Below are 72,089 nucleotides of genomic sequence, written 5' to 3' on the forward strand. Positions count from 1 at the left end.
GGGTGAGCAACCTTTTTAGGGAGAAGGACCACACTCCATTGGGGAAAGTGTTTGGGGAGCTGCATAATGGAAGCAGGTGGGGCCAAAGCCAAAATTTGGTGGAGACACTCCTCCTTTCTCCCCCGCTGCTTCCTTCCTTCCATCTATCAGTCCGTTCATCATCCATTCATTCTCCCTCGCTTAGCGATTGCAGAAATTTCGGTGAGAGCAGCATCTAACAACTTGGGTGATGTTCATATCTTCTGGCATTTCAAAGTCATTGATGCAGTTTGGGGTACAGCCATGGTAAGAAAAGAGAGGAGTCCGTCCTGGAGAGGGAAAGAGGTAAATGTCAGGAATGGCATGTTAGGGGCAGACCCCCCACCCCCACCCCAATCAGGCAAATAGCCAATTAGTAGGGTTGCCAGTTTTAGCTCCTGCTCTATTGCCTTTCAGAGCAGCATGATATGCAGGCATTAGTAGGGCATCATTCTCCCTATCGTTCAGTGAATTGTTTCACCTACTGATTTCTGTAGGGCAAAGGGCTGCTAAAGACTCATGAGCATATGAGGCTGGTATTGTTTTCTGAGCAATTGGCAGCCTTGGTGGGTAGAGCCCATCCCGTTCTCTCTCTTCAGCCCTTTGTTACAATTTCTGGATGTACAGGGGGCAGGGATCAAGCATGCCGGGTAGAAACATACTGTGATGGAGAAGCCTGGCCTCTTAATTCCTATAATGCTTGGCTGCAATTGTTCCCTGAGAGGAGGAGAAAGCACACTGCAAGTGCTCAGAGCCATACTCCTCTTTATTCTTGCTTCAAAGGGTTCCAGAAGCAAACCCTGGAGTGGTGAGCTAAGTGGCAATCATCACTTACCAAAATAGACCATCTTCTTGTAGCAAGATTGCCCTATGTATAGTCTGCAAGCACGTAGCTGATTGAGGCACACACTGTTTGGAAGCTGGAATAGACACTGGAAGCATTTGATGCCAACAGCTGGAGGGCGGGGGGCAGGGGAGAATATGAGATAAACAAGAGAAAAGTATGAGAGCCAAGACAAAGCCTGACCCCAGCCTGAGATGGCCCACGAAGTGCAGCCCCACTCTCCTATCCTGTTACTGATGAGTCAACAAAGGGAGAAGCCATACCTAACATGCAAAGAGAACACCCTGTTTTTTGAACATGTGGCAAAATGTCTTCACATTGGAACTCAGAAGTGAGCATAGCGTGGTTGCCCACTACATTCCTCCTTGCTTGCTGCTTCCTCCTCTACATTTAGGGTGGCCACTTCTGAATCACCCAAAAAGAGGGTGAAAGAGGATGCTGGTTGCTGAACGACTGAACAACAACAACAATGCATAGGCATAGATACACATTAAGAAATCGTTATTATAGTTTAAATAGAAATTGTTGTTGTTCAGTTGTTCAGTCGTGTCCGACTCTTTGTGACCCCATGGACCATAGCACGCCAGGCCTTCCTGTCCTGCGCTCTCTCCTACAGCATGCTCAAGTCCATATTTATTGCCTCAGTGATGCTATCTAGCCATCTCATCCTCTGCCGTCCCCTTCTCCTTTTGCCTTCAGTCTTTCCCAGCATCAGGGTCTTTTCCAGAGAGTTTTCTCTTCGCATTAGGTGGCCAAAATATTTGAGCTTCAGCTTCAGTATCTGTCCTTCCAATGAGCACTCAGGGTTGATTTCCTTTAGGATGGACTGATTTGACCTCCTTGCAGTCCAGGGCACTCGTAAGAGTCTTCTTCAGCACCACAGTTGGAAATATTGTGGAAGACTGTGACCGGGTGACCTGTGTGCTTGCCTGTTTGACCTGCTGGATGAGCAACATTTCTTATGTTTGTTTTTTTATCTTTCATCTGGAACTGGACTGGGCAGCCCTTCAAATACAGAATGCCTTCAAAGAATGGACACAGGTATGTTTTCTGAATATGGCTTCAGGGAGCAATCCTATGTCCCCTAAACAGCATCTGAGGGACATAGGATTTTTTGGTTTCCTGGTGCTGCACTTGAAGACAGGGTTCCAAGCTAGGAAACCACGCTCCTCTCCCCCTTTCCCTTCATTGTTGGCATGGAGAGAACCATGCTGGCTGCCACTCTGCACTCTGTAAACAGAGCATGGAGACTGGGGAAAGAAGGTGGTCCTGGAGGTGGGGAGGGGAGGAGGTTGGGGTGGTTGGCTTATGCCTTTTCCTATCATCATCCAGCCTCCTTCCCTCCCCCTCCCTGAAGCCTTTGCTAGACAGGCAAAAGTGCCTGTCTAGCTAAAGTGCAGCATGGGAGGTGCAAAGGTGCTTCCCTCTCTGCAGAGGATGCTCATAAGCCTCTGAGTTCAGGGGCTTACTAGTACCTGGGGCATAACCCACAGGACTGCGCCCTCAGTTTTCACCCTCAATTCACAGATCTGAATGTCATTAACTGCAGGTGTAACAAACCAGAGGTCAGAGTTTGTGGGACAGTGGAGGTGCAGATAGGTTTGTTGTCTTTGTAAAGCCAGAGGTGCAAACATCCAGGTGCCTAGTCACCATGGGTGACTTAAGAACTGGACCTGATGACTAGCTCCTAGGTTGCTAAAGAGCTTCAGAACCTTCTTTTCTCCCCATGTTAAAGCTCAGGTTTTGAAAGATATGATGTAGTAGTATGAAGCCAATTGGCTGTGGAGATGTGCCAAGTGCCTTTCCAGTACCATGGTTTAATTGTGACCAGCAGTCATTGATTGGTGGGAAGGCTTCCAAGCCAGAAACTATTATTTAAGTACTACTGAAGTGGGCATTTTTGCATCCCATTACATGGCCAAGCTTCGGAATCAGCAATGAGATGCAGAATTAGCACTGCCCTCTGCATAGATACGGCAAGGAAATTTAATATATTCAGCTGTATATTGCTCTGATCATATAATGGGAATTTGGCCATAACGCTTAAGGCTCCAGTATATGCACACAACTCCACATGAGCAGAAGATGTTCTCTTAGCTTGATATACTTTTTTCACATAGCTTCTCAGCTTCAGTGGTGCTCACCAGAGGCTTCTGGGTGCATTTGGGTCAGGCAGTGGAGTACCAGTGTTTAGAACAGTATGCTGAGATGAAATAATAATGGTAGATAAAGCTGGCTGTGAGTATAAAGCAATAGAGGACATGCCACTGAAAACACATATGCACCCCTTGCATACCTAATAGGTGGCATCAACAAAAATGGCAGCATCTGACTTTTCACATATATCATGTTCTCCATCATAATGTTCTCCATGTCCTGTGGGCGTTTTTACCAGGCAGCAAAAATAGGACACAAAGAATTTGGTTTTGTAAAGGTGCTTAAATGGGCAAGCAGTTTCTTGATCTGGGGCAGGCAGCAAAAGACAGAGCTAGCTTGTTTCTAATTCCATTCTCCCCCTATTATACTCCAGTTTTTTTCATTCTCCAGTACAGGGCAGTTGTACGCTTCGCAGTTCAACATACGGCAGCCTCATTAGTTAAGGGGGAGAGCTTGAAGAGGCATGTTTGATGTTCCAGTTGAACATACTGACCTCCCTTTCTCTCCCTCTCCCCCATCCAGATTTTTAAATTACTGCTGAAGCTGATTGCTTGCCTGGCTACAGAGACTTACCCAATCCAATGGAGAACAACATCCATAAACCAAGATGCGGAAGTATGTCCATGTTGCCTTCTGCTCTCAGATCAACAGAGTGTGTGGTCATGCGTGCAGCTCTGTTCTGAATTTATACCCAAGGATCAGGTGCGGGGTGAGTCTGTGCTTGCTTTCTAGAGGACATGCCTCTTCCTTTGGTTTGGATGAAAAGACCCGAGGACATCCTTATGATCAGCTCGCAAAGAAGGTTGGGTCAGTGGAGGCTGGTGGCTCTGATGTCAGTGGGGGTGTAAATTCGCTCTGGGTTTCAGTCAGGACCAGTCAGAACTCTAAAGGAGCTATCCAAGGTGCTGAACCCTAGCCCCCAAATGAGAGATCAGAGATAAGAGAAGGGATTCCCTTGCTAGCGCTAGAAGAGAAGCCCCAAATGTGTGTCTGTTTATGTGCGTTTAAGTGTTTTCATGTGCATTTTTTTTTTTAACAAATTGATGGGATTACCGGGTGAGATAGAGACTGAGACTTAAAAACTCAAATGCATTTTAGCACTGTTATTTAGATAAAATACAGTTAAATTAAATCCATTCACACTCTCCACATTCACAGAAATAGTTATCGATGTTGGAGTAACAGAGCCTGGTGGCTAGCCAGGTCATAGAAGCAGGAGATGTGGTAGCATGCTTGCTGCTTCTATGGCATTCGTGTCTTCCTCGGAGTTCTGCTGATCTTCAATGCTCTTTTCCCCCAAGTCTTTGCACGATGTGGCAAAACACATCTTTTGACAATGTGTCCTGGTTGTACCTTAGTTGGGCTCATTTGATCTCTTTTGGACATTCCTCTTTTCAGTGCTAAAAGATACCACCTTTCCCTTAGAAGCCTTGACTGATCACCACTTTACCTGCTGGCAATGGTATGCCCTTTGCCTCAGGCTTTAGGCTTATTTTGGAAATCTCTTTGTCCACTGTTGCCCACTTCCAAATGCCACTAAATAACTGTATCTTGGTGTTTACGTTCCCCCATCAGCTTTGCACAGACACACCTGTTATTCCAATTCCTCTCCTCAGCATTTTCCTGTTTGTAACTCTGCAAGTTTCTTCTAGTAACTCCCTCCATTCAGACCTCAGGAACCCATTCACCCTGAAGGGGGGCATTATTTGGGTTTACATGACAATGTGTGCAGACCCCTGATGCTGCAAGATACAACCTTCAGGGCCTAGAAGGTTGAGCATCCCCATCTTAGAGTTAGGACTGGCTCAAGTTATCTTGCTGCCCCAAGTGAAAATTAATTTTGTTTTCCCCACCATCTTGTATCTGGAGAGGGAACTATTTCTTCTTCCTCCAGGGTTATCTGGGTCATGGAAAGACTTGTGCTAGCCCCTCTTAAAAGTTTTCTCAATGTACCCTTTCCCGCCTTCTCAATACAACCAAATGTATGTGACTTGGATGGGGGTGGGCACACAGTTTTGCCCCACACTGTAGCAGCCATATCGGGGGTCAGACTAAGTAGCCTCATGCAGTCTCATGCTTCATGTTCTTGCTGAGCTCTTTCTCCCTTGAATATATTGTTGTAAGCTGACGAGACACAGGAATTCCTTATCTTGTCAAAGGTCATACAGTTGTATATCTTGTTCTCTGCTGTTCTCTTCTGTTCTCTCCTTATCATGGCTACCCTATAACCCAGTTCTTGTATTATAAACAATAGTGCTAGGAGAAGAAATGTTGAGGACTGCAACCCCACGCGGGAGGGGGAGGAGGAGCCGTTTCATATGTGTCACAATGTCTATAAAACCAATGTGCTGATGTATTTCGGGGCTTCTGGCTCTTTGGAAATGATTCCAGCCATAAGCCCGCGCGTTAAATAAAGAATCTCTTTTTCCTTCACTCCGTGGTCTCTCTGACTCTGGGTTCTGCAACATAAATGGTGCCGTGACTCGGATGTGGCAGGCTCTGAGCCAGACAGGTGGCAGTTGCCTGCTCTTGATCGCCGCACCAGGAGGACAAGCTCGGCGCATGCCTCCCTTTCTTGGCGCCACCAACCTTTTTGTTGAGTGAATGGGAGAAAGCCTGCACCGGGATCGCCCCAACGGTAGTGAGCAGCAAGAGAACCTTGGGAAGCGGAGGAAGGAACTTGAGCCCTGCCTGTATCGCAGCTGCAATTGAGTTGAAACCCACATTGGAAGCCTTCAGGAGAAAGGCAAGTATATGGGAAAAAGAGGGCCCCGCCTTTAGGGAGAAAGGCCACTGGGCAGAAAAAAAGAGGGCCCCCCCTTATGAAGAAGGTCAGTGTTGGTGGTATACGTATACAAAAGAACCTACTCCTTGCGGGTAGAAGGGGGGCCTGATCACACCCCCGAGTGGGCGCCAGTACCCAGCACGCCAGTACTCAGTAGGAAGCTGAGGAAGCTGGGGAAGCCGTTTTCCGCTCTGGTAAAAAGTGGGAAAAGTGGGTGGCAGGGACATATGGATGCAGTGGAGAGAATGATGATTGTGTGAGTGGCTACTGCGGTTTCTGAAGCATACCGTTGACCGTCCGGGTGCCCAGGCCAGTAGCAAAGTGCGTGGTGTGAAAAATCCTCTTGTGTCGGCCAGTGAGACCCCTTACTCACTGACCAATTCCCATTCCCTAATTGTGTCTGTCTTCAATTTAGGAGGGAGGCTATGGGTGGTGGGGGAAGCAAACCTTGCACCCCCTTGAGATGTATGTCAAACAAAGAAGGAAAAAGGTTTTTTTAAAAGAGTCAGAATAGAGAGAGAAAACAGCAAAAAGCTCAAGGTCGAGCTGAGAGGAAAAAAAGAACAAGATCTGAGGCTGTTTATTAGAAAAATGTTGCAGGACAGTCTGGCTTTTAACAAAGCGTGGGAGCGTGGGAGCGTGAGAGTGTAAGGCCGAAGAAGTAGCTGTTAGCCTAGCGCGCCGAGAGAGGGAGGGCAGGAAAATTGCCCACAACGTTCTGAGTTGTGCAACATCATCACCTCGCCTAATTGAGATGAAATCCCTAAGAAATGGAAACTGAAAATGAAGACCCAGAACATGAAGGCAAAATAGAAAATAAAGGTGAAGAATCAGCCCCCAGAGCACAGGCTAGATCCCTCTTCGAGTGAAAAGTGTGCCATAAGACTGTCCCAAAGCAGAATGAAGCGGAGAGACCATGTTGAAGATCTCTGTCAAGGTAACCGTGTTTAGCTTTGAACTGTGTTAGAATTGCATACAGCCTGTAGCTACTGACCATCAGCTATATGATTTCTAAAGAGCGTAACCATTAAGCTTTTGCCGTGGGATTCCCTGCAATGAAGAAATCTCACTGATTTGAGTGTCCAGTGTTACACTGCCTAAATGTGTGTGCTAAAGAAACCGAGAAACCAGACAGCATGTTCCTGGCCAAGCCAAAATCACGCTACTACCATGCTCCTGAAAGCTGCAATAAACTCTGTAAGCTGGGAGACCCAACCTGATTGAGAAGAAAAGAAGATATTGGAGCAACTGTCTTAAAAAACAATGAGATCTGTGTAGCTGGCTGGCTGACGCTGTCAGTGATGTTACAACTTTAAATTAAGACTGTTTTCCTGTTTGAGACCCCAGCGAAGAAAGCTGACACGAGTTATTTGTTGCCCGTGCCAAAGCAAGAATTTGGCTGCCCTGTACCTCATCGTGTCCTGTTTTAAGCTTGGGATTTACAAATACAAACAAACTGAGAAGCTTGCCTTTGAAGTCCTGCAAATCACCCCACCGCCTCCCCGAAGATTAATGGCTGCTTGAAAAATGCAAGTATAAGGCGATGCCCATCACCCCCCAGCGTCCTGAGTTTCAGCACTCAGTGTTTCAGTGCTTTCGTGTACCAGGTTAGAAGAGAAAAAAAAAAGAGTAAGTTTTTAAAATGTCTGTGAGAGAACCTGACAGAAGTAAAATAACATTTACAGAGGAGTTGCCCAAGTTAAAGCATCATGGCTAGAGAGCTGAGCTGTGCCGCTCTGTTTAAACAGAAGCCTTGCTAAAAAGTTAAAGGCCCTTGTCTGTCAGAAGGGGTGTAGGGCCACACTTTCCCTTTTTAAACTGATGCAAAAGTAGAGAGCCTTTGCTGGAAACATCGCATCTTCATTGCCCAGAGCCGTCTCTGTTTGCTTCCATCAATGTCTGGGCTTTTTAGAGACACTCTGCACATGAACTAAAATTTTAAATTGTCAAAGACTTGCCATGGACAGTGCTGTGAAGCTTTTGATAAACTTGAACTCTCATCGCTGTGGACCGTGTGTCTATGTTTGTAGTCAGCTCAGTGTACAGCAGGCTGAGTTTGATCTATAACTTTTAGATTTCCTTCTGCCAGAACTCATGCAGCATAGAGTTGCCGATGCAAAAATGGTGACCTAGAACTCTGCGTGTGTGGGTATGCCCGTCCCTTGATTTTAATGAGCCCTGATCTTTCAGCCAGAAGACCAGTATGATTGCTGGATCTGCTCCATCATGCCTTACCATGCAAGAAGTGTTTTCCATTCATTGTGTTAAATTGCAGAAAAAGTTTGTTGTATATATTTTATGATTTCTTAGATATCATAAAGTATATGTGATATTTGCAGATTAGTGTTAGTTGCAACTCCAAATGATACTAAGTGTGGTTCCCAATGGATGACAAGGAAAAAAGACAAAAGCAAGTAAAAAAGAAGGAATAGAGAAAGTAGCAGACAGATAGAAAAGAGAGAAAAAAAAAAGAAAGAAAAGGCAAGAGGCAAAGAAAAAACATTTATAAAAAAGAAGCGTGGCCATAGTTGCCCCCAGGATAAATTAAAAGCAGCTGATTGTGCCTGGAGCTTATTACCTGGGGTAAAGTAGCCACAATAATGTAATAGTTCTTTAAAATGAAGAAAATGTAACTAGAAGGAGAAGAAGAGCCTATCCCAAATGTGTGTCATTGGGACTAGTGTAAGGCAGAAAGGTTTAAGTAAGTGAGTTTAACTTGAAAAAGACAAATAAAGAGACAAGGCTGGTGCATGGAGCAGAAAGTTTTAGGTAAAAAGTTTGAAACATGATCTGCAATACAGGCAGATCAGCAAAGAAAAAAAAAAGCAAAAGAAAGAGAAAAAATTTGTCTTCCCATACTAATGAATAAAAGTGTTATCAAGCACTTTAAGAAGCGAAGTTCTTTACAGGAAGCTGTGCCTGAGAACCAAACACTTCTAGCCTATGCTGAAAATGCTTGCTAGTGTTATGCTGCCTCATGGGTAACATGTATGGTATAAAAACCCATTTAGCCCAATAGCCCGTGGTTCAGAGAAGCTGTCTGATCCAACCATTAAGTACGCCTGTGTGCTGTAAGTTACCCAATAAAGTCTCCTTGTAAGTAACCCCCCCCCCCCGTTGAAATCCCAAAACACAAGTGGGGCTAGAGCGCCTCACCCAGTATCAAACCCTGCTGTTAAAAGCCGTAAAGGAAGGTATAAAGAAGTCAGTTAATATGACCAAAGTGTCTAAAGTGCTGCAAGGTGCCACCGAGGCCCCAGAGCGTACTTAGAGCGTCTTTCAAATGCCTATCGCCAGTATACCTCCCTCAACCCAGAGGCCCAAGAAGACATGGATGAAAGAAGAAAAGAAGAAGACCTGGCAGAGGCAAAAGATTCTTAAAAAAGAACCAGTGTGCCCAGTGTGGACAAGATGGACATTAGTGGCATGAATGCCCAAATAAAATAAATCAAATACACAAAGGAAAAAACCAAAGGGGCCAGAATGGGCGAAGAGGGAGACAGCTTGAGAGGGGCCATGACATTGACTGTGAGGGGCCGTGACATTGACTTCATAATTGACACTGGAGCAGCATCAAAAGCAAGCAAACGTTAGCCTTAAACAAGAAGTTCAAACACTGAGCAAAGTTCTTCAAGCCCAGCGTTGCTTTGTCTTAAAAAATTAAGCCATTCCCATCACAGAAGTTCATCCTTTCCAACCAAGAGTTAAAGTATGAGTTAAAGAGGGAAAAATAACCCTTTGACTCCCAGATGGAGAGGACTGAAAACTGTCATACTTTCCACCCCCGCAGCTATGAAAGCAGCTGGAGTTAAACCCTGGATACATTAGACACGAGTCAAGAGAGCGAGAGGGGGAGAGTAGACTATAAACAGAAATCCTGAAAATCCTTTAAAAATCATTCTGAAAAAGTAGTAAGAAGACTCATGCTAGACCTTACTGTGGACACACTGGGAAACTGTCCCCCTGCGTACGGTCAGACCTGCAACTGGAGAATTGAAGAAGGGGACTAGACCCTACTGCAGCTTGCCAGGTGAATAGCTGCCCAGTGTACGGTCAGATCCCAAAGAAGATCAAACATGCGTGTTGTAGTGTTGCATTGTGTTTCCTTAATAAGGTGCAAAAGGGGGGGGGGTCTGCCCCTGGAAAAAGAAGTTTGTCCCAGTGATTTGCTTATAATTACTGGCTTCACCTGGCTAACATCATGAGAATAAAACATTTTTGTTTGCCAAGAGGTATACCTGCAAACAGGCTTATTAGCTCTTGCCTAATACCTGTCTGTAGACATCCTGGGAAAATTCAAAAAGATACCATGTTAAGAGTTTATGGTGTAAGTTTAACTTATTCCCAAAATGCTAATTGGGGCGTGGTTGCAAAGATCCTACCCCCTACAGAGTTCACTCTACGCACCCCCATCATTGCTGAAACAAATGCTACGTGTGCACGAATGCTTAATTGTCAAAAATTTTCCAGAAAATATAAAGCTATCCCTGGCCCCCTTCCACTGTAATAAAATTCAAAACATATCTTTTAATAATGCCCACATACTTTTGCCTCATGGATGGTTTTAGACATGTAGTTCCTGCACTTGGTCATTCATTCCTGCCAACTTGTCTAATAACCACCCATGTTGCCTCAGCCGCCAATTGAACTGGTGCCAATTCTTCCCCTGTAGCCCGAGAAAATCCGTCGACGGCAGCCTCAAGCACTCCAACTAACTAAAAATTGTAATAGTCATGTGCAGTTATATTTTGACTCAGAAAAATTGGCCTTAGCAATGTCACTGGTTAGGGTTCCAGGTTTAGCCTTGGCTAATGGTCTAAAGATCAACCTCACGAGCATTGTCATTGTTAAATAAAGAGTTGCGTGATCTAAGAGGTGCAGTTCTAGAAAACAGAGCTGGTATAAATTACTTCTTCCTTCTTCATCATTTAAGTTGTGAGACACACCAAAAGCTCTGTTGTTTTAACTTAACTGATAATGGCAATGCTGTAGATGAACAGATCAACAAGCTGCACAATATAGTATCTAACAAAACAATAAGACAAAACAATTAGCTAAATTAGTTAACCCCTTGGCTTCCAGATCTTAGCTAGCTTAAAAGCATTGTTCATCCTAATTCTACCAGTGTTGTTCATAAAAGTTCTGTTATGTCTCTGCGTTCTTATGTCTTATATGCATATGTCTTATGCGCTGTTTAACCAATCTGTTTTATGTCTCAGCTAGTAAAACTGCTGCCCTCTACGCTCTAATAGCCCAACAAGAGGCTAAGTAATATGTATGTCACAAAAAGCTTTGTATGGTTATCAGAAATGCTATAATTGTAATGAAATTATGCATTTAAGGGGGGAATGTAGCAGCCATATCGGGGGTCAGACTAAGTAGCCTCATGCAGTCTCATGCTTCATGTTCTTGCTGAGCTCTTTCTCCCTTGAATATATTGTTGTAAGCTGACGAGACACAGGAATTCCTTATCTTGTCAAAGGTCATACAGTTGTATATCTTGTTCTCTGCTGTTCTCTTCTGTTCTCTCCTTATCATGGCTACCCTATAACCCAGTTCTTGTATTATAAACAATAGTGCTAGGAGAAGAAATGTTGAGGACTGCAACCCCACGCGGGAGGGGGAGGAGGAGCCGTTTCATATGTGTCACAATGTCTATAAAACCAATGTGCTGATGTATTTCGGGGCTTCTGGCTCTTTGAAAATGATTCCAGCCTTAAGCCCGCGCGTTAAATAAAGAATCTCTTTTTCCTTCACTCCGTGGTCTCTCTGACTCTGGGTTCTGCAACAACACCACAGAACTTGTTGTTCCTGGGGGAGAAGGCTATCCATGGCTATTAGTCCTGATGGCTCTATGCTACCTCCTGTGTCAGAGGCAGTACTCCTGTGTATACCAGTTGCTGGGGAACATGGGTGGAAGGGTGCTGTTGCACTCATGTCCTGCTTGTGGGTTTCCCATTGACAGCTGGTTGGCCACTGTGTGAACAGAACGCTGGACTAGATGGACCCTTGGTCTGATCCAGCGTAGCTCTTCCTATGTTCTTATGACCAGCCCTGGGAGATTTTTCAGTACTGAGTAGAGCAGAGCACTCACTCAGGGATGAGAAAAAGATCCATTTGAATCCAAAGACCAAGTGAGCCAGCTGGAATTTGCCTGCCTGGTGACTCACTGATAACCCTTGCTTGTACAACATGGAGGAAGATGGGGAGAAGAGGTCTGAAAAAAGCCTCCAGCTGAGTCTGCTGAATAGCATTGACACTTGATAGAAATGTGGGGAAGAGGACCGATCCCCTCACAGCCTGGGAAAGCACCCCCCTGCCCCCGGTGGTAGTGCCAGGAGCTAAAGTGGCTCATGCTTGAAAAAAGAGTAAAGGTCACTGACCCAGGGCCTACAGGTTAGTGGGATTCCTCCAAAGGAATGCTGGACTTTGCAGTCATGGTCAGCTGTAACAAGGTGCTTCATCTGTTCTTAAGAGTGCATACATGACATCGCTCAACATAGATCCGTTATGCCATAACTGTTTAAAAGATTCTGGCTGTTCATTTTTTGCTTTGCAATTTTCAAACGCGTTGGGGTTACTAATTTTTTTAAAAGACATGGGCAGTCTATATCATATTCAGCTCTCTGAAAGACACCATTATCTGCCTCAAGCTATGTGAGAATGGGGATAGATGTGGAAATGACTCAATCCAGGCCACGTTTTTATTGACAGAATTTGGACATGGCCATCTTGGTTCTGACAAATGTCTCTTGTAAATTTGGCACACCGTGCAATTTTACCTTAAGGGGGGGCCATAATCCATGCAGAAAAGTTTAATCCTTGGCATTTCCAGTTCAAAAGGTAACAGGAGATGGGCAAAAACCTCTGTCTGAGGCCTAGAAGAACTGCCACCAATCAAAATAGACAATACTGGGCTCAATGTAGGGATGGATGGATCTGTCTATTTCTTGTTCATCTCAATTTCACATGTGTCCATTCTATCCCATGGAAACTGACATAGAATCATAGAATCATAGAACAGTAGGGTTGGAAGGGGCCTACAAGGCCATCAAGTCCAAATCCCTGCTCAATGCAGGAATCCAAGTCAGAGCATCCCTGACAGATGGCTGTCCAGCCTCATCTTGAAGGCCTCCAGTGTGGGAGAGCCTATCACCTCCCTAGGTAAACTGGTTCCATTGTCATATCACTCTAACAGTCAGGAGGTTTTTCCTGATGTTCAGCTGGAATGTGGCTTCCTGTAACTTGAGCCCATTATTCTGTGTCCTGCACTCTGGGATGATCGAGAAGTGATCCTGGCCTTCCTCTCTGTGACAACCTTTCAAGTACTTGAAGAGCGCTGTCCTATCTCCCCTCAGTCTTCTCTTCTCAAGGTTAAACATGCCCAGTTCTTTCAGTCTCTCCTCATAAGGCTTTGTTTCCAGTCCCCCAGATCATCCTTGATCAGATGGACCAGAGCAGAAATAGACTGAAAAGTGCCGTTGAACTACATTTCTCTGGTACTGTTTTCTTAATGCCCCAGTCCAAGATGCTAGTTGCCTCATTAGGAAAGCTTTACTTGGGCAGACCTTGTGTATACCTATTAGGTAATGAAGTAAATTGCAGCTTTGGCCAGATGGTTTTCATCTGTGAAGCAATGTGATGTTGGTGGTGAATTAGTACTCCACCTCCCAGTGCCATGGTCCTGATCCAGCTCTCCCCTCCACTCCCTTTGGCACAGCTTACCAAAACTGAGAGATGGGAAATCGGATCAAGAATCACCATCGTCTTAGCTAGCTTGGCCTTGAGAGGAAGGCATGAAAAGAAAGGCCTTGTTCCTTGAGTAATATAGCAGCTATGATGGTGATACCAACCACTAGCAAAACACTACTGCTATGGTTTAGAGCAAATGTTTTGACCCTCAGGCCCATGGGACAAATCTAGACCACCTGGGGTCCCAATCCAGATGGTCAAGCCCACTTTCCCCTGACTGCTGATTGTTTGGTAGGGATGGTGCTGGCATCCAACTGGGTCTGGGAATCTGGCAGACTCTCCTTGCCCAGCCTCCTGCCCTCCTTGAGCTCCCCCCCCCACTCGCCGAGCCAGCCATGCTGACCCCAGGCCTGTCCGGCGAGCTCTACGATCACCATTTTGCAAAAGAAAATGGTGATCATGAAAATGCGCATGTCTGATTTTACGCAAATGGTGCCATGATGGCTGATATACATAAGATTACAGATGTAAATGGCCCATTGACCCCTGTAACCTTGCATATATCAGGCATTCATGGTGCCATTTTATGTAAAATCAGATGTGTGCATTTTCGGAATTGCCATTTTCTTTCGCAAAATGGCAATTGCAATGCTTGCTGGATGGGCCCAGGATGAGTGTGGGTGGCTTGGCAAGCAGGGGCAGCTCAGGCACAGGTCCAGAAGGGTGTGTGACATGTGTCAGCAGCAGGTTGGGTGCCTAGAGGACCTGAGCTGTGGGGTGTCCTGCCATCCCTATTGTTTGGTGGTTTCCAGGGTTTTCCACTCCCCCCTCCTCCCCCAACATTCTAAAATGTTGAAATGTCTCACCTGAGGCTTAGCTACTGGCAGTAAAAGCTTTAAGCTAAAGGATGCTGGTATTTTTTGTATATTTTGTCATTTGGCCCCACTCTTTTCGCCTTTGGACCCCTCCCCCCATCACTACAATGCAGCTCCTGAGAGCTTCTCCAAACTTGAATCCAGCCCTCAGGCTGAAAGAGGTTCAACACCCCTGGCTTAGGTATTGCAGAAATTCCGATGAGAGCAGCAAGTAATGATTTCACTTAAATCTGATTTCTCCTTCTTCATTTGCACTCTTCTACAACTTGGCGTGCAGCCCTTGCTGATAAAGAGAGGGGTCTTTCCTGTAGAGGAAGAGAGATTAGTTTGTCTCTGGGGACTGGGGACCTTTCTCCTCCTCCTACCGCCTCCTTCAGATTGAATGCTTTGATGCTAATCACACCGCTCACATCTTCTAGAGACCATAAGGAATCAGGCTACTGCCTCTGCCATCCCCCCCCCCCCCAGGCCACCCATTTCAGGGGTGAAAATTTGGCAGTAGGGTTAACAGTTGCTAAGACAAATGATCTGGCTTCCTCCACTGACGTAGCTTTAACAACAGCATGAGCTGCAGGCATTAGCAGAAAATCATTCTCATCCATTTGCAACATTTTTGTTTGGTGGTGTCTGCAGAGCGATGTGCCACTAAAGCCACTGGAACAACTGAGGCTGTCTTGTATTTTTTAATCAGTAGTTAGCAACCCCCTGTTAGTGGGGAGTTTGCAGAGGATTCCACCACACTGGCCCAGACTTCCCTAGCCTGGTCTCCTCCAGATGGCTTGGACCGCAACTCCCATCATTCCCAGCCAGCAGAATGATGGGAGTTGCACTGCAGCAAATCTGGAGGGCACCAGCTTGGGACGTCTGAACCAGCCCATCTCCCCATAAATAAATAACATGTCTGCTGTTGATGTGGTTGTTGCTGGTTTTATTTCAGCTTTTATTGCTGTTTTATAGTGTTATTGTTTTTAATATTTTGACTGTTTTATGTATTTTATTGCTGTGAGCTGCCTTGGGAGGGCTTCTACCCTGAAAGGCAGCCAAGAAGTTTTTCATCAATAAATCAGCTAATAAAATAGAATAACCTCTTCCCGGCCCTTTAAATCCCCCATCCTAGTCAGCTGGCTTGGAAAATAATATGATTAACTCAGTGTATTTAACAAGAGATACTATAAACAGCCAGTGGAGGCCTGCTGCCTTCCATCTCCTGCTTGTTCTAGCTGGGATGGCTCCCTCCCTGTATTGGCACCAGTGAAGATGTCCTATAAAAGCAAATAGTAACTTCAGAGGAGGGATTGTCCTTAGGAGCTCAGCAGAAGAGGAAAGAGTTACATTCCCCCTTCTCTCTGACTGCAATCGTAAAAATAAGAAGCTTCCTCAAAGGCCCAGGTCATTCACTTATTGGCTCCACCCAGGTCCATACTCTCCACCCCCAGATGTTCTGTCCCTTTTCCCTTGAGCTCTGAGCTCTTGGATGTGGGTCCCCATGGTGGGTTGGGGTTCCAGGTGGGTCTAACCTCTTGACATGTTGAAAACCACTGATTTATTTATTAAACAGTTAGATCAATCAATTAGGAGAAAAATCCAATGGTCCCTGGGCGAGCATCACGGAGACCATAGGATCGCTCAGAAAACCCCTTCCGAGGTCAGAGTCAGCGCTCCAGCCTTGGAAGGGGGAGTCAAAGATCTGACCACCAACACATCGCAGCTGGCATGGGGAGAACCACATCAGAAAAGTGACCTTGGAGAGAGGAAAAGGGGGCATTCCAGTTGGCAGGGAGGAGACCAGAGAGGCCACGGTATTATTTATCCTGAGCCTCCTCCTCCAACCTCCTTCCTTCCCCCTCCAAGTGCCCTGACTATATGGGCTGAAAAGCCCGTCTAGTGAAAATACAGGAGATGGGAGGATGGGGAGGCAAAGGTTGCTTCTGCTGCTCCTCCTGCATTGCTGGCTTCAGCCTGACAGGGCCAGGGCATAAGAATTTTGGATGACTCTGAATTCAGGAGCTTCCAAGCAGAGATGATGCAGTCCATAGGATTGCACCTTTAGTTTGCTATCCTGAAATCAATTACTAGGGAAGCTTCATTGAGCCCATTATGACTTACTTCTAATAAACATGTATAGGATTGATTTGTAAAATAGTTTATTTGAATAAACTGTGCCTCCAAGAAATCACATCTCTCTTTCTCTTCTATCTATCTATCATCTATCTATCTATCTATCATCTATCTATCTATCATCTATCATCTATCTATCTATCTATCTATCTATCTATCTACCCATCCATCCATCCAGCAAGTGCTTACACATTTAAGATCTGCTTCAGAGGCCTACTCTGAAAATCCAGGGCTCTGTCAGTGGGGGCACTCCACTTTTGGAATGCCTTCCCTAAACAGTCTGGGAAGTACCAACACTCTGATGAGCTAAGACATTTGTCCTCCAGTTCTTTTAGAAATATTTATTTTTTCTGGTTTTATTTACCTCCATTGCTGCTTTTTTGTTTTGTTTCTACCTGCACTATCTTTTAAACTTAATATATATATATTTCATTACTTTATTGTTTCTACTTGCTGCTGCTTGATATTCTTAGATTGCCATAATTTTTTAGTACATGTCAGCTGCTTTGAATACGATTTTTAGCAGAAAAGCAGCCTAAAGATATTTTCAATCATAGAAAAAGATGGAAAGCATCATCTTCACAAAGGCTTTCCTCTTTTGTGAGAAAGACGGGAAGCCTCTTCTGATATGGTGCCTATGGTGGCACAGATTCACATCTTCTACAAACCAAGAAGAAATCATTCCCCCCACCACATAGGCAAAGTTATTCAGATTTCATTTCATTGAACAGCAGAGTTAACCTTACCATCAGGTATAATGAGGCAACTGTCTCAGGGAGCTGTTTTGGGGTCTTATGAAAGGGCAGCAATTGTTCTTTATTTAGTGCATTGTCATTTGACTGCCAAGGAAGGGGAGAGGAGGTTCTGGTATTAGGTGGCTGATACCAGGTGGCCACTTACACATCACCGCCGCCCCCCCCCCCCAATGAGGACATGCATCACCCAGAAAGAAGACACAGATTTGCATAAAACACACACATCTTGATATATATGTATAAATGCAAATCAAGACATACTTACCAGAATTTAAATAGAAATACTTTACATCTCACCATAGTGGAAGAGACGGTGATCAGGTGACCTGAGTACCTGCACAGTCTGCTGCCCAGGTGTTAACTGTGGATGGGAAACTTCACGGCCGTGATCTCCCTTCTTACCATCTTTGTTTTTAAGCCAGATTTGGACTGGACAGACATTCAAATACAGGAAACCTTCAAACTGAGGACTGTCCTCTGTAGATTAGGGCACATGGCCACCCTAATGTGGGATTTTCTGCTACAGGTGCCAAAATTACTTAGCTGAGTTTGACTGTGGGGAGGAGGGGGGCATTTACTGCTTCACCTCAGGCAGTTAAAATATCTTGGGCTGGCCCTATTGATCAGTTAAAGAAGAAATAAATCAAAGTTCATAGGATTTATTGACAGCCCCCCAGATGTACATTAGCACTTAGAGTTAAATGCAAGTGAGATATGGAAAAGTGTTTCTGCATCTGAAATTTATAATTAGGGATGAATGAATCTGTCATTTCCAGTTTTTTCTTCATTGCTCATTTTCCCGATCTTAAATTCAGTTTGTCCTGAACTTTGAGATACTTTTTAAAGACGTGTGCATGAAAATTGTTATGCATTTTTTGTGCACAATTCTCCTAATGCATGCTTTTCTGTATGCAATGTTGCCCAGTGTACACATTTTTGCAAGCAACTTTCTCAATATAATGCATTTTTGAACATTATTTTCATGAATGTCTTCATTTTCTGTGCATTTTTCCCTTATATGCATTTTTGTACACTTTGTTTGACTGGAGAACTCCATTGCAAAGTTCAAAGAAATGCTAATTTTGAATGATAGCTGAGTTTTGGCTTGCACATGAGTTCAAAAGTGCAAAATCAGGTACGTTTGCATTAAAATATGAACTGAGTGAATTCCCCACCCCCTCATCCCTAGCTATAATTCCTGAAAACACGGGTGTCAGGGATAAACCAAATCTGGCAGCAGAAGAAGCTTTGCCCATTAATTCCTGCAGTTACCCTGCGATGAGAGGAAAGCTGATGCATACATTCTAGAGGTGCACACCTCTTTCTCTTGCTTCAGATGGTCCAGAAAGGAACCATGGAATTGTGACAATGAGTGAACATCTGCACGTACCAAAATAGATTGTCTGCTTGTAGCAAGAGTGCCCAATTAACAGTCTGCACTTCAGCAGTCTTTGATGGATGCAATAACCACTTGGACGCTCGAATTGACAATGATGGCAGAATATACCAAGAACTGGGGAAAAATAGAGAGAATATGAGATAAACCAGGAGACAGCCAGGGAAACTGAGACAAAACCTGCCCCAACCTGATATGGCCCCAAAGTGTCTTTTAACATTTGCTTGAGATGCTATCCTGTTCTTGGGATCAGAAAGGGAGAAGAAAAAACCTAACATACAAAGAAACCTTGCTGCCCTGTGAACAAACGGCAAAGTGCTTTCACGTTGAAATCGACAGATGAGCGTGGAGACCCCACCCACGACTTCCCTTCCTCCTTGTGACTGTCTTCTCTATTTCCTCATGCTCCAGGAGGGAGAAATGAACACTGTTCCCTGCAGGTTGAAAGGCTGACATGGGAAACCACTCATGACTCATTTTCTCACCTGCAAGGTCGTTTGTTTAACTTTCTAACAAGTTGTGAATTCCTGCATTCAGTCTCTGATGAAAGTTCTCCATTATGCCAAGATCGTGTACATAGGAATCGTTGCCCAGGAGCATCAACAAAGTGCATCGCTGTGCCATGCATCACTATACCATCTTCTCTCCTCTGATTTCCTGCATTCATGTGCCTTCCTGTTTACCCTGCAGTCGGTATGGGGCCACTGGAACCAGCGTGAATGGGTGTGGCATGAGCTGCTGTGGCTCAAGTGACAGGAGTAGGAGCTGTGGAAGAGGCACTCCCGTCTGCCATAGCCCAACTCTCCTCCTCCCAACCTCCAAATCTCCTCCTCTTCCACTGGGCTGCACTGCTTTCCTCCCATGCAGGAAATGGAGGTAGTCTCCATTTACTAGCTGGATACAGAAAGAAAACAAAGCCACGTGTGAACAAGCAACATTGAACCCAGGGGTGGATATTGACCCGACCTTAGATCGCGAGCCAACCGTAGTACATATACTGGCATACGGGCATCACAAACGTAATATCTCCTAGCAAACAACTGCCTAATTTTGGCAGCATCTGCACCCTTTTTACAGCTAAGAGACTGATGTTACATTGGAAGGATAGACATCCACCTCCTACAATGCAGTGGATTGAAGACCTTACAACACTTTCAACGTTTGAATGGGTAGGGTATAGATGCACAACTTGCCAATGAATACTTGGGGTACAATCCTATGACGTCCACCTTCAGTGCGCATAAGCCTCAGAAATCAGAGGCTAGCAGCATCCAGTGTGGAGCGGGAGGAGCAGCAGAAGTGATTGTTGCCTCCTCACTCCTCCCACTCTACATTGTTGCTAGACAGGCTTTTTTGCCTGTCTAGCTGGGGTGCCTCAAGGGGGGAGGAAGGAGGTTGGAGAGGCCTTGGCGTAGCTCATATACCGGCCTCTCCGGTCCCTTCCCCGCCCGCCTGAACACCCCCTTTCTCCCCTGTCTGAGGTCAAGTTCCTGACCTTGGAGAAGCAGCTGGCACAGTTCTTCCTGCACCAGCTACGGCAGAAGGGGGGAAGGGAGGATTCAGATCTGGGAATATGATCTGGGAATATGAAGATCTGGGAATATGAAGAATCCTATCACCCCCAGATGCTGTCCAAGGGGCCATAGGATTGCACTCTCCTTTGGATATTCAGTCTGCTTTTGTTGAAGTTTATGTATAATTATACACACACACACACACACACACTCATATATATATTCATATGCATGCATTGAAGTTGATATATTCAAAATTATGTAGCTGCATTATTTTCTTTTCCACTTCTTTGTTTTGTTCTGTTTTGTTGAAATTTCACAATAAAAAATTAAAATTAGATAATTAGATAATTAATTTGGGCAGCATCCTGAATTATAGCTACTTACTTCAGCTGTTCCTTCCCCAGTGCAGGACTGTTGCATTCTTAGCAGGCCAACAGACACAAGTCATACAGGAGAGCAGCATCTTCCAGTCAATCATATAGACCTCTGAAGACACACGCACGCACGCACGCACTGCTTGATGATAACCTGGCCCCAGCCTTTAAATGGTTCCTGCTTAATTAGCTGCAGAAACTTACCCAATCCAATGGAAAGCAACATCCACAACACAAGATGCACTAGCGTGTTCATGTTCTCTTTTCTGCCCTCAACTCAATAGTATGTGATGGTACAATTCCATCCTGATTTTATACCCACGTCTGAAGGTCAGGTGTGAGGTGAATCTGTGATTGGTTCCTGGAGGACATGCCTTTTAGTTTTGTTTGGGTCAAAAGAACCAAGCACATTGTTATGTTCAACCCCCCCCCCCCACTGAAGTTCTAGACCTTTAGAATTGTTCTGTGCTTGCATGAAGTGGGGGGGGGGGCGGCACATTGGTATTTATTCTGTTATGTCCATTCTCAACTGCATTCAGCTGATGTGCACGCAGGTGGTACACCTGTAGGCTCTCGCTGTGCAATTTGTCCCCTTTTTCCCCGAGAACATTTGGAGAGCGTGCATGTACAAGCTGTACTCACATCGACTCTGCACAGATAATCAGATGAATATGCAGAAGTCAGGAGAACTCTTCCTCTACACATTCCCTGAATGTTTTAGAAGTTCTTCCAACAGCAGACAAATCAAGTGGAGAAAGCAAATGTGACTGTTGTAATATGACGATGAGAAATCTGAATCAAGGTTACCGTTGTTGTTTTAAAAGAAAACCCACATTATTACTAGCAGTACAAACATTGTCTTGTTTAAGCAAACCCTCTGAGGAATAGTGATTATGCCAGAAATGTTCAAATATTGGATTTTAAAGGATTCTGTATAGATTTTGTTATTTATTTATTTTACCATAAAAACACAACAATTGCAGGAGAGACAATATTATTAAAAACAGCACCCAACCCAAGAGGCCCACTTACAGGCTAAAGGCCATCTGAAATAAAGCTGCCTTTGCCTGCTGAGCAGAGAGGGAGTGAACCTAGCCTCCCTTGGGCGGGGCAGGGGGAGTTCCACGGACTGGGAGCAGTCACCAAAAGACCCTCTCTCACATTGCCACCAAACGTGCCTGTGATGGTGACGATCTCAGCAAAAGGGGCTCTCCAGAAGACCTTAAGAACCAGGCAGGCTCACACGGGAGAAGGCAGTCTTTCAGGTACCTGGGTCCCAAGCCATTTAGGGCTTTATAGGTCATAACCAGCACTTTGAATTCAGCTTGGAAACAGACCAGTAGCCAGGGAAGCTGTTGTAACAAGGGAGCCACGTGATCGCTGTAACTAGCCCCTGGTCAACAGTCTGGCTGCAGCATTCTGGACCAGCTGCCTCCTGCCATCCTATCTCCCTCTGCCTTTTACTGTTGCAGTGGCCACTCCCTGTACCCCTCCACCTCCCTGTGCTTTTTAAATATATCTCCCCCCCCCAAATAGGCAATAATTGGATGTCTAATACCACTATATATATGCAAAAGAAGGCAGATGTACTGTCCCTTCCCTCCTCTCTTCTGCCCAACAGACTGGGCGGGCCTTGCCCTTGTTCACTGCTGAAATGAACCCTCCTATCATTCTTCTCTCATGTTTTGTGATCATTTCCTCTATCCTGTCTTCTTGGGATGTATGGCTCTGTTTTTACATTTTGATGTGGCACCAGTCACCACTGCCACAATCATGCATCTTTGTGCAGACAACTTGGGTGAACTGATGCAGGTTGTCATGTCATTATGCTGTTTAACAGTGATGGAATCTCCTAACACCTTGCTCTCAGTTGCATCCAGTCACCTTACAGACAGCATTTCTTCCTCTCACTTTCTTCCAGCTCCTTGGTTTATCGCCCCTGGAGGCAAACATCTAGGTCTCTTTCTCCAGTAACAGAAGCAGCAGTAATAGCTGCAGTAATTTATCTAGGTTAATTGATAATATCTAGGCATGGATGAAAGTGTCAATTTTGGTTTCAGCCATTTCTAATTTTTCCAACCTTAACTTCATTTCATCCTGTTCAGCATGAGTTTGCAATTTTTTGTAGAAGTCTGCACAAACGTTTGTATGCATTTTTGTGCACATTTCGTATACACATTTTGTACACACTTGTTCCTAATATAAACATTTTGTGCAAGCAGTTTCCCCAAGTATATTGCACTTTTGTACATTATTTTCCTTAATATAATATTTGCTGATGTTTTTGTGAAAACTCTCCCTTAACGTATGCATTTTTGTGGCTAGAGCAGAGAATAGCGTCACAAAATCTGGAAAGCTCATAATGCTTTCCTGCAGGATGGAGTTCAATATGCTTGATTCCTTGACCTGCTTGGATGGAGTAGGCAGTTACAGGCAGACTTGCTCCTGACTCTGATGTTCTTTCTCTGTGTTCCCATCTCTCAGTACAACTGGGAACATGAACTAGGGACTTGGTGCTCATGTGATCTAGTGGGTTGCTGTTTTTGTCTTCTGCATATGTAAATGGTGTGTGTGTATTTTGGCCTTCTCTCCCCACCCACCCCAGTCAATGTTAGCAGGATTCATGACATGTATCACACAGAGAGCTTGTACAACGTTGTAGGAAGAGATTTGTGAATTAGCAAAAACTGAACTTACCGAAGTTCTCCAAATTCCATCTTGAAGCGCATTCCAATTTGAGTCTGCATCAGATTCTAAACTTTATTTTTTTCTCTTTTCACATGAAAATCCATGCATATTTTTGTGTGTATTTTCCTGAAAGTACACATCAATTATGCACATCTTTGAAATATACTCATTCTTTCCCCATTAATTAAAGCATATTTGTGTACATATTTCAAAAGTACTTTTTTCTTCTTCATCCAAATGTGCTGTTGAACACATTTTCTTTTTTCTTTTTGATCCGTGAGTCACCTTGCATGCTTGGAAATGTATAGGGGTGTATGAACCCCACTCACCATTCTGGCTGGTGGCATCTGCGGGGTGGGGAGGCGATCCGTCCCTCCCCCCGGAATCCTGCCTGGCTGGCTCTGCTCCACAGCGAGTCTGTGGAGCCGCCAGCCAGGCCCATCTGCAGCCAGACTGCCATCCGCTGCCAGGCTGCTGCAGCCGCAAATTCATTCCGCCACGGACTCCGGGGGTCAGGATTCTACAGAATCTGGCCTCACTGAAGTCCATGGTGGATTTCTCTGCCATCCCGAGAAATGTATGGACTTCAACTGCAGATTGCGTCTGAGTCCGTGTTCAGCCCAGAAGGTGTGAACTGGGTAAATCCTGATCAAAAATGAACTGAAATGAATTTCTCATACTTCCCTGTAGGGATGGGGGAGAAATATGTTCAGTTTGCATTCACACTTTTGGATCAGAGGTTGCATCATCGTCATGCCTGGTAACCACTGATAGATCTCTCCTCCAAGAATGTCTTTAATCTCATTTAAAAGCCCTCAAAAGCTAGTGAGTTATCTATCAAGCCTGATGGCTGACAGCCCAACATTTTGATGACCACCTAATTTGGCCATATCTTCTTAGGGCCGGAGATGATACAATATACTCCTTCTGGTTAAACACCCTTGACCTCCCTTTGCATGTATCTATTTAAGGCTTAGCCTGTGACTCATAAGTCTGTGGAACTAAGCTTGGTGAATGTGAGGAAGAGAGTGTCTTGTTCCTAGATGAGGGTGCGATAAGAGTTTTAATTAATCTGCATTTGTGTGTTTTTGAATATAAGCTCAAATCCTCCCAGGTCTAGAATCACATCGCCACCCACAGAACTGCAGAAAGGAGGGTCATCCAAAAGGTCATGCACTTTCTTTCACCTTCAGCATTGTGGGTCTTTCCCCTTTGATAGAACTGTGTTATGGAACTAAATTGATGGAACTGAATTATGGTGGAACGGATGGTGAACAAAATCATGCTCCTTTCGGTCTTGCCAAATGCTCTGTGCATTTTCAGTCTTTTGCACCGTTGGTATTCCTTGTCTATGGTTTTACTTTGGTTTTATTCAGCTACTGTTTAAGATTTTAAGTTTTATTTGGATATTTTATGGTTTTAACTCTTGCTGTAAAAATCCCATAGAACTTTTTTTGCTATTGAGTGCTACAAAAGTATTGTAAATAAATAAAATATCCTTATCTGAGTATCTTCAGTTGGAAACCCATCCAAAGACTGTTTCAGTGCCTGAGATCCACCCATCCCTTCCCCTCCAAAGTCCAAACCCTCATAGATCTGCATTAAGACATCTGCTTTCCATGCAGCTGAGATAGGAACATAGTGCAGGCTACCAAGCTGCATCAGTGCCATGCCAAGTCCCACTGCATCTTTTGGACCAAACAAAGGATATGGGGAGACAGGAATGAACAGCAGTGCTAGCCGGGCACAAGTTGGACTCCATCTGCCTACCCCACCCAAAGAGGACAGCCAAGCTGGAGGCCTGCTTTAAATGTGGTCAGCTTATTGCACCTGCTAGTGTTTGACTATTAAGCAGGTGTCAATGGCACAGATGCAGTGGCTGGTTGGTTCCACAGCTGGCATCCCTACAAAAACTAGAAACTAACCACTGTTTTTTGCCTCTCCCCAGTCCTCAGAAGTGGATTGTCCTGATGTTAATGTTTAAAGTATTCTCCTACACTGTTCCTGGTCTACTCCCAAGCATCCTTATTTAATACCTAGTACAAATTTGGTGTGTGAGTTCAAAGTCACAGAATGAACAAGCTTTTGCCTCTTGTGTTCTGTATATTGCTTTCCTTTGCAATGGGTAAGTTTCTAATCAGGCATTGCCAACAACTTCAGAGCTTGGTGCCAAGTCTCTCATTCTCTCCCCCTCTCCCTCCCTCCCTCCCTCCCTCCCTCCCTCCATGTGTGTGTATGCTTGACTGGATGCTAAGATGAGGTTGTTTTGTGTTGAGCAGTTCAATATGCAACTAGGGATGTATGAGAAATTGGTTTCAGTTTGTTTTTGATCAGGATTTTACCCAGTTCAAACCTTCTGGACGGAACACGGACTCGGACACAATCTGCAGTTGAAGTCCATATATTTCCAAACTTGCAGTGTGATTCATAGGCACCCCCCCCCCACACACACACAAAGCATTTGACAGCATGTGTACATTTTTTTAAAAAAATGTACATTTCAAAATGAGTACATTTCAAAAATGTGGACAAATAAGCTTTAACCATGGGAGGAGAATGCACACATTTCAAAAATGTGTACATTTAAAAAATACGTACATTGCAAACTGATGCATACATTTGGAAAAATATGCATGGATTTTCATGCAGAAAGGAAAAAAAGCCCAAAGCTTGCAATCTGATACAGACTTGAGTCAAAATGAGCTTTGAAATGGAATACAGAGACCTTCTTCAAGGTCAAGTTTTGCTGATTTGCACATTCCTGTGTACAACTCACCTGTACAAGGGGATGGAGCATTGAGGTGAATAGCTAAAATATTGCAAGGAAGGGAGAAGGGCTTCAACTAGAAATGGGCGAAACATTCGTTGAGTTCATTTTAATGTGGACGTATCTATTTTCACACTTTTGAGCCACTATGTGAACAAAAACTCAGTTACACTTTGAAATTTGTACTTTTCTGAATTTCCCATAGAGTTCTTCAATTACAAAATGCATACAAAAATGTGCATATTAGAGAAAATAATTTTAAAATATGCATTATATTAGGAAAACTACAAAAATATGCCCAAAAATTCTTATGATTTTTTTTATGCATACTTAAAAATAATCCTCAAAGGTTGGAATGAATGGAAATGAAGATTGGAGAAATTCACAAAGTTAGAGGCAATCCAAACTTAAAACTGGAAAAATGAGAATCTGGGGGAAACCAAAATTGATAGTTTCATCCACCCCTACTTGCGGATGGGGGAGAAAATAATTTAGTTCACCTTTTAATGCAAACTTACTTAATTTCAAACTTTTGAACCAATATGCAAATTAAAACTCATTTATACTTCAAAATTCACAATTCTCCAAATTTTGCAAGGGAGTTCTTCAACCAAAAGATGCATACAAATATTAGGGAAATGTGCAGACAAAAATGCATGTATTAATGGAAGAAAAATTCAGCAATACACTATACTATGAAAATTTCTTGCAAAAGTGTGTATATTAAGCAAAACTATGGCCAAAATATATGTATTAAAAGAAATACATACAAAATGGATACAATTTTTAATACAAAGCTTTAAAGCATCTCAAAGTTCGGGACAAACTGAACTTAAAACTAGAAAAATGAGAAATTGAGATAAACCAAAACTGAGAGATTTGTCCACCCCTCCATCCAACACAAGAACAGACAACAAAAATAACCACAAGGGACATATCCTTATTTATTTTATTTATTGCATTTCTATACCACCCAATAGCTGCCTGAAACTCTCTGGGCGGATCACAAAAAATTCCTCACAACTACCCAAATGCCCAGGAGAAGATGTTTTATCTGGCATGGTAAGGATGACTAAGCTGGTGCCAGGTGAACTTTGAGCAGGGTAACTCATATATTTTGGTGTTGTTGTTTTTTAATTGTGTAAAAAGCAATTTGAGCAAATTGCAGCCACAACTCACGCAAATTGCTTTTTATGCTATTTTTTTAAAAAAACCAAAGAAGTTCTTGGATTTTAGAAAGAAATCTGCAGCTCAGCTTGCAAATGCAAGCTGTGTGTGGGGGGGGGGGAGGGTGTGCCATGGAAATCTGGAAAGCCCCCAAAGGGCCAGATTTCCTGGCAACAGACACCCTATTTCAAAGTGGGTCAGATTGATAAGAGAGACGGGTCCTGCTATCAGGCTTCCAAACCAAGAAGACATCACATAAAGGAAGGGCAGTAGAAGGAAAAGGAAGAGGAGGGAGATCAGTTCATCAAGGCCAGAAGAAGGTGGTGAACTATAAGCAGGCAATTATATCCAGTTCTGGCCAGAATGACCTTCCCTTGCTGATGTATTTGCTCAAATAGCAATTGGTGGCTCTTCTTCCTATGGCCAATGGATGGGGCCAGAACATTCTTTCCCCTTGTTTCTGTTGCCCCAGGTCAACAGACAGCTGGAGTGGACTATCTTTTCTGGTAATGGGTTGGGGGCAGGGGCGGGAGTGAGCTCCCTGCAGCTGCTCCTTCTCTGGCTGATGGATGGGACCACGGTTGGTCTCCCCCTTGCCTTGATGCTGTTCCTGGGATGCAGGGGGTGCAGTCTCTCAGTAGCCCTAGGTCTTCTGGCCAATTGCAGAAGCCTGAGAACTTCTGGGGGTATCCTCAGAGTATGTTGGAAGTGCATCTGACTTTACTAAATTTCTAGCTGCTTGACTGCAAACATGCTTTTCTCTCTATCTGTGTGGTAATGGTCAGGCAGTACTATATCCTTTCATTCCATATTAACTGCACTGAAATTTCTCAAAAGAGGATGCTGTTCGGAGGGTGTTATTGCACTCATGTCCTACTTCTGGGTTTCCCACAGATGCTGGTCTAGATGAACGTTCACCACTTCCATCTACTCCACCATTTCCATCTACTCCACCATTTCACTGCTGTGCTGTGCCCCCCAGCATCTGCCACCTGAGGGCTGAGGTGGCTTCCTCTTGGTAGGGCTGTCCCTGCATGATATGAAGCAATCAGCAGGTACAGCTTTTCAGCATGGAGGGGAACATGCTGGCATGCCGAGCCAGCTGATAATAAGCACTACATTGGCCAGTTCAAAATTTTGCAACCCTGGTTGCACTGTGGTACACCTTAAGGCATCTCTGTATTTAACTGCTCTCCTATATTATTTGTCCAGTTGGTGGCCTCAGATGTTACAAATGTTACCGTGAGTATAGAAATCACACATGTAGTGCCAATGAAAAGCCCTGCATCACAAATCCTGGAGAGTCCTGCTTCCGGCAACAGATCTTCACAGGTAGGTCTATGCTGTTAAGGGCAGTCCAGCCGCCATTCTTGGTCTTCATGGGGCTTGCTTCTGGATCCAGTTTGTTATAGGGATGTCAGAATTCCGCCACGGATCTCGGGGAGGCTGAATGCCAGCGCATTCAGCCCCCCAAAATCGGTGGCGGAACGGTTTGCCCCCCTGCCCCCCCCGGGACGGGACTTACCTTGGGCGGATCTTCCTGGTGGCAGCGGCGGCTCCGGTGGCGGTTCGGCGGTGGCGGCTGCAGCGGCCGGTCTTCCGACTGGCTGCCGCCGCCGCCATTTCCAGTTAAAAACAAAACAAAACAAAAAAATGTGGTAGGTTACGTAAAGATTTACATAGCCTATCACGGCTAGATTTTTAAAAAACACCGTGATAGGCTACATAAATGTTTATGTACCCTATCACGGCTGATTAAAAAAAAAACACGCGCATACGCAAATGGCGGCGACCATGGGCGCCGCCATTTGCGTTCCTTATTTTGGCTAGGGGTGCACGAAACCCACTTACCTGTCCTTGAAGCTATTCGCGGTGGGGGGGAGGCGCTTCGCTGCTCCCCCCGCGAAGTTCAGGCCTGGGGGGGGAGGCTTCCCGCCTTGCCCGGCCGAAATTCAGGCCGGGGGAGAGGCTTCCCGCCTCGCCCGGCCGAAATTCAGGCCGGGGAGGAGGCGCCTCGCCTCGCCCGGCCGCGAACTAAACAGTTAAAAAAAAATGCCCCCGTGATAGGCTACGTGACGGTTAACGTAGCCTATCACGGCTAGATCTGCAAAGTTAGCCGTGATAGGCTACGTAAATCGTCATGTAGCCTATCACGGGTGACTTTAAAAAAAAAAAAAAGCGCGTACGCAAATGGCGGCCCCCATAGGGAGCCGCCATTCCCGTTCCTTATTTGGTCGCTGTAGTCTACGTAAATCTTTACGTAGACTACGGCGAAAATAAGGGCAACACAAATAGTCCAAATAGTTTCATCCATATATTTCCAGGTCTGCAATGCATTCCATGGAACTGGGGAAAAAAACAAAAACATGGTCAATAAAATGTGCACATTTGAGAAGTGTGTAGGGATGGCAGAGAATTCCGCCATGGATTTCAGTGAGGCCGAATGCACTGGCATTCGGCCCCCCGAAACCCGTGGCAGAATGGCCTCCCCCCCCCACCTTGAGGAATAGCCCCAGAATGAAACTTACCTGAGGCTCCAGTGGCGGCTGGTCTTTCACCTGGCTGCCATGGCTGCCATTTGAGTCCTGCGAGGCTGCCGTGATAGGCTACGTAAGTATTTACGTAGCCTATCACGGCAAAGAGCAGGGACGCAAATGGTGGCTGCTACACCATTTGCGCCACTGCTCTTTCCGTGATAGGCTACCTAAGTATTTACGTAGCCTATCACGGTAAAGGCAGCTACGCAAATGGCGGCCCGTCCGTGGCCGGAACTCCAGCTGCGGAAGGCCCTGGCCGGCAGCTCTGTGGAGCCGCTGCAGAGCAGAGCTGGCCAGGGAGGATTCTGGGGGGAGGGATGGAGTGCCTCCCCCCGCACCACGAGTCACATCTGCAAAAAGGTAAGTGACTTTCGTACATCCCTAGAAGCGTGCAAAGAAAAATGTGTAGGTTTCAGAACTGTGTACATTTCAAAGGTGCTTTCATCAGTGGATGAAAGCAATGGGATGCATACAGAAGTGTGTACAATGGGATGCATACATAAGTGTGTACAAAAGTGTGTACCCCAGGGAACACTATTGAAAAGTGTGTACAAAAATGACCACAAGTGCATAATGTTTAGAAACTTTTCCATAAGAAAAAAAAATCCACATGGAACTGGCATGGAACAGAGCTGAAGGTGGGAAATGCAGGACATCCATGGAAGCAGACCTTGCAGATCTGCCCATTGCTAGTCAGCTGTTGAATTTATAGAGCAGTAGTCAAGGAATATGCCTTTGAGCATGCACAAAAAAGCTTTCCCTTCACCATCAAGGGACAACCTAGGTGTGACAGAGGAAAACCCATCTGTGTAAATGTGGCATCACATATGAAGGGTGGGAGCCCAGATTGAAGAGCAAAAGGATTGTCTATGCTTGCACATGGTGTCTGAACCCTGACTTCTGGAATAGGTCACTTCTCTCTGTCCCCTGGGAACCTTTTTGAAGGGGAAAAAGATAATCCCTAGTCTGCGGGGAGGTAAGACATGGGAAAAGGGGAGGGGTTCAAGCAGAACTCACTCTTTAATTCTTAAAACTGGCTCCCTTCTCTTCTGAATCCACTCAGAGAGTGGGTAGCTTTTTCTTAACCAAGCAGAGCATCAGTCCTTTTAATAGCTTTATGACAAGCTCTTGCTGGTCTACAGATTCAATGATGGGAAATTTCCCCCTCCCCATGCACAATTGGGCGAATACCTTTCCCTCTTGCATTTTTTTTTAAGACATAGGTGCACTTCCAGCATATAAATAAATAAATAAATAAGCCTCATGAAGGGATGGCTGTATTGTGATGCAGTCGTGTGAAGATAAAGGTCATGTTCAGATGTCATGCTAAACTACAGTTTAGTGTGAAAACACGCCATACAAGCCTTGGGCTTGCATGCTTTTGCTTACCTGTCTTCTTCCAGTGTGGTCGAAAGTGAACCGCAAGTTTTGCTTCTGATTTCAATTAATCACAGTATATTATTTTGCCCCAAACCTAAACTGTGGTTAAAGTTAACTGTGGTTTGTTTAAACAAGCCTGCTTCCTAAACTATGCTTTGAAGTTAACTTGTTTCAAACAAACCATAGTTAACATTAACCACAGTTTCTTTGGTTCAGAAACACGATGAGCTGTGGTTAATCTAATGCAGAAGCAAACATTTCCAAACTTCTCCTCACAACCATGTTGGGGTAGGGGTGGAGGGGGTGGGGTGCACAAGCCCAAGGCTTACTGTGGCTCATTTTCATCACAAAAAAGTGTGGTTTAACATGATATTAAAATGCAGCCAAGGCTCCTGCCAGTTTTCAACTTGGCAACTATGGCAGGAAAGTGGCAAAGGGCTGCTTCTAACTTATTTATTTTATCATTCATTATTACATTTATATCCCATGCCTTCAGCATGAATCCTCTCAAGGAAGCTAATGAACAATTAAAAGCAATACAGTATATCAATAAAATGATGCACAGCAGCAGATTAAAAATACAACCCATCATTAATCAATCAATCACTGGGTAAGAGAGAGCTAAAAGCTTTCAATGGCTCAAAAGTTCTAAAAATAAAAGATCTAAAAGACTGGAAACATAAGAAAAGCTACCACCATAAGTGAACATCCCCAGGGAACACTATTGAAAAGGCCCTCCATTTGGTCGCTATCCTCTGAACCTCTGAAAGTGGGATAGCCTGAGGAGAGAAATAGCTGGTGATCTCAATGACTGTAATTTTGGTGCAGGGCAAAGACCTGAGTCCTGGGCTCTGTAGGACTTTAAAGGCAAGTGCCATCACTTTCCACTGAACTTGGATATGGACCAGGAGGAGCCACTGAATAGGCATTCAAGATGAGGCTGGACAGCCATCTGCCAGGGATGCTTTGACTTGGATTCCTGCATTGAGCAGGGGGTTGGACTCAACGGTCTTGTAGGCCCCTTCCAACCCTACTATTCTATGATTCTATGAATGTGTTTTAGCAGAGGAACGCTGTGCTTTTGCTCCAGGAGTGGGCAACTTAAGGACCTTCAGATGTTTTCAGATTGCAACTCCTACCATCCCTCCCATCAGTTATGCTGGCTAGGGCTGATGGGACAAGAGGTCCAACATCTGGAGGTCCACAAGTTTCCCACCCCTGTTCTACTGGGTTGTTGATGTCCAACTAAATGTATGAGTAGCTAGTGTGTGTGTGGGTATAATATCCGCTGTTACACAGGGACTGAGGGCTCACCAATGTCTTTCCTTTCCTTTCCTTTCCTTTCCTTTCCAGAAGGTGTTGTCCTTTATACTTCAGCAGGCTGTATCTTGGATTGTAAGCAGGTGGATGCAGGCGTGTACATCCACCATATCAACAAATGCTGCAAGCATATTGATCTATGCAATTCCCCCCCAGGCTAAGTGCATGTGGAGAGAGTAATCAGACACAGCATCTTGTGTCTGACTTGAATCTAAGTGTTTGAAATCTCCATTGACTCTATGCTGTTCGGGTCATCTCTTCTTCCTGGAAACCTCTCTCCCTCCATATATCTTCCATAAACTAACATTCAGTTACAAAAACATCAGGTCACTCTAGAGCTGAAATGAACAAGGGTGGTGGTGGTGATGGTGGTGGTGGAGGAGGAGATTTCTGGGCAAAAGTCTCTTAATTTTGAATTAATAGCAAAGTTTCTATTTCTGGTTGCAAACTTAATCTAACTGATCAAACAATCAACACCTTATTTAATTGACTAAAAGAGAATCCCCAAATAATTGGGCAACATAAAGTTAATTATTTTTAATGTAAGCTCATATAACAACTGCAGATACCATATTAGAAGAGGCATTCCTTATTAGATGAGCCATTCCTTATTCACACACATCAGTATGGAATGGCACTTCTAAGACGGCACCTGCTGTGATATTTATGGACACCAACTAAGAACAAAATGTATTGGATCCAGACTTAGTCATGCTTACAGGAGATCCATTTAAAATCAATGGGGCAAGTAAGTCATGACTAAATGAAATTCCACAGATTTCAATACATCTACCCAACTAAGTCTGGATCTGACCCAGTATGTTTCTCTTAAAAAAACAAAAACACCTATTGTTTTAGTCATATTCAGATTTATGCAGATTTAATAACATGTAATTAATGAAGAAAAATAATTTAGGGAGTTCTTTAATTAAGTGATGGTCCTATTTCTAACTGATGCATTGTTGTTTCAAGATTCCCAGTTATGGATATTGTTGAATTTGGGTTGTTCATTCATTTCTTTATGAATACAAAATGTAAAAGTGCTGCATATGGTAATACTTTTACTTTAATATTCCTGCATATTCATGAAAAAGGCTCAAGATTAGTTTTTTTTTCAATTGTATCTCTCAATGCTAAATTTCAGAAATAAAATTTGAAAGTGCTCAGTTCCAGAAGTTTAACGTTGCTGATTTGTGTGAAATGTTGTGCTTTTGTTGCTCCTAGGGTTACCAGATTTTCCAACCTGTAACCATGTCTTTAATGGCTTGATGTATAGAAAGCTTTTTGCAGCATGGAGATAAACATTATTACCTATTAATCTCTGGCTGTGAAGATCTGTTGATATCTGCACATCAAGATACTGTTAAAAGCAGAAGAGCATGCAGAGAGTATATTTCTGGCAAAGTGGCACCCCTCCTTGCTGTGAACTGAGTAATGTGGGTGTTTGAATTCAGGATTAGCCCCCCCCCCCGCCCCCGTATATTCAATGTGTTCAGCTGTGGGAGTAGGACTGGAGCTGTGTGCAAGTGGCCTCTTGACATTCTCCAGTCTCCACCCTATTTCTGGCAGAGAATTTCGGGAGACAATTTTCACCGAATTTCTCCAAGGGGAGGATAAATTCTCAACAGTTTCTCACAGGTAGGCTCACCATTGGAAGGGGTTGTAGCACAGCTTCTTTCTTTCTTTCTTTCTTTCTTTCTTTCTTTCTTTCTTTCTTAGGGGTTTGGTTTTTTTTTTAAAGCTGCCACAGCATCAACTGTGTTGGCAGGCTGACCCCTGATTTTGCATCCACCACAATGCAGGTGTGAGAGGGCTGCTGTGTTGTTGTGTTCTAGCTCCAGGGAAGAGGTGAAGCTACTGCTGAGCCCATTTCTGTCCTCCAATTTCCTTTAAGTTTTATTCCCCATGAAAGAGGCTTCCATTGTTCCACCTCATTCTCAGGGTGTTTTATAATTTATTTTTGTGGTGTTTTGAGGTTACCTAATCACTGCAGACTCTCAGGCTGCCTGTGCTTCCTGATCTGAAAAGGCTCCATGGAAGTAATTACTTCATGATATCTTTCTCTGGGCTTTAATTGAAGTGTGGGTAGCTGAAGAGGCTACAGGCTGCCAGGGAGATGATTGTACAATGAAAAACAGGACAATCGTACACACTTCTCAGCCACCTCATAATTAGCACCTTGAAAGCACCTTGAAAACAATGCAGTGATGACTCGAAGCCAACATGGATTTCTCAAGAACAAATCCTGCCAGACAAATCTGATCTCATTTTTTGATCAAGTAACCTCCCTTGTGGACTGTGAGAATGCTGTAGACATAATATACCTCGACTTCAGCAAAGCTTTCGACAAAGTGCCCCATGATATCCTGATGAGCAACTAGCTCAAAGTGGGCTAGATGAAACAACGATCCGGTGGATCCACAGTTGGCTACAGAATTAGACTCAAAGAGTGCTTATCAATGGGATCTTCTCAAACTAGGGAGAGGTAACAAGCGGGGTACCACAGGGCTCAGTCCTGGGCCCAGTGATCTTCGTTTTTATTAATGACTTGGAGGAGGAAGTGCAGGGAATGCTGATAAAATTTGCAGAAGACACAAAATTGGGTGGGACAGCTAATACTTTGGAAGACAGAAACAAAATTCAAAGTGATCTTGATAGACTGGAGCACTGGGCAGAAAACAACAGAATGACATTTAATAGGGATAAATGCCAAGTTCTGCACCTGGGAAAAAGAAACCAAATGCACAGTTACAAGGTGGGTGATACGTGGCTCAACAACACTACAAGCGAGAAGGATCTTGGAATTGTTGTCGATCACAAGCTGAATATGAGCCAACCATGTGATGTGGCTGCAAAAAAGGCAAATGCTCTTTTGGGCTGCATTAATAGAAGCATAGCTTCCAAATCCCGGGAAGTACTAGTTCCCCTCTACTCAGCACTGGTTAGGCCTTATCTGGAGTACTGTGTCCAGTTCTAGGCACCACATTTTAAGAAGGATGCAGACAAACTGGAGAGGGTTCAGAGGAGGGCAACAAAGATGATCAGGGGACTGGAAACAAAGCCCTATGAAGAGAGACTGAAAGAACTGGGCATGTTTAGCCTTGAGAAGAGAAGACTGAGGGGAGATATGATAGCGTTCTTCAAGTACTTGAAAGGTTGTCACAGAGAGGAAGGCCAGGATCTCTTCTCGATCATCCCAGAGTGAAGGACACAGAATCATGGGCTCAAGTTACAGGAAGCCAGATTCCGTCTGAACATCAGGAAAAACCTCCTGACTGTCAGAGCAATACAACAATGGAAACAAGTACCTAGGGAGGTGGTGGGCTCTCCCATACTGGAGGCATTCAAGACGAGGCTGGACAGCCATCTGTCAGGGATGCTCTGACTTGGATTCCTGCATTGAGCAGGGGGTTGGACTCGATGGCCTTGTAGGCCCCTTCCAACCCTACTATTCTATGATTCTATTATTCTAATGTAAGCACCAGAAGCTCATACCCAACTCATGGGAATTTCCCCAAAATTTCTTCACCATTGAATTTCTTTTCAAAAGCAAATTCTTTTCTATCAAATTGAATGAGAATGGTAAATAAAAAATGTGGGGAACTTTTCAGCACAGCATTAAGTAGGGCACTATAGCAAGATGCCCTGGGAGTGATGAGTGTGTCTGAAATGTCCACATCAGATTGAGGACTTGGTGTATTACCTTCTGAAATGTCCCCTGTTCAGTGATGTCAGCTCATGAGTTTGCTTCAGATATAGAAATAGTCTGTTATTTGCTGTCAGATTTTAATGGAGCAACTACCTATATCAACGTTTGCATTCAAAGGAATGAAAATTAGAGCATCTGGGATCAAGGGCCCATACTCTACTGTATACATATTCCTTTTAAAAACTTTTATTCCTCAACTATATATATATTTCTTGAAGTGATATGCCTTCTGTTGGACCAGTTATGGGCTAGGACGTTTAGTGCAAATATGAATTGCAGTTTGTGGAACAAGCAAGCAAGGAAGCAAAGCCATGTTGTCTGGGTGGCCCTTTACACAGCTTTAGGAGCAGTTGAAGCTAATCTGAACACCCATTATGTCAGACTCCAGCCTTCCTGTTTGGACATAATGAAGACTGATATGAATAATTCTGACCTTTAGTCCAAATTTAGAAGAAGGACCATATAGGGACCTTTAGCGTATGTAGTCTCCAGCTGAATTCATGGTCTTATCCTATGATCTGCTTCGGTCAAAGCTGAAACATCTGAACATCCTTCCATGCTTCCTACTGCCTACCCTAAGGGCATGACTCTTTTCTGTGTTTGCCAGTTTCCCACCTGTACCCATTTCCACTCCTTTTCTATTTTTAGTCTCTGACTAATTCATGGAGGTGGCATTCAGTGTTCAAGCATTTGGTTAGAGAGAACTCAAAGGAGCAAAGCATGTCCAGTTCTCAGGCTCTCCCTTGCTGATAAGATTATAATCAACCACCATGGCAGGTGGGAAACTTAAAATGGGCTTCTTCCAGAGCAGCTTATGGTTCCATAGAGTTTAAATCCATCCCTGCCCTATTCTGGGATCCAATTCTTATGACTTCTTTTGTGAGACCTTGTACCTCTGCTGAGTCATCAACTCCGGCAAAAAAGCAAACGATGAATAAGATCCTATTTCTCAGGTTTTTCCTTCTGCTATACTGTTTCCAGGGTGAGTAACAGATGGATGAAACTTAAGTTCTCTTAAGTTCTGTCTCTGGTCATTTTCTGTTCATTTGTCCTACATATGTGTTTCCTATTTCTTTAACAGAGTACTGTATCATTATTGATATTAATATCATCATCACCAATACTAAAAATCAAGTGGCATCATGAAGTAGGGATAGACAAAACTGCCAATTTTTGTTTCTTTCACTTTTTCTTACTTCTAATCTTAAGTTCGGTGCATCACAAACTTTGAGAATTTTTCCAGTCTTACTGTCAGGGTTTCCCTTATGACCCAGACCTCCTGGATCTCTTGCATCCTTAAGAGTCCCACCTTCCTTCCTTTACTTTCCCCTTTCCAATGGGGTTGAGGCTGTAGGCGTGCGGTGAATGACACTCTAGACACAGGGTTTAACCACAACAGTTTACTGGTAAATTGAAGCAAGCAAATCACAACTAAAAGTATTTACAGAATAGAGCTGGGTGATACAAAAGGCATTAAGAGAAAATAAAAGTTGCAAAAATGCAAGTACCTCTACCCTAGCTGCACTTAGACTTCCTCAGGCTGCGTCTTCCTGCTCCCTCTTCAGGCTCCAGGCTCCCTGACTTTGCTCTTAGTGCTCTGGTCTTTCTGACTTTCTCTTTTTATTCCCTCCTCCCTCAAAACTGAAAATATTGCTTCAAACCTGAAGAAATGAAACTTAACTGAGGAAATAAAACTGAAACTTAACTGGGGAAATGAAATTATTCCTCTCAAAATACCCCCTCCCAACAACAATAACAACAAAACACCAGGCCTCTAAGCCTGACCATTTTTCCCCTTTGCCTCTGTAGGCTTCAAACCTTCACACTTACAGTTGGTTCATACCGAACATTGGGTAGTACCCTATTGTGCCCATGCTTTCATGAGACCCACTGGTTTGGTGTTTCTAAACTGGCTTTGGTGTTTCTAAAAATAACCTGAAATTAATGGACATGCTCAATCCTGGAATGGGGCACATCAGTGGAACTCACAGAAGGGAGCTCCACTGATCTGTCCCAATCTGGAAGTGAGCATTACTGCTCATTTCAGGTTTTTTTTTTTAAAGAAGCAACAAAACCCCATGGTGCAAGAGGTGTTCCCTCCAAGTGCAACAGAACCAGTGGAGTAGCCTCGTTGGATTCTGCCCTTTTAAAAGCTTGCATGACAATTCAGCCGCATTTTGGTGCGTATTTCTCCTAATGCATTGCTTAACATCCAGGTTTTTGCAAGCCATTTTCCTAATATGCAGCACGTTTAACAATACTTTCTCTCATATGTGTATGTTGTGGGGATGTACATTTCCCCAAGGTTTGCATTTGTGTGCACTTTTTTTTGATTGGAGAACTCCACTGCAAAATTTGGAGAACTGCTCCAGTCCAGTGTGGCTTTGAGTGTGTGGGAAGAAGGGGTCTATACCAGGGAATGGTTGCCAAATGTTGTTCAGCCCAAGGGCCACATTCAGTGTTGGAGACGCTCTTGAGAGTTGCATTCCAGTGGTAGGTGGGACCAAAGGCAAAAGGGAGCTGGGCCATAGAATAGTAGGGTTGGAAGGGGCCTACAAGATCATCGAGCCAAGGATAAAAGGGACAGTGTCAAAATTAGGGCTGTGCTGAAAATTTCTCCCATGTTTTTTTGACCATTATCATTCAATTTGATAGAAGAGAAATTGCTTTCAAAAAGAAATTCAATGGCGAAGAAATTTCAGAGAAATTCTCATGGGTTGGGTTAGGGTTTCTTGGGCTTACCTTACTTAGGAGGTGGCCGAGGAGTGAGCACAAGTGTCCTGTTTTTCATTGTACAATCATCTCTCTGGCAGCCTGTAGCCTCCTCAGCTTCCTGCACTTCAATTAAAGCCCAATTTAAGGCACCATGAGGTAATTCCTCCCATGGGGTTTTTTCAGATCAGGATGTGCAGGCAGCCTGGGAGGCTAGTTGTGTTAGGGAAGCTCACACACACCACAAAAATAACTGATAAAACATCCTGAGTGAGGCAGAACAATGGAAGCCTCTTTCATGGGGGGAGAAAACTTTCAGGAAATTGGAGGACAGAATTTGGCAGGCCACTAACTCCACCTCTTCCCTGGAGCTAGACACAACACTGCCCCACCTGCATTGTGGTGGATGCAAACTGGGGCCAGCCTGCCAAGACAGTTGATGCTGTTGCAGCATGAACCTCCCCCGCCCCAAACCCTTACCAAAAAAGGAAGAATCTGTGCTACAAGCCCTGCCAATGGGGAGCCCTACCTGGGAGAAACTGTGGAGAATTTCTCCTCCTTCTGGAGAAATTTGGTCAAATTGTCTCCCAGATTTCTCTGCCCACAAGTAAGGTGGATAATATCAAGAGGCCATTTGCGCACAGCTCTAGTCAAAACGCCAGCATATTTTAGCTTATAGCTCTTCATGCCAGTAACTAAGCCTTAGGAGAGGCATCTCAACCTTTTTAGAATAGGAGAGGGGGCACAGAAAACTCAGATGACCACCTAACAATTGCCCTTAGCTGTGTTTCTAACCTAATCACACATTAGCTTTGCATGTGGTGATGCCTGGGATGACTACAGTAGCTTATGACATACATTCATTTATGGAAAATTGATTCCTCTTTTCCTACAGTCTGGGCTCTCAAATGCAAAATTTGCTACTACCGTGCTTTTTCTTTTATGTGTTTGAAAGACGGTGGAATATGCACGGCTGAATATGGACAGAAGTGCAAAAAGGAGTTCATCAAAAAAGGTATGTTTGCCTTGAAATGAACACTTGCATGATTTATTTGACAGCATATAAGCCTCACTAGCTGGCTTATTTTATTTTCTCTCTTTTTATGGTGTGCACTAGACTGTGACTCTTGTAGCAATTGTATTATTGTGTAATAAGGCTTCACCGTATACAAAGCCAGACCCTTAACCCATGTAGCTCAGTACTGTCTACAACAGGGCTAAGCAACTTCCAGAGCTCACCAAAGTTCTCTGAATTACATCTTGAAGCTCGTTCCAACTCAGGTCTGTATCAGATTGCGAGCTGTGCTTTTTTCCTTTTTGCATGAAAATCTGCATAGTTTTGTGCATAGTTTTCCAAATGCAGGCATCAATTCTGCACATATTTGAAATGTATGCATTTTTCTCCTATGGGTCAAAACATATTTGTGCACATTTTTCAAAAGGTCAGATATTTTCATGAGCATTTTTCAACTGTACACATTCTGTCAAATGCATTTTTGGGGTGCACGAATTACACTGTAAGATCAGAAACGTACAGACATCGGCCGCAGATTGCATCTGAGTCCATGTTTGGTCTAGAAGCTGTGAACTGGGTAAATCCTGATCAAAAAATGAATGTAAATGAATTTCTTATGCATCCCTATGCTGAGGCTACCTTGTTGGGAGTGACTCAGGACTTCGTGGCCTCCATGGCAACCATGAGTGTGTCCCAATTAGTATCTGGCCCCACTCATTCAACAGGGCATACTTTGGATCTAGTCTTCTGCATAGGGTGGGATGATGGTGATTTGGGGGTGGAGGAACTTTCTACAGTTCCATTGTCATGGACAGATCAATACCTCATGGGATTTGGACATTCTGGGACTGTCCAGGGGTGGGTGGGGCAATTAAGATGGTCTGCCCCAGGAGACTGATACATCTGGATAGTTTTCTGATGGCTCTTGGGGATTTTCCTGTCACCATGGCAGGCAATTCTGTCAAAGCCCTAGTTGATCTCTGGAATGGAGATGTGACCTGGGCAGTTGACACAATTGTTCCTATCATCTCCCATGGAGTGAAGCCAAATGAGCCCCCTGATTTGAAATTGAATGAGTGGGGTGCTGACTAGAGTGACATTGGTGGAAAACTTGGAATGAGTCTGATCAAGTCTGGCTAGAACTCATTTGAATGCCTACTCCATGTCAATGAGGGTGGTGAAGAACTTGTACTTCACCACCATTGCATCTGCACAGAGTCACCTGGTGGAGCTTTTTCAGGTGGTCAGAGGCCTGTTATGCTCTTGCCCACAAAGAAGAGGGGGACCATTCGATAGCCCATTTTGGCCAATTGCATGACACTTTGCAGATAAAATTGATGGTATTCATGTCAATTTCGATGCCATAGTTGGTACAGATTCAGTAGATATAACTTTGGCTCCTGTTTGTCCAGTTACAATAGTTACTTTTCTATTTGTGGACAGGATCCTTGGAGAAGTGTGGCCTACCACTTGTGTGCTGGATACTTGCCCTTCCTGGCTTATAAAAACAGCCAAGGGTGGGAAGACTGACTGAGTGGGTAAGGGTAGTGGTGAGCACCTCTGTATGGCAAGATATCATTCCATCTTGCCTAAAAGAGGTGGTGTTAAGACCTTTGTTAAAACAACAACAACAACAACAACAACAACCACACCCTCCCTGGATGCCAATGGATATTGGTTAATTTCCAACATGTTTCTAATATTCTGTGCTTGGGCAAGGTCCTGCAACATGTGGTAGTTTCTCAGCTCCAGAGATCTATGGATGATTTAGATTATCTAGATCCATTTCAATCTGCCTTTAGGACTAATTATGGGACAGAGATTGCTTTGGTCACCTTGGTGGGTGATCTACACTGGGAACTGGACAAGGGGAGTGTGTTCCTGTTGGTTTTACTGGACCTCTCATTGGCTTTCAGTCGACCATGGTATCCTTCTGAGGCATCTGTCCTCCTGAATATTTACGTAAATATTTACATAGCCTATCATGGTGAAAACGAAATGGTGTTATGAAATATTATGAAATGGTGTTGCGAAATATTATGTAAATATTTATGTAGCCTATCATGGTGAAAAAGGGAACGCAAATGGCGGCTGCTGTAGCTGCCGCCATTTGCGTTCCTTTTTTTTTGCCGTGCAAAAACGGCAAAAAAAAGGGACGCAAATGGCAGCGGCTACAGTGGCCGCCATTTGCGTTCCCTTTTTCACCATGATAGGCTATGTAAATATTTACATAATATTTCGTAACACCATTTCGTTTTCACCATGATAGGTTACGTAAATATTTACGTAAATATTCAGGAGGACAGATGCCTCAGAAGGATCAGATGCCATTTGCGTCCCTGCACAGCCCAGCAGCGGCTGGGTGTTACTGCGGGCTGCCCCGGCTGGTGGCTCCGCGGAGTCTCCGTGGAGCGGAGCTGGCCGTCGAGGATTTCGGGGGGAGGGACTGAGTGCCTCCTCCCCCCACCATGGATGTATGAAATGAAACAGGTAAGTCATTTCGTACATCCCTAGGATTAATACATCCTTCTTTGAAGGACCCTCAAAATGTCAAGGCACTAAAACCCCTGCAGCTCTCATTGTGAAATTTTTCAGGCTTAATCCTCTCGGAAGGGGCAACTATTTATGGCACTTTCATCTAATTCTGCCAAGAAATTAAAAAAAAAGAAGTTATCAGCTGTTCCCTTCAAAAATTCAAAATAAAAAGGTGGGTAGTACAAAGACTCCGGCTCTTTTTTTCTGAAATTTGGCAGGCATAATCCCATCCTAAGGGGGTTCTATGCATGCAAGTTCCATGAAATTCTGAAAATGAGAAAAAAGTTATGTATATTTACATAACATTTCCTATGATAGTTAATGGAAAGCACGCACACACACATGTAACAAAGACCCTCTTAGCAATAAACAGTGTATGATAAATGTCTGCCAGGCTAATAGAGAAGGCAGAAGGAAGTTGGATTTCTACTTTGGGGAAGAAATCTTCTGTGATTTATTTATGTTTGGCTTCACCCATAATTTGTTTGTTTTTAATCTTCCTACAGTTGGCAAAATGATTTACATTACAAAAGGCTGCACCACGCCAAAAGACATTTGTCATTATACACATGGAAATGATACCTACAGTAAGATGACTGTCTGCTGTAGCAACAAAGATCTCTGCAATTCATAAGCTTCTTCTGCAGGAACATGGCTCTCGACTACTCTCATTTTAATCTTCTATGATATCCAAGCCTCTGAGAGTGTTTTAACTCAGTTTTAAAAGGTTTTGCAGTGCAAGATGGTCTTCTGAAGTCTCACTCTTTTCCTGATTATTTCTTTTGTACAGTAGAAAGAGGCATAGTGTGGTCTGTCCTGCATGGGATAATTCTTCTGATTGTGACAATGAATCAAACCACGTGCTAGGGTTCAAATGCTGAAGTTAAGAGTTCTGGAGTGTGGGGATATGCCTGTGTGGTGCCCAGGTGGGAGAAGGTTTTGGAAGTTTACGCATGTTGCTTTGAGCTCCTTGGACAGAGTATAACTAATAAATAAACAAATGTTTATTTCTATAGGGTTGTCTTAGTCATGCTTAGAGTAGACCCAGTGAAATCCAAGGGAAAAGTTCATTCTTGACCAATGTAACTCCCATGGATTTTAATGGGTCTACTCTAAACATGACCAAGTCTGCATCTTACTCACATTTTGAATCTGGCTGCAACATTGGGGAAAGGGAACCAACAATAATGAGCAGTACATCAGAACGAATCTTCTCGATCAGACTCAAGGCCAAAATAAATAATTCAGCATCCTGTTCATACAACAGCTAATCTGATCCTTCTGGGAAGCCCACTAATAGGGCACCCCTGCAAGCCCTGTATATCAGGAGACTCTGTGCTCTGACTAGAAGGGCTGAGCAATCTAGCAACCTTTATCATTGTTTTAGCCACAAAGACAAAATCTTCCTTTGCTAATCTAGGCTGCCTCTACATGGCACTGATTTCATTGTTTGCTTGGTATTAGTGCTGTGAATTAACATCTGGGGTGGTAGATGGGAGGGTTAAGGTGGGCTTCCCAAGCTGGGAAGAGCAGAGAGCGCAGAGCTGGGGAGGAGGGTGTGTGACTGTAGGACTTGCTTGCAAGTAGACGTTCATAACAAACCCTGCATACACATTTCTGAGGCAGGCAGGCAAGCAGGCAGCCACTGCCTCCAGAGATTGAGCAGGCACTGAGAGCATGAAGTGCTTCTGAGTACATGTTCATGAAAATCATCCACCCTGGCACCCACCCTTTCTCAACTATGCGGCTTTGAAACAACAGGCATCCACCGTTTCTCAGCTGTGTTCCTTTGTAGCTGAAAGTCTCCACTCTCAAGCTTGACTACTTAAAGTTAGAGGGGCAGCGATGTGAAACTGAAGGCAATGAGTTACTTCCCAGTAGACATGTTTGCCCCTCTGCTCTCCCCCTACCCCCGCCCCAGGCTACTTTCCCTTCCACCAATTAGCGCAGCTTCCACCAGCCCACTTCTTCATGCCTCTGTAACTGTGGAGCTGAGAAGGAGGAGGGGCATCACTAATGATGTTGCGATTTCAGTTTGAGGAAGGAACAGACAGCTGACCCCCCTGCAGTGAACCTGAACTAGGGATGTACGAAACCCTTACCTGGCTCCGTTCCAGGGCATCCGCAGTGGGGGGGAGGCGCTCCGTCTCTCCCTGGAATCCTCCCCGGCTGTCTCCGCTCTGCAGCGATTCTGCGAAGCCACCGGCCAGGGCCAGCTGCAGCCAGAATTCCAGCTGCTGCCGGGCTGCTGCGGCCGCAAATGGCGGCTGCTATGTCGGCCACCATTTGCATCCCTGCCAAGCCATGATAGGCTATGTAAGTATTTAGGTAGCCTATCACGACAAAAGGCAACCACGCAAATGGTGGCTGCTATGACGGCTGCCAATTGCGGCCACAGCAGCCCAGCAGTGGCCAGAAGAGGAGCCAGACCCACTGCCGCCGCCGCCTCCACCGCCACGTAGGCTCCGTCCCGGGGGGATTCCGTAGGGTGGCGGGAGGGATTGCCCTGTTCTGCCATGGACTCTGGGGGGCTGGATTCTTTAGACTGGAGTCCGTGGCAGGATTCTCCAACATTCCTAACCTGAACCAAGTGAAAAATCCGCAGCGAATGGACTCTGAGAAAACCCAGATTTCTCTGTGAAAACCATGATTGGGTTGTGAAGCAGGGACTGCATCATCTGTCACAAACATCTTCCCTGAAGTGACACTGGGGCAAATGGCTCATGTTAGATGGGGCCCTAGACTAACAACTGTCATGTTTTTCATTACATAACCATCCCAATTATATAGATTCCACAAAGTCATTGTGTAGATCAGTGGTACAGAATCTCACACCCAGGGGCTAAATCTGACGCTCCGGGTTCCCAGTCCAGCTCTTCAGAGTTCCGCAGAGACCATGACCCTTTTTCTAAACCACCAATCATTTGGTGCTTTCCTGGCTTCTGTGCAGTTCCCCCTGCCCCATTCTAAAAGGCCGAAATGCCTCTCCTAAGGCTTAGTTACGGCAGTATGAGCTTGAAGCTACAACATGCTGGTCTTATTGGCCTCACCCATTTTGCCTTTGCTCTGCCCTTTTTGCCTTCAGCCACGGCCACTGGAATGCGGCCCCCGAGAGTGTCTCCAAAATAGAATTCAGCCCACAGGCTGAAAGTGGTTCTGTACCCCTGGTATAGACAATGTGAGAGGATCCAAGTGAAATATGTTTTTATGAAATTCTCATCCATAATAATTGGATGTTGCAGATCTTTGTATGGGCCTCTGGGCGAGTGATATTCTATTCGTAAGCAGCGCTGCAGCTTGTCATCTAGCATTTTCTTTTCCCACTATACCCTGGGCAATGTTTTGTTTTTTCATGTACTTTATTTCCGTAACAGAACATGATGCAATAACACTTTAGTATATGTAAAGAACATTGATTGCTCTTCTTTTTATCTGATTCCATGCTTCTTTTTCTTATATGTTTGTTTGTGGTAAATATTTGTAACATTAAGCAAAAGCAAAAGAAAAAAAGTGAGGGGGGAGAAGAAACAAAGAAAAGAAACGAACAGAAAAGGATCTTGATTCTGATGGAAGAATGTACAGATTGGAATGTGTGGGTTTAAATCAATGGGGCAAGTTAGATATTACTCATAGGGTGTAATCCTATGCATGTTTAGACATTAAAAAGTCCTACAACTCCCAGCATGTCCCAGCCAGCCATGGCTGGGGCACTCTAGAAGTTGTAGGACTTTTTTTCTGTCTAAACATGCATAGGATTGTGCCCTTAGGCCCTGATGGTTTTAATGGGTCTAGTCAGAGCATGACTTAAATCTGGATCCAATCCTGTGTGCGTGTAGGAAAACTCTCTCTCTCTCTCTCTCTCTCTCTTAAACCAACTAGCTTAATTATGACTATGATAGGGCAATTAAAGGAGGCTATGGGACAACTAATCTGCAAGAAGTGATTTCGAGCAGGCACTGTTAGGGCTGTTCCCAATGTTCAGTTTCCTATGTACATCTTAATTGTTCCTAGTCTGGGAGGTGGCATGGGAAAGTCATATGGCATTGTGCCTGGCTATGGAAGACAGGTGGCATGACAAGCAGGCCAAGAGTTAGACCTCTCTGCCGGGTGGGGGGTGGGGGACTTAAGAGGCAGACTTAAGAGGCAGTTTCGTTCTTTCCCAAGCGCATGTTGATTTTGTTCCGTTTGTTGTTCTTGATAAGAATTTATCAACAATCACAAATATCTTCATGAATGATATGGAAAGAACTTGAAATTAAAAAAGTAATAATCAAAAGTGGGAGAAGGCAAAACTGACAGATTCATCCATCCAGACCCCAGAGCTTTCAGTGCTTAGCTCCAAGTAGTCAACCATGCCTGTGGTGCTGAATTAGGATTGCCATCCAGTGGAGGCTGGTGGCTCTTATGTCAGTGGGGTGATGAATCTGCTCTGGGTGTCAGAATCAGAAAAGGAGCTATCCAAGGTGCAGAGCACCCTGGATAGCTCCTTTAGAGTTCTGACTGGTTCTGTCTGAAACCTGGAGTGGATTCACTGCCCCACTGACATTGGAGCCACCAGCCTCCACTGTTGCCACCTATGTTTTTCTGACGGCCTCCTCATCTTTGAAAGCTACATGGAAAAGTGGTCCTTTCCATGCTGTGAATAGCTGCACCTATTGAATTTGGGCAAATGGGTGAGAATGTTGTTTTGGTTCACTTTTGATAACAATTTACCAAAGTCTGCACATTTCTTCATGTTTGGAATAGGAAGACTTTGAGATTTTTTTTTTTTAATGGAATATAGGAGAAAATGCTACAGATAGATTCATCCATCTCCACTTCCATCCAGCTCACAGTTCAAGATAAGCTGTTCTCAAGTACGGTGAGAAGTTTAAGGGACAATTCCATCGATCTGCAAGTCAGGGCTTGGAAACGGTGCGGCAGGGAACAGAACTCCTCTGTGGTTTGCTTGCCTCACTCCCCTTCCAGAACATGGGGCACAATTTTAGCAATGCACACATGTTGGATTTTGGTAACATGAAAGGTGGCTGCTTAGTGCTTACTGATTGCCCAAAAGGAGGAAACCCATTAGGAATCAGGAATGAAACAAGTTGTGGTGCAACATCTAGGGATTAATGACGATGAGCAGAAAGGCGAGATCTTGTTTTTGTGTCTTAGAGAGCAATCCCATGGCTGCTAGACAGCAGCTAGATGGCCATAGGATATCTGGTTTTCCGGGAACTGACCTCCCCCCACTTCCGCCCTGCGTTGGAGGCAGCGCGGAACAGCTCTGTCCTCCGCACTCGCAAGAGGAGCTCCGAGTGGCCGGAAAGGGGCTTGTCCGGGGGCATTCCAGGGCGGGGAGGGCAGAAATACCTGCACAACACATCCAATGTGTCGTACAGCAGCCTCCTCCCCTGCTCAGCCCTCCCGTGGCTAGACAGCCACAATCGGCTGCCTAGCCAAAAATGCAGGGCAGGAGAAGCGCGGAGGGAATGATCCCCTCCATGTTTCTTCTGCCCTGGTTTGGATAGGCGGTTGCCTCTGAGTTCAGAGGCGGCCGCCTATCTGAATAAGATTGTGCCTTAGCACACTTGTGAAGAGGAAGATCCAGCTAGAATACTCTCAGCCCTTGTAATCACAGCAGATGGCCTCTTGGCAGATAGCACTCTCAGGGTGTGTGAAACAGGATGGTGACCTAGTTGGGCCTGCAATCCAGTTGAGCAGGTGTTTTTCAGAGGATTTTAAAGGTGACTTGAGCTGATCTCAGAAGTTTGGATATCACTGAAGAGGAAGAGTGATTAGTGATCCAGGCGGAAGATGCTAATTAAATGCAAAAGTCGCGATTGTCACAGCACCATGTTATTTGAATACTGTAACGTCCCGTCACAATCTGATCGCAGGGATCACCTAGTTGACTGCAGCCTTTTCTTTCCACAATCTTTCTGCCTCCTGTAGAGAGGTTAAAAACAAATGCATTGGGGTGAAGTCAAACATAATATTTCTAGAGAATCTACAGCAGTTTTTTCACTCAGAGGTCTTCTCTTCTTAGTTTGTATAACAGACCTTCTTTGTATCACATCAAACATAAGATCACCCATCAGTCATGTCCCTTCTCCCCATGTTTCAGGTGGATCCTCTTTTGTTGTTGTTGTTGTTTAAAGCACAACATGAACTTTTATCAATGTATATATCCATCACCAATGTATGTATGTATGTATGTATGTATTAGATTTGTATACTGCCCAGTTGTCAAATGCCCTAGGGTGCTTTACAAAACTAAACAAGAAAAACAAAATAACAAAAAATAAAACACCACACATACACACAAAACAGAAGTATCAAAATAATACAATATTAAACATGGAAAACGTTTTTTGAAGTATTACAGATCTTGAGGAGCCAGCAGTAAAATTAATAAACAGAGCAAGAGATGAAAGCTTAAATCACTGGAGGCTGGTGACTCTGGTGTCAGTGGGATAGAGAATCAAGTCTGGGTTTCAGTCAGAACTCTAAAGGAGCTATCCAAGGTACTTGGATAGCTTCGTTAGAGTTCTGAATGGTTCTGACGGAAACCCGGATGGGATTCACGGCCCCGCTGATGTCAGAGCCACCAGCCTCCACCGGATTAAATGCCTGCTTAAAGAGGTCTTAACCTGACTTCTAAATGTAGGCAATGACATTGCCAGGCCAATCTCCTTGGGAAGGGCATTCCAGAGCTAGGTAATGTCAGAAGCAATGCCAATGCATTATAGGTGAAGATTAAGCCACTTTCTATAATGCCTTCAAACCCCCCAAAGGATGATGCCATGGGGTGATAATACTGGCCTTATACTCGGAAAACAATGACACGTGAGAGACAGAGAAAGTTTCACTTTTTGGCTGGTTATAAAAGCTGACGTTAGAGATGGGCACACGTGTTGCAGCAGACAAAGAGGCACTTCACGGTGAACAGGACTTACAGACCTGAAGGGAGTTTAGCCTGTCACTGGCTAGGCGATGAGAGCCACCATCAGGCTAAACCCCCTGGTCTCCCAGGAAGAACATCATGGCAAGATGGAGGCCAACCTGCTCCATCCATCAGGCAGTGAAGGAGCAGCTGCTCTAGTGTTTGTTTTTCTCTTCCCTCCTCATTCCTTTTTCCTTTTGTATCATCTCTATTAGACTGTAAGCCAGTGGGCAGGGACCGTCTTATCTTTTCATATCTGTATCATGCTTAGAAAATGTAGGTACTTAAGTAATAGTGTTAGGTGGTTTAGGTGAATAATAATAACTAAATTAACAACAACAACAACAACAACAATGATGGATGGATCCTATATTTCTTGTTGTCTTTTAACGTTTTGATCTTTTATACCATTTTAATACTATTGATGATTTAATTATATGTTTAACTTTTATATATTTTTATTTATACTTCTATTTATAGGTTTTAATTGTACAAGTTTTAATGTTGTAAAGCCGCCTTGAGTCCCAGTATTGGGGAATAAGCAGGATATAACAACAACAACAATAGAAAAAAGAAACCTGTTAAAACCCAGCTCCAGGGATGTGTGTGTGTGTGTGTGTCCTGATGATGCTTGCCAGTCAGTGCCATCCACAGCCAGGTTTTTGCTTTTTTGCTTTTTACAAGTGTGCAAAGCTATGTATAGCTTTTGTTTGTCAGCATTCCATGTCAGAGAGAAAAAGCGACATTTCTAATGAATGCAGCCAGGCCACTTTCAAACTGGCCTGTCCTGCTGTTCTACAGATTTTATGTTTCTCGTCATCCAAGAAAATCCATGTCAAGAACTTCACCCTCAAGATGAGCTCCCCTGCACAAGCTAGGGCATAGAATGGTGATTTGGCAATGCTCTGGTCTTTCCCCTACTTTGTTTATTGGTTAAGGCAGATGAGATCTATAACCAAGTGTTGCAGCATGGAGCGCAGTCTGCATTCTGAGTATGCTCACTCCCCATTGTTTTGTGGTTGCTTTTGACCACCTAAAGGTTTTCATCTAAATCATTTTTTCTTGCACTTCTGCAAACCGAAGTTTGCTGATGTTTTGCTCATATTAATTACACAAAAGCTCAGCTGTGGCGTACCCATGTACTTTGGAATGAACATAGAGTGTCCATTTTGTTCTTTAAAAAGGCAGCAAAGCAAGAGACTTGGAGGCTGACAGGAATGAGAGAGAGTCCTAGATTAGCTGGATCAGACAGGCAATGTGCAACCAATCGACGATGCAGAACAAATCTCATGGTCCAGTTGCACATTGGCACGGAGGCAAGCTAGACATGTTGTAGTGGTCCTGATTCAGCCTTTTAAAATAGATGAACATACAAGCAAAGCCCAAAATGAATATGCCTACATGCTATTTATCCTGTAACATTGACAAAATGAAAGTAATATGCAGCTAGTTCTTTAAAAGTGAAGCAAATGCTACAGAGTCCAGGACCTTCTCAAACTAACTCATTCAAGTGTTCATTTTCAGGCAAACATACCCATGTAGAGTTTGTAATATTTGCATTTTTGTCCAGGTTTGGTTTTGCAGCTCTCCAGTCTCTTGGTACAGCCAAGATTATTTACACCAGGTTCACAGACATGGCAAAAGACAGCTTCAGCTGCAGGAAAAGGAGCAACCAGTTCCTAGTGAGTGAAATGAGGGAACTCGAGAAAGCGTACAACAATGACATTCATATAATAAAAACCGATGCTGTAATAAAACCAGCAAACATCCTGCAAAATAACAAACACCGGCAAAAGACAAAACCTACAACATAATTGCAGCTTCAACCCAGTCCAATAAAACATAATCAAGGGAAGGACAGTGTAAATAAATAAGTCTTCAAGTAACCCATCGCAGTTCCAGAGATTCCCACATGCAAGTGAGGAATGTTTCAAGTGTGATAAAAGCTCATGGGACATCAAAGAGCACTATACAATTCCAACTGGATCTATTGGAAACATATGACACATGTTTCCCATTGCACATTCTGGCTGCTGGTTTCCTCTAACTTTATATTCAGCATCAGAATTGAACCAAAACAACCAATATCTTTCAGAACTGAACCAAACTAAAAATAGGCAATTTTTCACTGCTTCAGTAATTGCCCTAATCTTCGTGAGAACCTGTTGACAGATTTTGCTAGTCCTTGTGTAGGAGACCGAGAGATGCACTGGTTTCATAAATTCTTACCTGCTCTGTACAGATGGTAATCTTCCTTTGCAAAGATCTATGGCTGATGCAAAGAAATTAAATGGACGGCATGCTGTACCGTATAAACTTCTACACACACACACACACTGGGGTAAATGGAAGCCACTTCCCTCAAATGCCATGCTCACTGAAGGCACCATTGGAAACACAGCGCAAGTGAGAGGAACCCACCCTAAGGATCCTTCCCACAGCGGTGCTGTCCCTGTTTCCAGGAGGGCCAGTGTTGGTGTGAAGAAAAGGAGCAGTGACCCGGGACTTTTGATATCACCTCCATGGTGCAATAAGATATAAGAACTGATCCTGAAATGGCTCCAGTTCTGTGAAGGTAAGAAGAGTGTGGGCCCTGAACCAATAAAACAATTGTGAGGACAGAGGCAATTGTCCTTTCTCCACCTGATATTCACCCTTCTATGTGAGATGCCCACAACTTAGCAAAACCCCACACCACTACCCGCCGCTACCTACTTGTTCTAGTAGTCAATCACATTGCACGTGCATGGGTCAGTACCTAATGGAAACAGCTTACAGCCTGTCCCCAACAGTACAGCTTGATGTATGAGTGAAGGGTGTCCCACTCACCAAGTCATCCCTTATCAGTGCTGACCTACCTTCTTTAAAATTACTGGAAGTGCAGCCTCGGGTGGCCTTAGACTAGCTGCCAGCAACTGGCACCCAAGCCTAACGATGCAATTGGTGTCTCTACCCACAAACCCCAAAGGCAGTTCTAGGTGGAGGTGTTTGTTAAACTGGGAAACATTTTGCACCCATTTTCTGCTTAATGAAGAGACAACACCCCCCACCTCCTCTTCAGAAGCAGAAATATTATCATTTGTAATAAAAGACACTGCTTTTTTAAAATTTACTAAGCACTGTATCAATTCAATATAGAGGCCAGGGTCTGATAAAAACAGCAAAGGAGATGATCACAACCTTGGAAAAAACGGTCCCTGGAAGAAAGGGGTACAGGTGCGTTTCCAAGCCCAATTCAAATGCTGGTTTTTGACCTTTAAAACCTTAAGCAGTTTGGGACCAAGTTACTTGAAAGACCGCCTTCACCCATATCAGCCTGCCCACACTTTAAGATCAGAAAGAGAGGCCTTTCTCATTTGCTCACCAGTGAGAGCAGTCAGGTGGGTGATCACAAGTGAGAAGGCTTTCTCTGCAGTAGCCCCACACCTTTGGAACAAACTGCCATCAGCGGTCCGCCATGCTCCATCATTGCAGGCTTTTAAGAAGGTCTTGAAAACATATTATTCTACCTTGGCCTTCTCATGATATGACTGCTGTTGTTGCTGTTACTGCTGTTAACATTCTTGCTGGTTTTATTGTCGTTTTTATTGTTTTTATGTTTTATCACTTTTAATATTTTAATTGTTTTATGTATTTATTGTTGTAAGCTGCCTTGGGAGGGTTTCTGCCCTGAAAGGAGGCCAAGAAATATTTTAAATAAATAAATAAAATGAAGGTCCTGGTTGCATCCTCGGGGTGACATGGCCAACAAGGTGCAGCCAGCCCCTAGGCTCAGCCCTCCAAGGGCAAAGGAAGCGGCTTCTTGGGGGAGGGGGGCTCTCACTTCCTGCCTCCAACTGGATATCCCATGTTGCCTGAGGGAGGACCGGGTCCCAAAGGTGGGTGGGCAGCCTGCCTTAGCTCCACCATACCAGGTTGGTCCTTCGCTCACTTCCGCGGTCTCAGACATATTCCCGCTGTACATGTTTGGGAATTGAAATAATGACTTCCTCAGTTTTTCATTCTTTTCTTTTTAATGTATTGTTTTCCCTCAAGTTTGGTGCCCCACTTAACTTGGTGCCCTAGGCAGCCACCTAGTTCATCTATATAGATGGGCCCCCCTGAGTGTGTCCCATGAGAGCTTAGGATATTAAAAACAAAACAAAAAACCCAAACGCCTGTTAGACTTTAAGATGGCACAAGACACTTGGGGCAGAATCCTATGGGGATAGGCGGCTGCCTCTGAACTCAGAGGCGACCGCCTATCTAATGCAGGGCAGAAGAAGCACAGAGGGGATCATTCCCTCCATGCTTCTCCTGCCCTGAATTTGCAGCTAGACTAGCTGTGGGAAGGCAGAGCGGGAGAGGAGGCTGCCGGACGACACATAAGATGTATTGTACTGGCACTTCCGCCTTCCCCGCCCTGGAACGCCCTCCGGAATGCCCTGTTTTGGCTGCTCTGTGCTCCTCCTCCGAGCACAGAGAATGGGGGCATTCTGTGCTGCCTCGGAGGCAGCACAGCAGTGGGGAAGGTTGGTTCTCCAGGAACTGGAGCGCGGACTCCGAGGTCGGTTCCCAGAGAACCACATATCTTACGGCCGTCTAGCCACAACAGTGATGATGACACCAACAATGCCAAGAACACTCGGGGACCCCATGGACATTACTTTGAGTTAAGTGATGATATAAGTGAGGTGGGATATAAATGGACAGCATAAATAAATATAAAAATAAATACATAAATAAAGGATGAATGCATGACAGGCTGTATAGAATGCTGGTGCAAATGTAATGTTGGATGGTGTTGGTACTTAAGTAATAGTGTTACGTGGTTTAAACAAATAATAATAATACAATATAACATAATATAATATAATATTTTATATTATAAATATAATATATATATATTATATATTGGACTCGATGGCCTTGTAGGCCCCTTCCAACCCTACCATTCTATGATTTTATGATAACACAATAATGATAATAGAAAAAGAAACATTTAAAACCCAGCTCCAGGGGTGTGTGTGTGTGTGTGTGTGTGTGTCCTGATGATGCCAGCTAGTCAGGGCTATCTGCATCCAGGTTTCCTTACAAATTTGCAAGAACAGTGGCATTATCTCCAACCCTAAGATCAGCAACACCCCATCGGATACTCACCATGGAAAAAACAGAACAGAACTAAGAAGCTGAGAAGCAGAATCTTATTCATCTTTTATTTTCTTGCCAGAGTTGATGACTCAGCAGAAGAACGCGGTCTCCTCTGAATCAAAGACCTCAGGAGTGACAAAGGAATGACAAAAGTTGAATCCCAGAGTTAGGCAGAGACGGATTTAAACTGTGGGATTCTAGGCTGGTTCTGGAATGAGCCAATGTCACAGTTCCCACCTGCCACGGTAGTTAATTTCAACTTTATCAGCAAGGTGCGGCCTGAGAACTGGATGTTCTTTGGCCCTTGGGCACTCTATAGCCAAATGTTTGCTCATAGAGTGCCACCTCCATGAATTAATCAGAGACTGGAGGAATGGGAATGAGAACAAGTGGGAAACAGGCAAAGAATCATGCTCTCAGGATAGGCAATGAGAGCATATGATATGATTAGACAAAAGCCAGTTATGGGACTAGATGTGTAGGTTATTGATAATGCTGGAGACAACATTACCACTTATATATACACTTGTGAGCTTAGAGCCCCTACACGGACCCTCTTTGGAATTAAAGTTGCAGGGCTGAATTGTCCAAAGGCAATAATCTTCACTATATCCAAATGGGCAGGAAGAAGCCTGACACACACAACACATGTCCAAACTAGCATCAAGCGTTCCCCAAGAAGATTTTTGTTTGTCACACAATCTGCTATTCACATTTGCACTAAGAGGAGTCACAGGCTCACAGCCCACACTGCCTGCTGCTGTTCAAGTTTCTGCATGGTCCAGCCAGCTGGAACTAATTCTTAGGTGGTCCCTTCTACTCCTCTTCCATTGTGGGAGCCTTTTCAATAGTGAAGATCCATCATTGCACCTGTGTATCCATTCACCTGGATGCTTTGTTGATTTTCCAGCCAATCTCTTTAAGTGGAAGCTAAACCTGGGTACTTCATAGTCCTGGAGTGACTCCAATGGTGTTTGCATTTAATCTCTAATTCATGAAAGAAGGTGGACAATTGAGTACTGTGTACTTGGTTGAAGGATACTACTGGGCAGGAAATGTTCTTCCCCTGTGATGTGCCTTGAGAATAAGATGTGAATTCGTCAGCAGGTTATAACAATGGGTTCTTTCCAAAACTGGTCTTCAGTGCCAAAAGTATTTAAGGCCATCGCTGGCCCCTGCCAGGAGCTACATTTGAATACAGAACTCATAATCTGTTTTTCACTCGGGAGATCTTGCTCTTTTATATAAGTCAGCAATTACTGAAAGGAAAGACATGATGAATAAGATACTTCTTCTCAGCCTCTCAGCCCTGATCTGTTGTTGCCTATGTGAGTAATGTAAAAACAATATTGAACAAAATGGGATACCGGCCATGGAGATGTCTCATACTGAAGAGTGATTATAATTGGAGAGTGATTATTATTGAAGAGTGATTATTTTATACTTGTGCATAGTTAAACTATAGAATTTGCTTCCACAAGATAGGGTGATGGCTTTACAAGGGGATTAGACAAATTCAGGGAGGGTAGGCTTATAGACACCTACTAGTCATGATGGCTCTCCTACCTCCAGGATTAGGGTTATATCCAATTACCAGTTGCTGGGGAACACTAGCAGGAGGGCACTATTGCATTTATGTTTTGCTTGTGGGCATCCCATTGGGGCATCTGGTTGGCCTCTATGGGAAAATGGATGCTGGGTGAGACAGGCCTTTGGTCTGATCCAGCTGCTCTTCACACCTTTGCAACAAATCCACAGATGCTTCTTCCTGCTGTGCTTGGGTTAATTAAGAAAAAAAGTACCCAATAAGTGAAAAGAAGTGCAAATAGAACTGTTCATCCCCCTATAATAAATACTTGGGGTGGGAGTGGGGGAAGCAAAAATAAGCATTCTCATTGGAACTGTAAGGCAGGAATTCTTTTGCAAGGTCAGACACAGCATTTTCCTTTCCCATTGCCAGAAAAGTAGGGATGTCAGAGAATTCCGTGATGGATCTTGGTGAGGCCGAATGCCAGTGCATTCAGCCCCCCGAAAACCGTCGCAGAACGAAGCCCCCGCCCCCCCACCCCACAAAAGGCGCGCGTAGGGATGTCAGAGAATTCTGCAACGGATCTAGGTGAGGCCAAATGCCGGTGCATTCGGCCCCCCGAACTCCATGGTGGAATGGCCTGCCCCCCCTGCCCCCCCCCGTGGATCCCCCCCGGAACAAAACTTACCTGGGGCGGATGTTCCGGATGGCGGCGGCTCCAGCGGCGGCTTCGGCGGCTGGTCTTCCGACCGGCTGCCACTGCTGCGTGCAGTCTGACCCCCCCAGCATTCGTGATAGGCTACGTAAAGACTTACGTAGCCTATCACGTCTGGGTTAAAAAAAAAATCACGTATGCAAATGGTGGTGGCTACGGCCGCCGCCATTTGCGTTCCTCATTTTTGGCCATCTTAGCCTAAATAAAAATTATATAGACTAAGACGGCGAAAATAAGGGGGAATGCAAATAGCGTAGCGGACGCTATTTGCGTTCCCCCTTATTTTCGCCATCTAAGTCTATGTAAATATTTACGTAGACTAAGACGGTGAAAATAAAGGGGGACGCAAATAGCATCCGCTATGCTATTTGCGTTCCCCTTTCTTGTCTTCGTCTTAGTCTATGTAAATATTTACGTAGACTAAGACAGCCAAAAATAAGGAACGCAAATGGCGGCGGCTGTAGCCGCCGCCATTTGCGTATGCGTTTGTTTGTGTGTGTGTTTTAACCCAGATGTGATAGGCTATGTAAGTCTTTACGTAGCCTATCACGGCTGAATTCAGGGACGCAAACGGCGGCGGCTACGGCTGCCGCCATTTGTGTCCCTGCTAGCCAGCGGCTGGATTTCTGGCTGCTGGCAGAGCTGGCTGGCGGCTCTGCAGAATCCCCATGGAGCGGAGCCGGCCAGCCAGGATTCCGGAGGGAGGGACGGAGCACCTCCCCCGCCCAGCGGAACCTGGCGGAGCCAGGTAAGCGGGGTTTCGTACACCCCTAGGCATGCGGGACGAAGTCCCTGCCGCCCCCACCCCACGAAAGACGCACGAAAGAGAGCACTAACCTATTCCCGTCTGCGCTGCTTTGTGAATGGCGGCCGTCCTGCGGCCGCCATTCGCTTCTTCCTCTTTAGCCGTGATAGGCTACGTAAATACTTACGTAGCCTATCATGGCTAACGCAGGGACGCCATTTGCGGAGTGGAGCAAATCCGCAAAAAACGCCATTTGCGGAGCGGAGCCAGCCGACCAGGATTCCGGGGGAAGGGATGGAGCACCTCCCCCCCCATCGAGGATTCTGGGGGGAGGGATGGAGCGCCTCCCCCCCATCGAGGATTCCGGGGGGAGGGACGGAGCGCCTCCCCCAACCTGCGGAACCCGGTGGAGCCAGGTAAGCGGGGTTTCGTACACCCCTACAGAAAAGAGAAGAAAACCAACAAGCATCAATGACAGATGCTCATCAAGTTACCAGTTTTTACAGACACAGGGGTGAACATGTCCAAACTGGCTGGAATTTTTTTTTTTTAAGAAGAAAAGCTTCTGATCTTTAGGGAGAGGGATTAGGACAATGAGGAATATTATGAGATAATTGTCCAAACACAAACAACAGACACTGTGGGATTGTTAACAAATCTTTAATGAAGTTCCAACATTCACACATAATAACTAGAAAATGATGGTGGGACAGATGGTGCAGTCATTCATGTGTGCACAAGCCCTCTGCCATTATTTCCATGAACAAATCATAGAATCATAGAATAGGGTTGGACTTGGAAGGGGCCTACAAGACCATCACATAAATGTCGGATCGTATGAGCTCAGGACCACAGCTAAAACTGTTGTGGTGAGGGAAGCCAAAGGGGCAGGGAATCATTGCAGGATAACGAATGCATAAATACAGATGGTCTAATATGTTTAAAGTTATTTGACTGAATTCCTTCTTAGTGAGCAATTGCACAAGATACTGCCAATGTATTTTTCCTTATCCCTCCATAAATAGAAGGGCTAGGCCAGGGGTCCTCAACTTTCTTGGTTGGAGGGCACATTTGGAATGTTGAGGGAGTGCCATGGGCAATCTCACAAAGTGGCTGCCTGTGTGTGTGTGTGTGTGTGTGTGTGTGTGTTACCCATTCATAAACTGGTTGCCATGGTGAGCATGGCTGGTCACAAAACCTTCATTTCCCTGAAGGCAAACTGGTGAGAGTAAAAGAAAAGTTACTTGCCCAAGAACCTAAGTAGAAGCCAGATGTGGGGGTTTGAGCTCTAAAACACACAACCCCCCCTTTTGAACGCAAAGAAAGATGGTCCTGTAGGGCACCCCTTCACTTTCCAGCATGCCAATCTCCCAGTTCTTTTAAAAATACAATATCTTAAGACAAAAAATTAAAACCAGGCGAGGCAAAGGACCCTGGTCAGTGCCAAGAGAGGTGTCCACAGATACATTGGTACCCATGGGTGCCACACTGGAGACCCCAGAGCTAGACACTTAACTTTCTAAATGAACACTGAAATTCAGGAATGGCCTACTGTCTAGTCACAACACTTCTCAAAAGAACATGTTGTGAGGAAAAATTTGAAGCCCAGAAGGTACAACACCTATCTATAGAAAAAAAAAAAGTTGGAATAGACTTCAGATATGCTAGACCTGCATTTTAATGAACTTCCTAAATTTAAACCATCACTGAGAGATGCTCATCAGGTTTCATATAAGATAGACAGACTAACAAGAGAGTAATTTCAAAATAGATTTAGAGTTAAATGTATTGGCTTCCACCCTCATCAGCAGCTGTGATGTTACATGGATACCAACAGTGGCAGTTTGGAATGCTTGGAGATGAAAATTCATATGAAGGAAAAAAACAGATGTATGAGTGGTATAATACTTATGAATTGTTCTCCAGATTAAGGCCATATGGACTAAAAATTCTGAGTACGTAGATCCAGAAGTTTTCCTTTCTGTCAAGCAGGTCACTGTCTTTTGTTTGTTCACTTGGAAACAATTTTAAGTCTGAGAGACTACATGTAGGTGAGATTCAAAGTCTTGCAAGGGGCGAATGTAGAGTGAGTCCACCTTCTCACTGCCATTGCCACCAGCTGATCTTGTGCCTCATCCTCTTTCTCATCATTGCTACCACTTGTTTCCTTGATTGGCAGAGAGCCAGTGATCAAGAAGGTAGCGGCATCTCTTGCTCCTCCTCCTTTTCACCATCACCATTGTCTGGGCCAAAGTGAGAGGCAGGTGAACAAGCAGGTTGCAATAGTGAAGAGGAGCAACTCCAAGGAACTCTTGTCAGTGGGCCCCTGCTGGGGTGTGGACCATGCCTACCTTGACACTGGCACTACTTATGTTATGGTGATGATGGGTTGTTGCTTAATTCCACTTTCTTGAAGAATTGTTTCCATCTCCCTTTCCTACAGTTCAAGCAACAGTCGAAACTCTCAAATGTCGTAGCTGTCATGAACATAAACCAATTTGGGGCTGTGTCAGAGGAGCGGGCTACTGCCATGCTATACTTGGACAAAAGTGCAAAACTATCACAGTCAGGCAAAGTATGTTACCCCAGCCTCAGAGGAATACGTACTTGCATTCGTTTTGTATAGTGATGTAAACACTAGTGCTGTGCTGAAAATTTATCCCACATTTTTTTGGACCATTTTCATTCAATTTGATAGAAAAGAAATTGCTTTCGAAAAGAAATTCAGAGGAGGAGAAAATTTGGAGAAATTCTCATGGGCTGGGTTTGGGGTTCTTGGGCTTACTTTACTTATGAGGTGGCTGAGGAGTGTGCCTGAGTGTCCTGTCTTTCACTGTACAGTCATCTCTGTGGCAGCCTGTAGCCTCCTCAACTTCCCGCTCTTCAGTTAAAGCCATCATAAGGAAGACATCATGAGGCAATTCCTCCCATGGTTTTTTTTTTTTTCAGTTCAGGAAGTGCAGGTGACCTGGGAGGCTGCAGAGCAATGGAGAGATGTGTAAGAGAGAGAGAAAACACACTCAGAACCCTTGGCCACATTGCAGTGATTAGGGAAACTCAAAAATACCACCAAAAGAAATACAAAATTCTGCCTCAAAAAAGTGGAAGCCGCAACACTGTTGATGCTGTTGCCACCTACGGAACCAGTGCAATAAACCAGAAACCCTTAGGAAAAAAGAAAGAAGCTGTCCTACAACCCTTGCCGATGGTGAGCCCTCTCTGTGAGAAACTGTTGGAGAATTTCTCCTCCCCTAGGAGAAATTTGGTGAAATTGTCCCCCCAGTTTCTCTGCCCAAAAATAGGCTGGAGTATTTTGAGAGGCCATTTGTGCACAGCTCCAGTAAACACTTTATATGGGTAGTTCCATGACTTAGCAATGTGTGTTCACCAGGAGTATGAAAGGTTCTGTTCAGGGTTTTTTTTTTTCATTTCATAATTCCATTCATTTTCACAATTAAAAGACCTAATTCATTTTGTTATTAATTTGCTAGATCCTTACTCACATTTGTTTTTATCTCTTTCTTACTCCGTTTCTCATTTTGTCCCTGCTGTTTATGGCAGAGCCATCTGGTGGCTGCTATTTTATTTTGCAAGACTTCCCCAGGTCTTGGAATGTTCTGGAAGTGAAATGGTGGCTCCCATTGGCAATCACCACCACCCCCTTGCAAATTACCTCCAAATGATGCAACATGGTGGTGGTGGGGGGGATAAATAAATTATGGCTGCCATGAAGTGGCTGAAAAAATTAGATTCACTACTGTCAGAGAAGGTAGGTCTTGCTGAATGAGTGAAAATGGGGTACACATGGAATAATGAAAATGAACCCCATTCCTACCCATTCCTTTTTCATGGCTTATTGTTGTTGTAAATGAATGAAAGTTGAATAGAATGGGGCCTATTTACTTTATTCACATCTACTTGGCTTGCAGGAAGAGTCAGTTTCTTTGCCATCTGCGTATGTATGCAGAAGTACGACACCTACTTGGTCTGTTATTGTTTCCACAGAGAATCTGCACAGTTTGCAAATAATTTGGGAGGGGGGAAAGTGTTACCAGACTCCCAAATTCTTTTCTAGGCACCTGTTTTTCTTGTGCTGTCTTTTTCTTTCTCTTATTTCCCCAACCTTCCTGTTGCTTGCTTGCTTGCTTTCTGTTATTTTCCCTTCCTGCCTTTCTCTTTCTCTATCATTCACTTTCCCCCTTCTGTCTCTCTTTTGGTTACAAAAAGTTTAGGGGTGGGTGGTGTGCAGGCTGCTTGTGCTGTAGGGGTAGGGGGGAAAGCTTAGAATAAATCTTGGCTTCACTTCTTTGAATGCTTGCAGGCCTGTTCTCTGGAGAAGATTTTAAATAAAATTCCTTTCTCCCTCTAAATCTTCTGGGCTGGTGAGCAAAGGGCTACACTAGATAATATCAATGGAGTTCCCCCTTCTCTTTAGTCCCTATGCAGTGGAGTGGGTGGGATTTAGGGGTGGATGGGAAGATTTAACCCAGCCTTCTTTAAGCTGGTGCCCTCTGGATGTGTTAGATGGCAACATCCATTGGCCATGGTGGCTGGGAATTGCGAGCATTGCAGTCTGATACACCTGGAGGGTGCCATGCTGGGGAAGGCTGTGTTAACTCCCCTACTTTCACATGGTGGTCCAGATCCTGACTTGGGCCCTGCATGCTTGCACTAGAGTTAAAAACAAAACCACATTTAGGATCACTTAGACACTACAGATTTCACGTAGGGTCCAGTTTAATCCAAAGTGCTCAATGAGACAGTTGCATCTTCAGCTCTATGGCTGGCTTTGAGGCCGGTGCCACAAAATGCCAGACAGGAGCTTGACAATATGGATATGCTTATCATATATACACATCTGTGATAGGTATTTCAATTTGTTTTTATTTTACCCCTTTACAGTAGGCAAGAAACCCTTTACCATGAAAGGGTGCACTGCGGTACGAGAGGTCTGCGATGTTACTGAAAACCTTTCCGATTTTGGCGTTATAATAAGGAAGTGCTGTAGCCATAAAGACTACTGTAATGTTCGTTTATGAAAATGAAAGAAAATAATTTATCAAAGAAGAACAAAATGCCAAATATTAACCATACTGTTTACAACGTGCAAAACCAGCATCAAGAGAATTCCACAGATGAACCTACCACCAGAAGATTTACATTCTAGGACTGCATGCTTTAATCAGTTTAATCAATAGATCAATCATGTAAAACTGTTGTTGATTAATCAGTGGGCCAATTGTATTTCAGGAGGGCATGTTTTACTTGGCGGGGCTGTGTACTGAAAGCACAACACACAAACACACACAAAGATAAAACACTAAAACTCTCTCTCCCCCCCCTGATGTTTTAGTGTAATAGGGAATGAAAAAATAGGTATTGAGACTATGAAATGTTTCTAGAGACTTTCATCTGCTGAGTGCTGTGCACTGATCACATTCTTCTCAGTGACATGTGTTTTTCTAACACACCGGTGGACTATTGTTCAACCTGTTCAAAGTGTGAGAGCAGTGCATCATGGAAATGTTCTTGCATCAAATCAGAGAAGCAATAGGCCTGAAGGCTCTCATCTAATACAGAAGCATTTAACAAAACAAAAAGTTAATAAACCTCAGTTTCTAGTTCTATATTTAATGACTTCATTTGCAATGTACAATGGCCCATCTGTTTTCCACAGTAGCCAGCCAAATGCCTCCCCAAAACCCGAAGCATGCTGTTGCCCCTTAGCAACACATATTCAGGGTCAAACTCTTTCTGAACTTGGATCACATAGGGCCAAGCTAGGCATGGCTTTTATGATGTAGTCTGGGGTAACATAGCTATCCTTTGTTTAACGAATAGCCAAAATGCGGAAGTCAGAGCCAGATCAGTACTGTGGCAAAAGAGGTCTTCTTCCCATGGCAAATAGCAGGGGTGTGGGTGCGGCAAGGGTGATGTGATTGGAACGGCCATGCTCCTAGTCTGTCTTGGGGCTCTCTTGCTGGCTGGTTACTTGTTAAACAAAAGAACACTGTGCAATGCCGAACTATGTGCTAAAAGACATGGCTAGTTTAGACCTTAGTTTAAGAGAGCTTACAAAATACAGTTTAAAACCACAACCATGAAACATAAGAAAGACATGAAGGGTGTAATCCTAACTGAATGCCTGTCAGCCACTGAACTTGGAGGCTACCTGGCATCCCGTGCAGAGCGGGAGGAGTGCAGAGGTGATCATCACCTCCGTGCTTCTCCTGCTCTGCATTTTTGCTAGGTGGGTGTTTTTGCCTCTGTAGCTAGGACTCTGTGGAGAGGGAGGGAAGGAGGCTGGGGAGGGCTGGGGAGAGTGCGTATTCCCATTTCCCCAGTCCCCTCCCCACCCACAGAACCGCCCCCTTTCCCTCCTGTCCAAGGTTGCCTTTGCAACCTCGGAGAGGCAGCCAGCACAGTTCTCTCCACATCAGCTGTGAGGGGGAGAGGGAGGGGGCGAGCCGCTCAGACTCCTGGGCCCAAGTTTGGAGCACTGCCTCTGACTTCAGATCCAAGAATCCAAACTATCCTATGGCCCCCCAGATGCTATCTAGGGCCCATAGGATTGCTCTCTAACCATTCTAAAACCAATATTCAGTAAATTAGGGAGCAGCCACCCTCCTTCCTATGGAGAAAAATCCAGAGCTGGGGCACCCCCACAGAGACACCCAGATATGCCAAGACATCAAAGAGTCCATTGTTGCTTTTGTTGGCTTTAAACCCATGATTATTGAAGAACTAAATGGTGAACAAACATTGTCTTATATGCCAGTAAGAACTCACAAGTCAATTCTTAGACCCTTCAGACAGACACTTTAGCACCACCCGTCTTTCAATCTCCTCCTTAAACCCTCAGGAACTACCGTTTTCCTCTCTCAACCGCCCTGGAATTTTAGTCGCTTTCTTTGAAGGCAGGCTTTTTTTTTTCAAATTCCAGCTCGAATCTCAGCTCCCTCATTGGTTTACAGAACTGTTAGTTTTGCTAGGAAGCAAAAGAACATTTGCTCCCCTCTCCACTTGAAAGAGCCCTGATCTTCCACTGGGCAATCAATCAACTCAACTACAGAGAGAACAGAAGATGAATAAAATTCTGCTTCCCAGATTTTTAGTCCTTCTCTGTTGTGTTCTGAGTGAGTAACAAGGACAGTATTTCACAATGCCAAATGTCAAGCAGAAAGTAACTGGCTTGCCAAGTGCAACAGGGATGGATTTGCATTGAAAGCCAAGCAGAGGAGCAGGCGGCTGTAGATATTGAAAGGGTTCACACCTCCTCTGAAGTCTCTTTACAGGCCCCAGCAACAACCAACCCTGTGGCAGGGCAGAATTATCATCACTGCTTAAGGTTGAGTAGGAATTTTGGGGCCCTATTCCAAAATTAGCTGCTGTGGCAGGCTTATTTATTTATTTATATACTGCCCAATAGCCAAAGCTTTCTGTGCAGTATCCACCCCCCTACTAGGGTTAGCCTAAAACATTTTGCCGCCTGAAGCCCAGCAGCAAATGGTGTCCCCTCCAAGTTAAGGTGCCCAGTATGCAAGGCTGGCCGGGTTATTTTGGCACCTGAGGCAGAAAATCCCACAAGTCTCTCTCCCTGTCCCTGTCTGTTGAAGTATAATTATAATACCTCAAATAACTAACAATTTGCTGCCCTTTCATGACACCCCAAATCAGCTGCCTGAGACGGCTGTGTCTCTCTACCGAATGTAGGGATGTACGAAAGTCACTTACCTTTCCGCGGATTATGTTGATGAGGGGGGGAGGCATTCCGTCCCTCCCCCTGGAATCCTCGACGGGGGGGAGGCGCTCCGTTCCTCCCCCCGGAATCCTCCACGGCCGGATGTGTTCCACGGCAGCTCCGCGGAGCAGCCAGCCAGGGCCCAGGCCAGAGCCGTCCGCAGCTGGATTTCCAGCCGCGGAGGGCTCTGGGGGAAAAAAAAACCGTGTACGCAAAGGGCGGCGGCTATGGCCACCGCCATTTACGTTCCTTATTTTTGGCCGTCTTAATCTACATAAATATTTATGTAGACTATGACGGCGAAAATAAAGGGGAACGAAATAGCGTAGCGGGCGCTATTTGCGTCCCTTTTTGATTCACCATTTTAGCCTACGTAAATATTTCCGTAGGCTAAAATGGCGAATCAAAAAGGGATGCAAATAGCACCCGTTACGCTGTAGCCGCCGCCATTTGTGTATGCGTTTTGGTTTTTTTTACCCAGCCATGATAGGCTATGTAAATCCTTACGTAGCCTATCATGTCTTATAAAAAAAAAACCCCACAAGACTGCAAATGGCAGTGGCGGCAGCCAGTCGGAAGACCAGCCACCGCCAGAGCCGCCGCCACCCGGAACATCCACCCCAGGTAAGTCTCGTCCCAGGGGGGATCTGTGGGGGGGGCGGGGGGCAGGCCATTCCACCACGGAGTTTGGGGGGCCGAATGCACTGGCATTCGGTCTCACCGAGATCAGTGGCGGAATTCTCTGATATCCCTAGCCGAATGGTAGAGCTGTCCTTAATCAGCACAGTTATGTAGTCAGGTTGGAGGGATCTGGATTGTAGCTCTAAATTGGCAGGATGAGAGTCAAGAATGGATGGGAGAAGGAAAGTCATAAGTAATCTTGGCAGGAGTGGGACACCTCCCCCACCCCACCCCGAGATAATTTCTTCAGGGCCACATGCCAGTGTTGGGCAGGATCAAAGCCACCACCCTCTCTCTGTTTCTCTCTTAAGATTATCACTGCCCCTAAGTGTTTCTCTGGGCTTCTCCACATTAATGGAAAATGCCGCTGCCTTACCAGGGCTTTCTGCTTCCAAATTCTTTGCAGGATTGTGATCGGCTCCATTACATGGGAGACCACCTGGTTCGAATTGAAACCTTCCATTTCAGCACTTTTGCTATGTTTTCCTTTAGACAGCGCCATGTAGTGGCTAAAGTATAGTGCTACGCACATTATATGCTGCCGATTCTGCTCATTTAAAAAAACAAACCCTGCTATTGCCTGGTGTTTTTTACAGCAGAATAAACCTGAAAAAGCACGGGACGGGCCCTGGATGTCGACAACATCATGTAATGGACCCACAAACTTCCACGAGTGGCCAGTCACGAGTGTGCAATAAACTGCTGGTGTAGAGAAGCTCTCTCTCTCTTTTCCTCTCTTAAGAAACTCAAGAGGGAAAGACAGAAAGAGGAGTTTGGGGTAGTGGTGATATTATTCGCCCTCCCCTGCATGCAACATGGATGAAATGGGCCAAGGGCCACATGTGGAGCTGGGCTGCAGCTTGCCCGCCTATGAACCACGCTGAGTAGCTTGAGGCATCAGAGCGGTGCAGAGAGATTTCCCAAACCACGTCTTTATGGCCTACTCGCTGTACAGTGGACCTAAAATCAGGAGATTCAGTCCAGCAAAGGAGCTGAGCAGCAGGAAGCATAGCAAGACTAGATGCTGCTTCCGCATACTAGGACTTTAGCTTTATAGCTGGTGTTGCTGTTCCACCTTTTCTTGACCTTTAGGTAAAGGTGTCCCCAGCCAGTCGTGTCCGACTCCAGGGGGTGGTGGTCATCTCCATTTCTAAGCCGAAGAGCCAGCGCTGTCCGAAGATGCTTCCGTGGTCATGTGGCCGGCATGACTGAACACCGAGGTGCCCGGAACGCTGTTACCTTTCCCGCCGAGGCGGCACCTATTTATCTACTTGCAATTTCTTGCTTTCGAACTGCTAGGCTGGCAGGAGCTGGGACTGAAGACGGGAGCTCACTCCATCACGTGGCACTCAGGTCTCGAACTGCTGTCCTGCCAACCTTCCAGTCTGCAGTTCAGCCTCTTAACCACTAAGCCACCGCGGCCCCTTTCTTGGCCTTTAGTCCTGCCCTAAAGCGTGTGCAGAATTGTAGTAAAAATGTAACCTAAAAGCCATTGTATGTGTCTTAAGCAGCATGTAGCATTGTAAGAGCTGCACATGTCTGGAATGAGTGAGCAGTAACCCTAAGATAAGGTAGCCAGGCAAACTGCTATCTGCTAGCAACCAATCAAAGTGACACGCTAGCTAAGGAATGCAATCTGGGGTGATAAAACTGTAGCGCGGGAGTTGCCCAGGGTCGACTCTGCTTTTGAGCGTGAGCTCCTTTGTTGAACTGTTTGCAAACAATAAAATCGAGTTGGACTCAGCCTGAAGTGGACTCTCCTCTTTTGGGGCAAATTGGACTAGCCTCCAGGGGGCGAAACTAGCATTTTGTGCAACAGAATGAGATGTCCTCCTCATGAGTAGGGCTCAGCACGAGTTGGCATCATGCTGCCCGATAAGTGCTGTGCATCCAGCTTTGGGCTTTCATTTGGATGCACTGGTCCCTCCAATCCTGGGGATTGATAACCTTGGTGAGTCAGGACCATGAGACTAGATAGGGTGTGTCAGTTTCCCTTAGATCTGAAGTATCCTCAAGTGGGGAGGGTTATGGTCTTCTCTGACTACCCTGGAACACTGTCAGTACTGGGTCCAACTATGGGGCCCTCTTCTTCCTCTCATGTCCCTGCTGTTCAGGATTAGTCTCAGCAGGAAGGTTCTTGGACATGACAAAATGCCACTAATGTGTTCCTCCTTGACTTCAGTGGCAAAATGCCCAGTGATTCTAATTAAGCTATATTATGCCCAACACTGGCAAGCAATTACTCAAACTGGAATGTATTATTTATTTGATTTAAACCCTGCCTTTCTACCCAAAAATGGTACTTTTGGCAGCTGTAGGATATTTATTTTTGGACAACGTCTAGTCACTAGGGACATTGGTGGGTTTCCTGGTTGCTTTGGTTTTACTGCCTCTCTGATATAGAGTATAAACTCAGTTTTTACTGGCAGCAATTGTGAATATGTACTCTACCTAAAAAAAAAAGAAAAAGATCCACTTCAAGTGTGGGGGGCTGATTTCCTCCAGTGGACCTTGTTTCATCCATTGAGCAAGAAACTTACAATTTCTTCCGCCAACTTCATATTAAACATGTGTGGAATTCTGGGACTCAGATGGATTGTTACTTAAGTTCACACTCAGTGGGAATTGGTTTTTCTCCCCTTTTTTGTAGTTGAAGCTCTCAAATGCCATGTCTGCAAGTGCTATCGCTCTAATGTTGGCTGTTTCAGTAACAAATGGGGGTCTGTGAAGCTGAACCTGGACAATTCTGCAAATATATCAAATATTATATGAGTAAGTTTGTCTCCAAATGAATACATCTCTGTGGTGAGCCATTGAACTGCTTATTTATTTCATTATTATTTCATTAATAGATTTATAGACTGTTTACCATTAAAACTCTAAGCAGTTTACAGGCAAATTAAAATACATCAGATACATTAAAACATATAGTAATTGTTAAAACATCTATAAAAATGTTAAAACCAATACGCCATAATTAACAAACACACTGGGTAGCACACGCATCCGGGGAATGCCTGGTTAAAGAGTAGGGGTGTACGAAACCTCACTTACCTGGCTCTGCTGGGTTCTGTGGCAGGGGGGAGGTGATCCAGACCTCCCCCTGGAATCCACAATGGGTGGGAGGTGATCCGGTCCTCCCCACCGCAATTCTGCCCGGCTGGCTCCGCTCCATGGCCAGTCTGCGGAGCCACCAGCCAGGCCGATCTGCAGTGGGTAGGGATGGCGGAGAATTTCTCCACGAATCTCCGGGAGGCCGAATGCCAACGCGTTCGGCCCCCCGAAATTGGTGGGGAAATTCTCCGCCCCCCCCGCCCCCCCCGGGATGGGACTTACCTCTGTCGAATGTCCCTCTCGGCGGCGGGTCCCAGCGGCGTTTCGGCGGCATTTCGGCAGGGGCAGGGGCGGCAGCCGGTCTTCCGACTGGCTGCCGCCGCCGCCGCCATTTCCCTGTAAAGTAAAAAAAAAAAGTGATAGGCTACGTAATGATTTACGTAGCCTATCACGGCTAGATTTTCAAAGTCAGCCGTGATAGGCTACGTAAATCGTTACGTAGCCTATCACGGCTGATTTGGAAAAAAAAAAGCGCATACGCAAATGGCGGCGCCCATGGGCGCCGCCATTTGCGTTCCTTATTTGGGCACGGGTAGTCTACGTAGATTTACGTAGACTACGGTGAAAATATTTGCGCTATTTGCCTTGCCCTTATTTTCGCCGTAGTCTACGTAAATCTTCACGTAGACTACCAGTGCCCAAATAAGGAATGCAAATGGCAGCGCCCATGGGCGCCGCCATTTGCTTACGCGCTTTTTTTTTTTTTCCAAAGTCAGCCGTGATAGGCTATGTAAAGATTTACGTAGCCTATCACGGCTGACTTTGAAAATCTAGCCAGGATAGGCTACGTAAATCATTACGTAGCCTATCACTTTTTTTTTTTACTTTAGATAGGGCTCTCCCCCCGGCCTGAATTTTGGCAGAGAGGGTTGGGCGCCTCCCCCCCGGCCTGAATTTCAGCCGGGAGGGGCGGGGCGCCTCCCCCCCGCCAAGAATTTCGGGGGGAGAAACGGAGCGCCTCCCCCCCCACCGAAAACAACTGCGGGACCAGGTAAGGGACTTTCATCCATCCTTAGCAGTGGGGCCTCCATCTGCTGCCAGGCTGCTGTGGACGCAAATGGCGTCCTGCGTAGGGGATGCCATTTGCGTCCCTACACTAGGCCGTGATAGGCTACGTAAATATTTACATAGCCTATCACAGCTAAAGCAGGCACACCATTTGCACCCCTACTCTTTGCTGTGATAGGCTACGTAAGTATTTATGTAGCCTATCACGGCAAAAGGCAGGCACGCAAATGGCATAGCAGCTGCCATTTGCATCCCCGCTTTAGCTGTGATAGGCTACATAAATACTTACGTAGCCTATCATAACTAAACCCGGCATGCAAATGGCATCCCTGCTTTAGCCGTGATAGGCTATGTAAATATTTACGTAGCCTCTCATGGCTAAAGTGGGGATGCAAATGGCAGCCGCTACACCATTTGCGTGCCTGCCTTTTGCCGTGATAGGCTACTTAAATACTTACGTAGCCTATCACGGCAAAGAATAGGGGTGCAACCATCGTAGCGGCCACCATTTGCACCCCTGCTCTTTGCCATGATAGGCTACGTAAGTATTTATGTAGCCTATCACAGCCTAATGCAGGCACGCAAATGGCGGCCGCTACAACGGCCGCCATTTGTGGCCGCAGCAGCCCGGCAGCGGCCAGAAGAGGAGCCGGAGCTGCCGTCGCCACTGCATCTGCCGCCGAATCCAACACCAGGTAGGTCCGTTCTGGGGGGTGGATGGTGGGGGATGGCAGGGGGAGGCCGTTCTGCCACTGGAGTCCGTGGTGGAATTCTCCAACATCCCTAGTAAAAAGAGATGGGTCTTTAATTGGTGCCTTAAGCATACCATAGTTGGTGCCTCCCAAAATATTAGGGCAGAGGGAATTCCATTAGGTGGGTTTCACCACAGAGAAGGCCACTTCAGGGTTGCCACAAGATGGCAATCTGGAAGACATGATAGTACAACTAGGGATGGTGTGGGCGCCTGATTGGGTCCTGGAGTCTGTTGGACTCCCCACCCCCCTTGCTCTTGAACCTGGCTCAGTGAGCCCCTGCCCCCACCCACTGAGCAACATGAGTGGCTGGAACTCACCAGACCTGTCCACTCACCCCACAGTCGCCCATCCCCCATGTGAGCCTCCATTTTAATGCAAGATGGGGCCGGTCTTGTTTGTAACTCTAATGTTGCACACAATGGTGGCCATAAAGGGCAATTTCCGTAACATTAGAACCTCATTAGGGTTACAAAAAAGACTGAGCTCCATCTTGCATTAAGATGGAGACTCATATGGAGGATGGGTGACAGCGGGGTGGGAGTGGATGGCTCACTGAGCCATCCAGGGGCTCATTCAGCCTGGTTTGTGTGGGTGGGTGGCAGTGCTGCCTCTTCAAGCACCCGCTGAACTCGGGCAGGTGAGCCCATCCATCCCTAGGTACAACCAGCAAGTCCTCCTCCAATGATCTAAATGATTATATAGATCAATTTGGGGAAGGCAATTCAGCGGGTAACCTGGTCTCAAGCTGTACGGGGCTTTATATGCCAACTGCAAGCCCTTGTACTTGGTTTGGTAGCTAATGGGATGCCAGCACATATTACTGGTGTAATACGTCAATAGCCATGTGCCCCGCTCAGCACCATACTGTAGCTGCCACTTCTGGATCAAGCACAAGAATAGCCCCATGTAAAGTCTTTATCTATGATGTATTAATTTTATAGATTGGCTTTGCTCACTAGCTTGTTGATGTCCTGTGATCAAGGGCATATGAACACTACCAACTTACACCCTTTTTGTATCCGTTAAACCATCACTGCTACCCCTAAACCATCATTGCTACCCTTAAACCATCATTGCTACCCCTGCAGATTGTAGACTGGTGATAGTGCTGCGATTTCCCTGTTTGAGATTTCTCATTACCCACAGCCTAAAACCCTACCTTTTCCAGAGTTGCTCATGGAGAAGGAACGGCTATTAAAATCATTTAGCTTAGTGGTCTTGGAACTGTTACCCATACAACAAAACCTCTGGATTCTCACAGTTCTTATGTTTGCAGTGGACATAGAATCATAGGGTTGGAAGGGGCCAACAAGACCATCGAGTCCAACCCCCTGCTCAGTGCAGGAAGCCTGATACCCAGGCAGTCTCCCATCCAAATACTAA

The 72,089-nt window shown here is 44.9% G+C and overlaps 1 protein-coding gene across 1 annotated transcript; it reads left to right on the forward strand.

Moving 5' to 3' along the window:
- Positions 1-21,630: 21,630 nt before the first annotated feature.
- LOC146340533 (uncharacterized) lies at positions 21,631-33,706 on the forward strand. The gene is made up of 3 exons (XM_084808145.1): positions 21,631-21,796; positions 28,366-28,485; positions 32,424-33,706. Exons 1-3 carry the CDS (start codon positions 21,715-21,717, stop codon positions 32,549-32,551), a joined length of 330 nt encoding a protein of 109 aa, XP_084664271.1. The 5' UTR covers positions 21,631-21,714; the 3' UTR covers positions 32,552-33,706.
- Positions 33,707-72,089: the final 38,383 nt, after the last annotated feature.

Source organism: Heloderma suspectum, chromosome 6 (genome assembly GCF_057233095.1).
Source record: "Heloderma suspectum isolate Gila_16-S chromosome 6, 16-S_ref, whole genome shotgun sequence".
Classification (NCBI taxonomy): domain Eukaryota; kingdom Metazoa; phylum Chordata; class Lepidosauria; order Squamata; family Helodermatidae; genus Heloderma; species Heloderma suspectum.

Excerpts from the sequence above, each read along its gene's own strand:
- LOC146340533 (XM_084808145.1), top strand. The coding sequence starts at position 21,715 with ATGGTGACGATCTCAGCAAAAGGGGCTCTCCAGAAGACCTTAAGAACC. Across the intron at positions 21,797-28,365 it reads GGGAGAAGGCAGTCTTTCAG|TTGGTGGCCTCAGATGTTAC; the intron begins GTACCTGGGTCC and ends TTATTTGTCCAG. Across the intron at positions 28,486-32,423 it reads CCGGCAACAGATCTTCACAG|AAGGTGTTGTCCTTTATACT; the intron begins GTAGGTCTATGC and ends TTTCCTTTCCAG.